General features: G+C 42.6%; 1 protein-coding gene and 1 non-coding gene across 2 annotated transcripts; both read left to right on the top strand.

The window, feature by feature from the left end:
* Window positions 1–38,581: 38,581 nt before the first annotated feature.
* On the top strand, window positions 38,582–43,412 carry LOC123395886. The gene is made up of 6 exons (XM_045090915.1): window positions 38,582–38,753; window positions 39,431–39,586; window positions 39,839–39,891; window positions 40,190–41,558; window positions 41,638–41,808; window positions 42,345–43,412. The coding sequence occupies exons 2-6, from the start codon at window positions 39,445–39,447 to the stop codon at window positions 43,202–43,204; spliced, it is 2,595 nt and encodes an 864-aa protein (XP_044946850.1). The 5' UTR covers window positions 38,582–38,753; window positions 39,431–39,444; the 3' UTR covers window positions 43,205–43,412.
* A 232-nt stretch (window positions 43,413–43,644) lies between these two features.
* On the top strand, window positions 43,645–43,717 carry TRNAK-CUU. Its single transcript has one exon. It is a non-coding gene; the product is annotated as a tRNA-Lys (tRNA).
* The last annotated feature ends 28,372 nt before the right edge of the window (window positions 43,718–72,089 follow it).

The raw sequence follows: 72,089 nt of genomic DNA on the forward strand, positions 1-72,089 counted from the left end.
AGATTCATATCTCGGTCTCATCGAGAATTCAAAAGCTGCAACATTTAGTGCAACTCGGTACCACCGAGATTCATTTCGGTGTCACCAAGTTGGGAAATAATGTTGTAACGGTTGGATTTTGGGGATGCCTATATATACACCTCCACCACCTCTCCTTCGCACAGGAAGCACTAAGAATACACACACACTTGTGAGATCCATTTTTTCTGAGAGAGCGCCGCCTACTCATGTGTTGAGATCAAGGTATTCCAATCCATTCATTTGAAACTTGATATCCAGCCTCCCCAAGTTTCTTTCCACAAAATTTCTCTCTCCAACCCATGCCAAATCTATGAGAGAGTGATTGAGTGTTGAGGAGACTATATTTTGAAGCACAAGAGCAAGGAGTTTATCATTCTACCACATATATTACCTTTTGGAGGGTGGTGTCTCCTAGATTGGATAGGTGTCACTTGGGAGCCTCCTACTTCATTTTGTGGAGTTGAACCAAGAAGTTTGTACGGGCAAGGAGATCGCCTACTTCGTGAAGATCTACCATGAGTGAGGCTAGTCCCATGTGGACGTAAGCCATGGTGGAATAGACAAGGCCACTTCTTCATGGACCCCTTGTGGGTGGAGCCCTCCATGGACTCTCGCAGCCGTTACCCTCTGTGGGTTGAGGTCTCCACTAACGTGGATGTACGATAGCACCACCTATCGGAACCACGCCAAAAATCGTCGTGTCAACCTTTGCGTTGATCTTCCTTCTCTACCCTCTCCATTACATTTTCATGTCTTTACTTTCTGCTGCTATACTCTTAGATGTGCATGTGTAGGGTGAACTTAACTAGTCATAATTGCTAGAACAGGCCCACAACTAAAATTGGGAAAAGGCTAAGTTTTTATTTGGTCAAGTAGTCTAATCACCCCCTCTCTAGACATACTTCGGATCCTACAGAAGTAGAATGCTTCGAAGTGACACCTAACCGATCTAGGAGGCACCACCCTCCAAAAGGTAATAAATGTGGTAGAACTATGAACTCCTTGCTCTTGTTCTTCAAAACATAGTCTCCTCAACACTCAATCACTCTCTCACGGATTTGGCATGGGTAGGAGAGATTGATTTTGTGGAAAGCCATTCGGGGAGGCTAGAGATCAATTTTCAAATGGATGGATTGGAATATCTTGATCTCAACACATTAGTAGGTAGCTCTCTCTCAGAAAAATGGATTTGACAAGTATGTGTGTGTTCTGAGTGCTTCCTCTATGAATGAGAGGTGGTGGAGGGGTATATATAGGCATCTCCCAAAATCCAACCGTTACAACATTATTTCCCAACTCGGTGACACCGAAATGAATCTCGGTGGTACGGACTTGCACTAAATGTGGCAACTTTTGAATTCTCGTGAGACCAATAAATGAATCTCGATTGTACCAATACGATGACCTTGAGCAGTTTCCAAATCTCGATGAGACGGATTGCAAAACTCGGAAATTCCGATTCTTGGAATTGAAACACCAGCAAGTTGGTCCCTGATGTCGGTGAGGCCTTGGAACTTGGTGGTACCGAGATATTAGGGTTTGGCAAAGGATCTGTGGAAAATTGGTAGGGCCGAATGGAAAAACTTGGTGGCACCGATTTTGCTGTTTTGGCTTGGGACAGAGAAGTTTTGTGGGAGAATGGCTGAGTATTTTTGGTGGCTATCTCCAAGCACTTGAGCAACCAATTCATCATAGTACCTCACCCCCTTTTAATAGTATTGGCTTTCCTATGGACTCAAAAGCAATTTGTCACAAATATAAAATGTAGAGTCCTCTTGCTTGAAGCTTGACCAATCCTATTCCTTTCCTTGCATCAAGGGGTTTCTCCTCACAATTCTTTAGCCAATGCATCTTTGAACTTTTCTGAAATACATTTGGATAAGATCATTAGTTCAATGATACATATGTTGTTATTAGTTACCAAAACAACCTTAGGGAGAAACTGTGCTTTCACTTGTTCATGGATCAAACTCTATTATAAATATGGATGGTGGGGTTGATGATAGTAAGTCAACTCACAAGAGGCCCGGTGTTATGGAGAATCTGTATTTAGACTCCTCCGAGAAGATAGGTATGAGGTAGTGAACCCAATTTGAGCATCGCTGCCGAAGGGCATCTCCAATAGCTCATATCATAAACTTGCCATAAAGTCATTTTACATGATGTGTGTATAATTTAGGGGAAGTTATATGATGACTACTTTTCTTAGTTCCCATAAAATTATTCCCCTAAAATCTAACCCCAGTATTTTCCATTGAACAAGCATACAAATAACAAATGCATATGTACAATATCATCATATTATATGAAATTTGAACAATGTTATATCAAACACCTATACTTGATAATGATCTCAAATCCACAATATATGAAATTTGGTTGGAAATTCAAAATAAAACATAATTAAGGTCCAAATCATTGTAAATAGAACATAATATGTAGTTTTTTGAGCATGGATCGTCCACAAGTGCTTAATTGGATCATCAAGGAGTTGTTCATGACTAGCGTTATTTTCAAGCCATTGATGCATTTCAAGAAATTTTTGTTGTCGATGTTCACCCCTCTGTGGCTGAACTAGTGGTATATAAACTTTCTTCCCCTCATTCTCATAGCAAGAGTTAGGTGATTTTTCCCTCTCCTCCTCTATGATCATATTATGCAATATCAGCACGTGGGCATGATGTGCCACAAGTCCTTTTGTTGCCAAAATCGTGCAGGACCATGAACAATGGCGAAGCTAGCTTGGAGAACCCCAAATGTCGGGTCAACATCCTTTCTACATGTTTCTTGGTTCCTAGAAAAGTGAATATTCTTGTTATCTTGACAATTAGATATTGTCTTCGCATGTTTCCCATGTAGGATATATGCCATCAACAAGATAGTAGGCCATGTTGTGTTGACGCCCATTGATTTCAAAATTCATTGGAGGTGCCTCTCCAAGAAAAAGCGTTGCAAACATACGAGATCTTTGAAACACATTTAGATCAACTTTACATCCTAACAATTCCAAATAGGAATTTCAAAACCATAGGTCATTTGATGACATAGCTTCTAGATTTATAGTTGCATCTACACCTTTTCCTTTAAATTGTCCATGCAATGTTGTAGGACAATTTTTCCACTTTTAATGCATGCATGCAATGCTTCCAAGCATACCAAAAAAGACTTACGGTGCACCCGTCTGAATAAATCTTGCAGTGTCCTCTTCATTTTGGAGCTCGAATATATTCTTCGCCAAATATCTCAATGACAGAGTTCACAAATTTTTTCTAACTCTTGTTGCAAGTACTCTCCGCCATTCCAATCGAATCATCAATAGAATCAAATGGACAACCATATGAAAGCATTCAGAAGATGGTGAAATATCAAACTACCATGTCCTTGTTAACCAGCTGCATTTCTTCTTTATATAAAGTACATTGAGTGATGTTCCACGACATGTGCAATGAAAAAGAACAACCACAGTGACATCCAGACTCTAACCAGAAATAGTCATTTATTAGCTTTCCATGAGCGGTTTGTGTGTTTTGAGAGAATTAAAGATGACCAGACATTGAACCTCCCCAAATCGACTTCTTTTTTGTCATCTTGTTTGCATACAAAGCAATCAACATTCCAAGTTCGTCGTCCTTGTTCGAACATGATTCCTCGAAAAAATATGGAACATGAGCGTTCATCTACGATGCATACGGTGAAAAATAATATGGGCATAAAATTGTGAACAAAATTTTGTTTGAAAATAAAAAAAATTGGGTCAAGAAAATTGTCGAATACCTTTGCGATGAAATTGTGCGGAAGCACATTCGAGAGGAGATGGCGGTTCGTGGGCAACTGGACGGTGCGAATGTTACTTGTAAATTGCGTTGGGGAGATGCAACACAATAGAGACACATATTTCCCTCAGTGAGAACCAAGTTTATTAGACCAATAGGAGTATTATGCAAACTCTCCTCGTCAGCACCTAAACACACAGAAGCAAACACTTGCACCCAACATGGGCAAGAGGGTTGTCAAGCCCCTTGACCTTGTTACTTGCAAGGATTAACTAATGATAGACAGATAATATAAATGTAAAAATAAATAACAGAAAATAATTGGCAGCAAAATATTTTGTGTAGTATTTATATTTAGGTTTTATTAGACCAAGGGGCCATAGTTTTTGCTAGAGGGTTCTCTCTTGAAAATAGTGTACATTGGTAGACGAATTACTGTTGGGCAACTAACAGAATAGTGCATAGTTATGACATCTTATTCAAGGCAATGATCATGTATATAGGTGTCACGTCCATAAATAACTAGATCGAATCATGCCTGCATCTAGTAGTATTACTCCACTCATCAATCACTATCCAACATGAACCTAAAGTATGTGAAATAGACTAATGCTTGGGGCAAGATAACTAAATGTAGACAAAGTAAACACTAGCAATATGAATAAACCCCATCGTTTTATCCTTAATGATAGCAATACAAATACGTGTCATGTCCCTTTGTGTCACTGGGATTGAGCACCGCAGGATTAAACCCATCACAATGCACCAGTCCCACTAAAGATAAATCAATTTAGTTGGCCAAACCAAATCGTTAGATCTGATAGAAATACGAAGCTATAATAATCATGCATAAAAGAATTCAGAGAAGACTCAATTAATATTCATGAATAATCTGACCATAAACCCACAATTCATCATATCTCAATAAACACATCGCAAAGAAATTACATCGAATAGATCACCGGAGGAATCGTAGTGAGCTTTGTATTGAAAATCAAAGAGAGAGAAGAAGACATCTAGGTACTAGCTATGGGCCCGTAGGTGTGTGGTAGACTACTCACACAACGTCATGGCGGCAGCAAGGTTGATGTAGAAGGCCTCCGTGATCGATTCCCTCTGTGATAGGGCACCGAAAAAGATCTCCAGATGGCCTCCCGTTGGAACACAGACTTGAGGCAAAGAAAAAAGTGTTTCGGGTGGCTCTCTCATGTTTTCCCAATATTTGAGAATTTATAGGGGTGGAATTACGTCAGACGGAGCCACGAGGGATAATAGGGCGCGCCTACCACCTAGACGCGCCATGTTGCCTTGTCGTCTCCTTGTGTGTCGTTTGGTCTCGCTCCAAAGCTTCTGAGTCTTATTTTGGTCAAGAAAAAATCATCAAAAAGTTTCGTAGTGTTTGGGCTCCATTTGGTACGGGTTTCCTGAAAAGCCAAAAACACACAAAAAACAACAACTCATACTTGGCACTGGGTTAATTGGTTAGTTCCCAAAAATGATATAAAACATTATATAAATGCATATAAAGCATCCAAGATTGATAGAGCAATCAAAAGTTATAGATAAGTTGGAGACGTATCAGCGACCGCGAGGGGGGGCGATGTGGCTGTGTCGGACGACCGAAAGACATGGTAACAACAACCGGTGCGATGATGTAGCGTGAAGCAAGAAAGTGTGGCCGAAGCACCACGGCATCGCGACCACAGCCCCACAAGGTGGTGACACGGGGGAGCGTTGGTTGCGTGAGTATATCCTCTTATGGAAGTTCACACATTTTCCAATATACCAAATTATACAAGAAGGGTCAACTTTCCATAAACATGAGGGAAATTTGGAGAAATATACATGATCCCACAAAAAACGGGTTTACATGACCTATTGGAGGGCTATTTTTTCGCTCAAGTCCCCTTCAACAATGGTTTTTTACATAGAAGGGTTATTGAAGATGCTCAAAGGGGTATATTTACCATACCAAGAATTAGGAATCCAACTGGAATACGGTGGAAATAAACCAAAGTAACATCAAATGAGTCAAGACTCCTGCCCTTGATGTCACAAGAAATATGTGTACGGTATTCTACCTAAGAGTTAGAATGTTAATCTAGGTACACGAAAAAAAGATAGACATGAATGAAAAGAAAAATCTACTTATATAGATGGGACAACTTTTCAGCAATGATGAAAACATTTTACATCCGTGGGAGGAGATCACGGCTAGGAGAGCTATTGGAGATGCTCTAAGAGCATCTCCAGCAGACCCTGCATTTTTGCGACCTACAAAAGCGGTTTACAGTTCGACGAAGTGGGGTTTTGCGGGGCGAAATATTGCGCTGCAGAACATACCCCGTATATAAAACTACGTAATTTGAAAAAGCATTCGTGGGCGAAATTGCAACCACATTGATGATGAGGTGATGTATATGCTTCTCCCCCTCGTTGGACCCCAAGTGGAAGGTAGAGATGTAGTCAACAGCAAATTTCCCTTACACGGAGACTGTAAGGTTTATCGAACCAAGAGGACTCCTAGGCTCAACAAGTAGGTGTCTTCCACCCTGGCGCTAGCAGAAGATGTGGACCTGCACACACAACAAATAACTTTTCTCCCAACAAGTACAGAGAGGTTTTCAATATCTCCGGCCTTGTAGTTTGAAAAGGATCAAAACACAAGCGGGAAGGTAATAGTGATTGCAACGAAAAAGTAAATAAAGCAGTAAATGGTGGAGGTGTAACCAATGATGGTGATATGGACCGGAGTCACATGATGTTCACTAGTGATGTCTCTCTCCCAAACGATGATAAACAACTATGCTAGTGTAAACAAATCATAGTTGGGCAATTGACAGGATTATGATCGCACCGCAATGCTAATTATGCTCCTTGATAGTTAGAGGTTCAATAGTAATGGGCAATACGCCAAGACAAGTAGACCGTTTATTCATCAACATCTACTTACTAATCATCCACCTTGAGATATCTATCCAGAACATCTCTCCGGTATTAATTTGCGAGCCCCACCCAAAGTGTAAACTCAAAGCAACGGACAATTGCATTAAGGAACTATGCGTAAGGTAAACAATACTTGCAACATTGGTCACCAACACCGTTTTTTTCTCTCTGGTGGCAACAAGCACATCCCCTAGTCTCATGCTTCTATCACTCAAGCTAGACATCAAGGGGCCCAAACCTACAATCATGCATAACACTCCCTCTTGGAGTTACGATCTACTACTTGGCCAAAGCAATAAAAAGCAACGGAGAAAATGCAAGAATCACTAAGGAACATAATATAAAAGGATAATCAAATATATAACTCATAAAAATCTAAACATAACCTCATAATCCATCTGATCCCAACAAACCGAGCATAGCAAAAGCAAGAGGATTACATAGATGCCTTGATCATGTAGGGCAACTCACAAGGACTAACCATTGAAGCAAAAGATTCGAGAGAAGACATCACATAACTACTCGTCATGGACTCATGGTCCAAGGGAGACTACTCACGGCACATCCAGGAGGCGTCCATGGCAGTGGAGAAGCTCTCGGAGGTCAATACTCCCTCCAGCAGGGTGCCGGGAAGAGGTCTCGTGACGCTCCTGATCTTGGAAGCACTGCGGCGGCGGAACGATGGAGAAATTCATGATTCTAGAAAGTCTATGAGGGTTTCCTCATGGAACACTAAATATAGGCCAAAGGAGGGCACCGGAGGAGGTGGGACCCACCCAGGCGACCTCCTGGTGTGGCATGGGCCCTGGCCGCGCCAACAGGCTGCCTGGGAGGCCCCTGCCCCCACTCTGGCCCTCCTTCGGTGATCCCAAAACTTCTGTTTCGCTGATTTTTTATATATATTTTTCTTGATTTTTTCGGGCTTCGGAAAATTGGGTAAAAGCCCCTGCAAAAAAGACATCAGCAGACAGAAACTGGCACTGGGTGCACTGAGTTAGTAGGTTAGTCCAAATATGTGTAAATTGCTATAGAAGTGTAGCAAAACATGTAATAATGTCACCCAAAAGATCATGGAACAAGCAGAAATTATAGATACGTTTGGGACGCATCACATACTCATTCAGAGTTCATTACTTAGCACAAGGTCATACATACTACATTCAGAGTTCATCACTTACTAGTGGGGGTAGAGGTAAGCTAACCTACTGGAGCTCAGGGGAGCTACTAATTATCCTACCGCATTACACAAAACTGAGCTCACCGGAGCTCGTGCGGTAGTAGATGTGGAAGCACTTAGTCATCATCCTCGTCGACGGAGAGCTCGACATAGATGCGCTCCTGTGCACTGGCTTCACGGCGCCACTCCTCCACCTTGTCAGAATTTTTTCATCAAGCAGACAAAATCTGTTTCTGGACAGCATGTCACAACTTTTGAACTTTCTTGCAATCGGAGGCTATAACTTGGCACAAAGCTTATAAATAAATATACAATGATGTTGCTACAGTAGTAACACACATCAAGACCACTAAAACAGAAAATAAAAACATATTGGGTTGCCTCCCAACAAGCGCTTTCTTTTATGCCTTTGAACTAGGCATAATGCATGAAGATCAAGTGTTATCAACTCCAAAAGAATAACTTGCCCGTGTAACAGACTCATATGGTAACTTAATCTTCTTTCTAGGGAAGTGTTCCATTCCCTTTTTAAGAGGAAATTGGAATTTAATAATTCCCTCTTTCATGTCAATGATAGCACCAAAGGTGCGGAGAAAAGGACGTCCCAAAATAATTGGACATGAAGGATCACATTCAATGTCCATAATAAGAAAATCAATGGGCACATAATTACCATTGACAATAGTAAGAACATCATCAATTCTCCCTAAAGGTTTCTTTATGGAAGAATCAACAAGACGAACACCAAAAGAACATGGATCATAAGGTTTCCAATCGAGCATATCATACATTCTTTTGGGCATAACGGACGCACTAGCTCCAACATCACACAAAGCAAACCAAGAGATATTATTCAATTTAAATTTGACCATAGGATCCCAATCATCTTCTATATTCCAAGGAATAGAAGTCTCTAGCTTGAGCTTATCCTCCCAAGCTTTAATAAGAGCATTGGTAATATGCTCGGTGAAGGCAATATTGGGTGTACTAGTGTGGGGGTCTTTAGCCATTCTTTGCAAAAAGGTGATCACTTCGGAGAGACTACAATTGTCAAAATCACGGTTACTACCATTAATTAAAGTGGTAGTAATATCATCTAAGCTCATTCTTTTGGTAGTCTGTAAGTTCATAGGACCTTCTTGTCCTATAGTTGAGGTATTAGCATCACCATTAATAGGTCCACTTGGACTAGGAGTGCGATGGGTGCTAAAAGTTTTGAGGTCCTCAGCAACTTGTATAGTAGCAACTGTAGTGTGTGTAGGAAGGCTCGTAATTCTTTCTTCCTCTACCTTTTCTCTAGCCCATCTCTCTTTAAGTTTGGCTAGCATTCTTATGTTCTCATTAATTTGGACTTGATAGCATTCATGGGTGTGGTGTTCCTTTCCTCAAGTGGGGAAGTTCTAATTTTAAGCATCTCTACATCATGAGCTATGTTCTCCACCTTCAAAGAGAGACTATCTAATTTCTCTAGTTTCTCTTATACACTCTTGTTGAAGGATTTTTGAGAAGTGATAAAATCTTTAAGCATGCTCTCTAATTCAGAACTGGATTTTTTGGTGCTAGGATAATTGTTGTTGTTCCCATAGTTGTTGGATGGGAACGGTCTAGGATTACTACCAAAATTACTCCTATAAGCATTGTTGTTAAAGTTGTTCCTAGAGATAAAATTAACATCCACTTGCTCTCTTTCTTGAGCAACCAAAGAATTTAAAGGAACATCATGACGATCAATAGGAGCTTGCTTAGAAAGTAGAGTCAAGATCATGTCAACCTTATCATTAAGGGAGGGAATCTCCTCAATAGAGTTTACCTTCCTACCTGTTGGAGCTCTCTCGGTGTGCCAATCAAAATAATTTGTCATCATCTCATCCAATAGATTTGTGGCAGCACCAAGTGTAGTTGACATAAAGGTTCCTCCCGCGGCCGAGTTTAACAGATTCCATGAGGTAAAGTTCAATCCTGCATAAAAAGTTTGGATAATCATCCAAGTAGTCAAACCATGAGTAGGGCAATTCTTAACAAGAGGTTTCATATGTTCCCAAGCTTGAGCAACATGTTCAGCCTAAAATTCATAATGTTACTCCTCAACTGGATAATCTTAGCAGGCATGTAATACTTCCTAATAAAAGCATATTTGCACTTATCCCAAGAATCTATGCTATTCCTAGGGAAAGATTGAAGCCACACTTTGGCTCCTCCTCTCAAGGAGAAAGGAGAAAGCTTAAGTTTAACAATATCACCATCTACTTCTTTATATTTTTGCATATCACAAAGCTCAAAAAAATTGTTCAAGTGCAAAGTAGCATCATCTCCAGCACCGGAGAATTGATCTTTCATAATCAGGTTCAGCAAAGCACGTTTAATCTCATAGGACGTGGCCTTAGTGGCAGGAGCAGCAATAGGAGTGCAGATAAAGTCATTGTTGTTGTGACTAGTGAAGTCACTTGGTGTTCTCAGTGGAACCCATAAGAGCAACAAGAAGCAAGAGCAAAGCAATTAATTTTTTTGTGGTTTTCGGTATAGGACTCTAAAGCAAAAACTAGAAACCAAACTAACAAGACTAAAAAGCAAAGGTAAAAGATAGCGTGCAACTCCCTATATTGAAGAGTGGAGTCCCCGGCAATGGCGCCAGAAATTTGCTTGATGACGAGGTGATATATGTGCTTCTCGCCCCTCGTTGGACCCCAAGTGGAAGGTAGAGATGTAGTCAACAGCAAATTTCCCTTACACGGAGACTGTAAGATTTATTGAACCAGGAGGACCCCTAGGCTCAACAAGTAGGTGTCTTCCACCCTGGCGCTAGAAGAAGACATGGACCTGCACACACAACAAATAACTTTGCTCCCAACGAGTACAGAGAGGTTGTCAATCTCTCCGGCCTTGTAGTTTGCAAAGGATCAAAACACAAGCGGGAAGGTAATAGTGATTGCAACGGAAAAGTAAATAAAGCAGTAAATGGTGGAGGTGTAAGCAATGATGGTGATATGGACCGGAGTCACATGATGTTCACTAGTGATGTCTCTCTCCCAAAAGACGATAAACAACTATGCTAGGGTAAACAAATCATAGTTGAGCAATTGACAGAATTATGATCACACTGCAATGCTAATTATGCTCCTTGATAGTTAGAGGTTCAATATTAATGGGAAATACGCCAAGACAAGTAGACCGTTTATTCATCAGCATCTACTTACTAATCATCCACCTTGAGATATATATCCAGAACATCTCTCTGGTATTAAGTTGCGAGCCCCACCCAAAGTGTAAACTCAAAGCAACGGACAACTGCATTAACGAACTATGCGTAAGGTAAACAATCCTTGCAACCTTGGTCACAAGCACCGTTGTTTTCTCCCTGGTGGAAACAAGCACATCCCCTAGTCTCATGTTTCTGTCACTCAAGCTATACATCGAGGGGCCCGAACCCACAATCATGCATAACGCTCCCTCTTGGAGTTACGATCTACTTCTTGGCCAAAGCAATAAAAAAGCAACGGAGAACACGCAAGAATCACTAAGGAACATAATATAAAAGGATAATCAAATATATAACTCATAACAATGTCAAGATAATCTCATAATCCTTCGGATCCCAACAAACCGAGCATAGCAAAAGCAAGAGGATAACATAGATGCCTTGATCATGTAGGGCAACTCACAAGGACTAACCATTGAAGCACAATATTGGAGAGAAGACATCACATAGCTACTGGTCATGGACTCATGGTCCAAGGGAAACGACTCACGACACAGCTGGGAGGCGTCCATGGCGGTGGAGAAGCTCCCGGAGGTCAATCCTCCCTCCGACAGGGTGCCGGGAAGAGGTCTCCTGACGCTCTTGATACGTCTCCAACATATCTATAATTTTTGATGGTTCCATGCTATTATCTTGTCAAACTTTGGATGTTTTGCATGCCTTTTATATATTTTTTGGGACTAACTTATTAACTCAGTGCCAAGTACCAGTTCCTGTTTTTCCATGTTTTTGACCCTTTTTCAAACGGAGTCCAAATGGAATGAAACTTTATGATGATTTTTTTTGGACCAAAAGAGACCCCCGCAGCTTTGGAAGAAGGCCAGAAGAGCCACGAGGGAGTCACAAGCCCATGGGGCGCGGCCTACCCCCCTGGTCGCACCATGCAGGCTTGTGACCCCCTCGTGGGCCCAACTGACGCAATTCCACCGCCATAAATTCTTACGGAAACCTCCAGAAAGAAACCTAGATCGGGAGTTCCACCTCCACAAGCCTATGTAGCCACCAATAAACAATCTGGAGCCCGTTCCGGCGCCCTGCCGGAGGGGGAATCCATCTCCGGTGGCCATCTTCATCATCCCGGCGGTCTCCATGATGAGGAGGGAGTAGTTCTCCCTCCGGGCTGAGGGTATGTACCAGTAGCTATGTGTTTGATCTCTCTCTCTCATGTTCTTGAGATGTCTTGATCTCGATGTACCATGGGCTTTGCTACTATAGTTGGATCTTATGATGTTCTTCCCCCTCTCCCTTCTTGTAATGAATTGAGTTTCCCCTTGGAAGTTATCTTTTCGGATTGAGTCTTTGAGAACACTTGATGTATGTCTTGCACGTGTCTATCTGTTGTGATCAACTTGCGGGTTTGTGACAATTGGGAACCTATGCATGTGGGTTGGCACACATGGATTCATGTGAGTACTAGATGTATGTTTTGGTGATCAACTTGCGGGTTCGTGACATTGGGAACCTATGCATAGGGTTTGGCACACGTTTTGACTCTCCGGTAGAAACTTTGGGGCACACGGCACGGCCACCCCCCTAGGCCGCGCCATGCAGGCTTGTGGGGCCCACGTGGCACCACCGCCCCCAATCTCAGTCATATATCTTCCGTTTCGACTGGAACAAAAATCAGAGAGAAGGTTTCATCGCCTTTTGCGATACGGAGGCGCCGCCGCATCCTGTTCTTCATCTGGAGGGCAGATCTGGAGTCTGTTTCGGGCTCCGGAGAGGGGAAATCGTCGCCATCGTCATCATCAACCTTTCTCCATCGACAATTCCATGATGCTCTTCATCGTTCGTGAGTAATCTCATCGTAGGCTTGCTGGACGGTGATGAGTTGGATGAGATCTATCATGTATTCGAGTTAGTTCTTGACGGGGATTGATCCCTAGTATCCACTATGTTCTAGATTGATGTTGCTACTACTTGGCTATGCTTAATGCTTGTCACTAGGGCCCGAGTGCCATGATTTCAGATTTGAACCTATTATGTTGTCGCTAATATATGTGTGTTTTAGATCCTATCTTGCAAGTTGTAGTCACCTACTATGTGTTATGACCCGGAAACCTCGGAGCGACAATAGCCGGAACCACTCCCGGAGATGACCATGGTATGAGGAGTTCATGTATTCACCTCGTGTTAATGCGTTGGTCCGGTTCTTTATTAAAAGGAGAACCTTAATATCCCGTAGTTTCCATTAGGACCCTCCTACCACGGGGGGGATGGACATTAGATGTCATGCAAGTTCTTTTCCCTAAGCACGTATGACTACATACGGAATACATGCCTACATTAGATTGATGAACGGGAGCTAGACACATATCTCTCCGTGTTATAGTTGTTACATGATGAATCACATCCGTCACACTCATCCATCACCGATCCACTGCCTACGAGTCTTTTACTACTGGTCCTCGCTATGTTACTTTTCCTAGGCTTGTCCCTTGCTACAAGAGGGATTGGGCCACTTTGCTACTCTGTTGTTACTTTTTGCAAGACTTTGTTGACGCTAACATCCTGTCAACAAGGCTTTTTCTGGCGCCGTTGCCGGGGATTGCCAAAGCTTTTTCTGGTGTCGTTGCTATCGTACTACCTTGCTACTGATACTTTGCTTGCAGACACTAATCTTTCAGGTGTGGTTGAATTGACAACTCAGCTGCTAATACTTGAGAATATCCTTTAGCTTCCCCTTGTGAGCAAATCAATAAATTTGGGTTGAATACTCTACCCTCAAAAACTGATGCGATCCCATACGCTTGTGGGACCTCAAGGCTTTTTCTGGCGCCGTTGTCGGGGAGGTTAGCGCTTTAAGGTATATCTTTGGATCTTTCAATCGAATCTTTTTGTTTCTTGTTCTTTCGCTAGAAAACTACAAAAAATGGAATTGAGGATGCTTGATATGCTCCATCTTTTCAATGTCTTTCGTGAGCATGATGGGAAGGAAAATTGTGCTCATGTGCTGAAAGAAGAATTACATAGAATGCTTGGCATAGAATATGTGAATGATGAGCATGATTTCAATGTTGTTAGCACAAATTCTTTGAATACCCATGATGTAATGATATGCAAAGCCACAAGCTTGGGGATGCTATATTTGATGAAGATGATCTTTTTAGTTCTTCCACTTTGAATGATCAAAATCATTTTGATGAAAGCATGCCCCCTATCTATGATGATTATTGTGAGGATACTTATGCTTTGAAGAAGAGGGATGATAAAACTTGTCATACTTTAGAAAACCCCTTTGCTAAACCTTGCTTTTTCACTGTGGACACAATTTGTAGTGATCAAGTCTTTTACGATACTCCCACTACTATTCTTGAGAATAGATTTCCTTATGTGGAGAGTAGTAAAATTCCTATGCTTGTAGATCATGAGAAGAAAGCCTTAGGTGCTGGTTATATTGTTGAATTCATTCATGATGCTACTGAAAATTACTATGAGAGAGGATCATATGCTTCTACTTATTGCAATAGTATCAAGCTTCCTCTCCATGTGTTGAAATTTTTGAAGCTATGCTTGTTTTGCCTTCCTATGCTAGTTGATTCTTGCTCCAATAAACTGTTTGATCACAAAATCCCTATGCATAGGAAGTGGGTTAGACTCAAATGTGCTAGCCATATGCTCCATGATACTCTCGTTGTGTTTCAATCCTTACCTTTTATGTGAGCATCATTAAAATCAATGCCTAGCTAAGGGCATTAAACGATAGCGCTTGTTGGGAGGCAACCCAATGAATTTATTTTTGCTTTTCTCTTTTTGTTTTGCTTTTTCGACACCATCATAATTCTGTTATGATTGTGTTTTTCGTGTTTTAATTAGCATTTGTGCCAAGTAAAGCCTTTATGATAGCTTGGGTGATAGTTGTTTGATCATGCTGGAAAAAGACAGAAACTTTCTACTCATGAGATAATTTTTCATTTTTATTTCGAACGAGCTTTTGAGTTGATTATTTTTTCTGCTGATTAATATGCTTTTTTCCCAGGCCGTCGTAATTGTTCAAATTTTTTGAGGTACCATAAGTATACGAAGTATACAGATTGCTACAGACTGGTCTGTTTTTGACAGATTCTGTTTTTGTTGAGTTGGTTGCTTGTTTTGATGAAACTATGGTTAGTATCAGGGAGTACTAGCCATGTAAAAGTGAGAATACAGTATCCCAACATCAATATAGGTAGAATTCAAGTTCGCTACAGTACCAAGAGAAGTGGTAGTTTGTTTTCTTGTGCTAATGTTATCACGAGTTTCTGTTTAAGTTTTGTGTTGTGAAGTTTTCAAGTTTTGGGTGATGTTCTCATGGACGATGGAATAAAGAGTGGCAAGAGCCTAAGCTTGGGTATGCCGAAGGCATCTCAATCCATATTCAAGGATGTCGAAAAAGCCTAAGCTTGGGGATGCCCCGGGAAGGCATCCCCTCTTTCGTCTTCAATCCATCGGTACCATTACTTTGAGCTATATTTGTATTCACCACATGATATGTGTTTTGCTTGGAGGGTCTTGTATCTTAGGAGTCTTTTCTTTTTTTTTGGTCACAATAATCCTTGTTGCACACCTTTTTGAGAGAGAGAGACATGCACTCATCGTGATTTTGCTAGAATGCTCATAGTGCTTCACTTATATGTTTTGAGCTAGATACTTTAGCTCTTGTGCTTCACTTATATCTTTAGAGCACGGCGGTACGTGATTTGGTAGTTGGCTTATGCTATGAAAGTAGTCCTAAATGTGATAGGTACCCAAAGAGGATACAAAAACCTCCATCTTCATGTGCATTGAGTAGAAAGAGAAGTCTTGATTCCTCTCAAATAGTTTTCAGACATGGATTTGGTAATATTAAAAGTCATGTTAGTAGGGTGTTCTGAATATAGAAATACTTGTGTTGAAGTTAGTGATTCCCGTAGCATGCACGTATGGTGAACCGCTATGTTAGGAAGTCGGAGCATAATTGATCTATTGATTTTCATCCTTTGTGTTGAGGTCGGGATCACGCGATGGTTTACACCTACCAACCCTTCCCCTAGGAGTATGCGTTTAGCACTTTGTTTCGATTACTAATAAAAACTTTCGCAATAAGTATGTGAGTTCTTCATGACTAATGTGAGTCCATGGTATAGATGCACTTTCACCTTCCACCATGGACTCACATTAGTCATGAAGAACTCATATACTTATTGCGAAATTTTTCTTAGTAATCGAAACAAAGTGCTAAACGCATACTCCTAGGGGAAGGGTTGGTAGGTGTTAACCATCGCGCGATCCCGACCGCCACACAAAGGATGACAATCAATAAATCGATTATGCTCCGACTTCCTAACATAGCGGTTCACCATACGTGCATGCTACGGGAATCACTAACTTCAACACGAGTATTTCTAGATTCACAACACCCTACTAACATAATTCTAATATTACCATATCCATATCTCGAAACTAATTATGAGGAATCAAACTTCTCTTACTAATCTATGCACTTGAATATGGAAGTTTTTATCATATCCTCTTTGGATGCCTATCATCCTTAGGAATACTTTCATAGCACACGCCAATTACCAAGTTACTTAGAGAGAGCACTCTCAAAAAGATATAAGTGAAGATCGAGAGTTTTTATTTCTTCAAAATATGACACCGCCGTGCTCTAAAAAGATTTAAGTGAAGCACTAGAGCAAAATTATCTAGCTTAAAAGATATAAGTGAAGCTCAATGAGTATTCTAGCAAATTCACGATGAGTGCATGTCCCTCTCAAAAAGGTGTGCAACAAGTATGATTGCGACAAAAAAAAGACTCCTATAATACACGACGCTCCAAGAAAAACACATATCATGTGGTGAATAAAAATATAGCTCCAAGTAACGTTACCGATGGATTGAAGACGAAAGAGGGGATGCCTCCCCTGGGCATCCCCAAGCTTAGGCTTTTCGATGTCCTTGAATTTGGCTTGGGATGCCTTGGGCATCCCCAAGCTTAAGCTCTTTCCACTCTTTGTTCCATTGTCCATGAGAACATCACCCAAAACTTGAAAACTTCATAACACAAAACTTAAATAGAAACTCGTGATATCATTAGCATAAGAAAACAAACCACCAACTCTTTAGGTACTGTAGCAAACTTGATTTCTATTTATATTGATGTTAGATTACTGTATTCTCACTTTTCCATGGCTAGTACCCCCCGATACTATCCATAGTTTCATCAAAATAAGAAATCAACACAACAACAACAGAATCTGTCAAAAACAGACCAGTCTGTAGCAATATGTATACTTCGTATACTTATGGTATCCAAAAATTATGAATAATTATGGAAGTTAGTTCAATATTCATATCAACCAGCATAAAATATAATCAACTCATAAGCTCTTTCTAGATAGGAATTAAAAATAATCTCGTGAGCACAAAGTTTCTGTCTTTTTCAGCATGATCAAACAACCAACACCAAAACTGATCATAAAGGTTCTACTTGGCACAAACACAAAAAACACAATCATAACAGAATTATGATGGTGTGGACACAACAAAATAGAAAACAAAAAGCAAAGATAAATTCATTGGGTTGCCTCCCAACAAGCGCTATTATTTAACGCCCTTAGCTAGGCATAAGGCGATAGAATGAAGTATCGTCGTCTTTGGTTCTCAAACCATAAGTAGCCCTCATCATGGATTCATAAGGCAATCTTATTTTCTTTCTAGGAAATTGTTACATGTCCTTCTTTAATGGAAATTGAAATCTAATATTCCCTTCCATCATATCCATGACAGCACCAATAGTCCTAAGGAAAGGTCTACCAAGAATGATGGGACATGTCGGATTGCAATAAATATCAAGCACAATGAAATCTATGGGTACATAGTTCCTATTTGCAATAATAAGTACATCATTGATCCTTCCCATAAGTTTCTTAACAGCAGAATCCGCAAGATGCAAATTAAGAGAACACTCATCAATCTCATTGAAGCCTAGAACATCACATAAAGACTTTGGAATAGCGGAAACACTAGCACCCAAATCACACAAAGCATTGCATTCATAGTTTTTAATTTTGATTTTGATAGTAGGTTCCCAGTCATCATGAAGTTTTCTAGGAATATATATCTCCAACTCAAATTTCTCTTCAAGAGATTTCATCATAGCATCAACGATATGATCGGTAAAAGCCTTATTTTGGCTATAAGCATGTGGAGAGTTTAGCATGGATTGCATCAAGGAAATACATTCAATCAAAGAGAAACAATCATAATTGAATTCCTTTAAATCCAAAGTAGTAGTTTCATTACTACTCAAAGTTTTGATATCCTCTACTCCACTTTTAGTGCTTTTAGCATCAAGATAAATAGACTCTGAATCATTGGGGCGTTTCTCAACCAAAGTGGATTCATATCCAACCCCATAATCATTAGGATTGACATTAGAAAACGAGGATCCAATAAGAGTCACACCAAACACTTTAAGATCTTCGTGATTCTCATCAGGGGGAGCTCCAGGGGGGCCACAAGCCTGGTAGCCGCGGACCCCCCTGGTCGCGGCTACAGGGCTTGTGGGCCCCCTGTGGGCCTCCTGCCTTGGCCCTCAAGTCCCCCAATCCTCTTCTGTTCTGGAAAAATTCATTTCGGGGATTTTATTCCGTTTGGACTCCGTTCCAAAATCAGATTTGAAAAGAGTCAAAAACACAGAAAAAACACGAACTGGCACTTGGCACTGAATTAATAAGTTAGTCCCAAAAAAGATATAAAAGGTATATAAAACATCCAAAGTTGACAAGATAACAGCATGAAACCATCAAAAATTATAGATACGTTTGAGACGTATCAAGCATCCCCAAGCTTAACTCCTGCTCGTCCTCGAGTAGGGAAGTGATAAAGAATGCATTTTTGATACTTTCATGCTACCTAGCATAGATGTCCTTTGTAATTCCTCTTATGTGGCATGAATGTTCAGATCCATTAGATTCAAAACAATAGTTTGCTATTGACGTGGAGACAATAATACTTCAAGCAAACTAACAATGTAATCATGAACTTTCAAAATAACAAGGCCAAAAGAAAGTTATCCCTACAAAATCATATAGTCTGGCTATGCTCTATCATCCTTGCACAACGAATTTAAATCATGCACAACCTCGGTATTGGCCAAGTAATTGTTTTCACACCTTTACTTTCTCAAACTTTTTCAACTCTCACGCAATACATGAGCGTGAGCCATGGTTTTAGCACTATAAGTGGAATGGAGTGTGGTGGAGGTTGCAAGGCAAACAAGGAGAAGATGGTCACATTGACTAGGCATATCAATGAACTATGGAGATGCTCATCAATAGATATCAATGTGAATGAGTAGGGATTGCCATACAAATGATGCACCAGAGCTAAGAGTAAGTGAAAGCTCTTTAAAGAAAACTAGTGGGTGTGCATCCAACGTGCTTGCTCACGAAGACCTAAGGCAATTTTGAGGAAGCCTATCATTGGAATATACAAGCCAAGTTATATAATGAAAATTTCCCACTAGCTATATGGTGGTGACAAAACGAGAGACTCTCAATCATGAAGATCATGGTGCTTAATAAGCACAAGTGTGGAAAGATAGTAGCACTGTCCCTTCTCTCTTTTTCTCTCATTTTTTTGGTGGGCTCTTTGGCCTCTTTTTATTATTTTTATATTTATATTTATATTTTATTTTTGTGGCCATCTTTGGCCTCTTTTATTTCCTCACATGGGACAATGCTCCATCAATGATGATCATCACACTTACAACTCAAAACTTAGAGCAATGATGACTCTATATGAAATGCCTTCGGTAGTGTACCGTGACAATGATCTAGCATGGCATAGACATCAATGGAAACATCATGCTAGCTATCTTATGATCATGCAATGGCAATGTAGAAGTGGTGGCACATGTCATGGTGGTAGTTGCATGGCAATATATCTCGGAATGGCTTTGAAAAAGCCATAGTAGGTAGGTATGGTGGTTGTTTTGAGGGAGGCTAATGGTGGGTTTTGTGCACCGGTGAAAGTTGCACGGCACTAAAGAAGATAGTGATGGTGGAAGGTGAAAGTGCATCTAAACCATGGACTCAACATTACTCACAAAGAACTCATATACTTGTTGCAAAAGTTTTAGTAGTAATCGAAACAAAGCATTCAACGCATACTCCTAGGGGAAGGGTTGGTAGGTATAAACCATCGCGCGATCCCGACCGCCACACAAAGGATGACAATCAATGAACTAATCATGCTCAGACTTCATCACATAGCGGTTCACCATACGTGCATGCTACGGGAATCACTAACTTCAACACAAGTATTTCTAGATCCACAACACCTTACTAGTATAACTTCAATATTACCACAACCACAACTCAAAACTAATTGAGATGAATCAAACTTCTCTAACTACTCAATGCACATGAAGGTGGAAGTTTTCATATCCCTTTGGATAACTACCCCTTTTGAGACTATTTCCATAGCATAGATCAACTACCACGCCATGCGCTTCCGTGCTCTAAAAGATAGAAGTGAAACACACAGAGCAAAATCAACTAGCTCAAAAGATATAAGTGAAACACATGTGAGTTGAATTGTCTAACCAAAGGATATAAGTGAAGCTCGACAAAATCATGGTGAGTGCATGTCTCTCTCTCTAGGTGTGCAGCAAGGAAGATTGTGACACACTAAAAATAAAAGACTCCTACGATACAAGACGCTCCAAGCAAAACACATAACATGTGGTGAATTAAAATATAGCCCCAAGTAACGTTACCGATGGATTGAAGACGAAAGAGGGGATGCCTTCCCGGGGCATCCCCAAGCTTAGGCTTTTTCGACATCCTTGAATCAACTTGGGGTGCCTTGGGCATCCCCAAGCTTGAGCTCTTGCCACTCTTTATCTCTTTGTCCATAAGAACTTCACCCAAAACTTGAAAACTTCACAACACGAAACTTAAACAGAAACTCGTGATATCATTAGTATAAGGAAGCAAATCACCACTTCCTTAGGTACTGTAGCAAGCTTAAATTCTACTTTTGTTGATATTGGGTTACTGTATTTTCAATCTTCCATGGCTAATACCCCCCGATATTATACATAGTTTCATCAAAATAAGCAACCAACTCAACAAAAACAGAATCTGTTAACAGCACACCAGTCTGTAGCAATCTGTATACTTCGTATACTTCTGGTACTTCACAAATTCTGAAAAATTACGACAGTCTGAGGAATTTGCGTAGCAATTAGCAGCAAAAAAAATCAACTCAAAATCTCTTACAGAAAAAAAAGAAAATTCTTTTCGTGAGCAGAAAGTTTTTGTCTTTTCCAGCACGATCAAACGATCATCCCCAAGACTAATCATAACGGTTTCACTTGGCACAAACGCAAAAGAAACACAAAAAAACACAATCATAACAGAATTATGAAAGTGTGGAAAACACAAAACATAAAGAAAAAGGATAGCTTCGTTGGGTTGCCTCCCAACAAGCGCTAATGTTTAACGCCCTTAGCCAGACATAAGGTGGTGGAATCACGTATAGTCATGTTTGGTGCTCAAACCATAAGTAGTGTGATCATTTATCATCTTAAGATCTTCATCTTTATTGGATTACTCAGCACTAGCTTTAGGAACAAAAACGGACTTGACGGTCTTTTTGAGAGTGAGATTTGGAGTATTGTGCACAACGGCGTCAAGCCTTTGCATCACGTGTTCCAAGGTCAAGGTAGTTCCATTAACCATGAGCGGGGGTGAGCCTACCAAATTCATGATAGCTCCATAGGAGTCAATAGTATGGCTCCCCAAAAAGTTCCCGCCTACGATGGTATCAAGAATATACCTATTCCAAGGAGAGATTCCGACATAAAAACTGTGAAGAAGAACGGTAGTGGATTGCTTACGAGTAGATCTACTTTGAGCATTCCAAATCCTGTACCAAGTGTCCTTTAAATTTTCTTCCTCATTCTGCTTGAAATTGAGAACTTCGTTCTCAGGGGTATCGTTTGGAGTGGTGAGTCTAGCCATTGATGGACTATCCCACACACAAACGAGCAGGAAGTAAGCCAGTGAAATGGGCAAAAGAGATCGGCAAAAAGGCAAATGAAAACGGCAAAGGAGAAAGGCAAATGAAAACAGCAAATGTGAAGTGGGGGAGAGGAAAACGAGAGGCAACTGGCAAAAAAGGTAAATGCAAGAGATGAGTTTGTGACACTTACTTGGATAGATCTTGACTTGATCTCTCCCCAGCAACGGCGCCAGAAATCGGCGTGTTGACGGGAGATTATTCTTGTCTTGATACTCCCCGGCAAGCGATCCTCCCCGGCAACGGCGCCATAAATACTTCTGCTACGGCAACAAAAGACCTTCCCTGGCAACGGCGCCAGGAATCCTTCAGCTACGGGCTATGCCTATAGGGATTTCCTTGGCAAATATGCAAAGGATTCCCCCGCGGCCTTGGAGCCTTGCGTTGGTGTTACCTTGAAGAGGAAAGGGTGATGTAGAACAGCGGCGGTAAGTATTTCCCTCAGTTTGAGAACCAAGGTATCAATCCAGTAGGAGGATCGCGTCAAGTCACAAGTACCTGCACAAACACAAAGAGCTTGCACCCAACGCTATGAAGGGGTTGTCAATCCCTTATAGATTGTTTGCAAAGTGAGAACTGAAAGCAAAAGGTAAACAAAGCAAAGTAAAAGTGAAAGCTGAGATGATAGTTGTGAGTAGACCCAGGGGCCGTGGTGTTCACTAGTGGCTTCTCTCATGAAAGCAACTAGACGGAGGGTGAACGAATTATTGTCGAGCAATTTATAGCACCGCGCAAAGTCATGACATTATCTATGTCAATGATCATACATATAGGCATCAAGTCCAAAACAAGTAGACCGATACTTTCTGCATCTACTACTATTACTCCGCACGTCAACCGCTATCCAGCATGCATCTAGTGTATTGAGTTAATAAGAACAGAGTAATGCCTTAAGCAAGATGACATGATGTATATGAACAATCTCAAATCTATGATGAAATCCCATCTTGTTACCCTTGATGGCAACAACACGATGCGTGCCTTGCTTCCCCTTGTGTCACTGGGAAAGGTCACCGCACGGTATGAATCCAAAACCAAGCACTTCTCCCATTGCAAGAATCATAGATCTAGTTGGCCAAACAAAACCCAAGACTCGGAGAGACTTACAAGGATATCAAATCATGCATATAAGAAATCAGCAAAGACTCAAATATAATTCATAGATAATCTGATCACAAATCCACAATTCATCGGATCTCGACAAACACACCGCCAAAGAGGATTACATCAGATAGATCTCCATGAAGATCATGGAGAATTTTGTATTGAAGATCCAAGAGAGAGAAGAAGCCATCTAGCTACTAACTACAGACCCGTAGGTCTGAAGTAGACTACTCACGAGTCATTGGAGAGGCAATGATGTTGATGTGGAAGCCCTCCAGCTCCAAAGTCCCCTCCGGCAGGGCACCAGGAAGGGTCTCCAGATGAGATCTCGCAGAAACGGAAGCTTGCGGCGGCGGAAAAGTGGTTTCGTGGACGCCCTGATTTTTTCTGGGACTTTAGGGAATATATAGGCCAAAGAGCTAGGGCAGGGGAGCTCCAGGGAGGCCACAAGCCTGGTGGCCGCGGGCCCCCCTGGCCGCGGCAACAGGGCTTGTGGGCTCCCTGTGGGCCCCCTGCCTTGGCCCTCAAGTCCCCCGATCTTCTTATGTTCTGGAAAAATTCATTTCGGGGATTTTATTCCGTTTGGACTCTGTTCCAAAATCAGATCTGAAAAGAGTCAAAAACACTGAAAAAACAGGAACTGGCACTTCACACTGAATTAATAAGTTAGTCCCAAAAAAGATATAAAAGGTATATAAAACATCCAAAGTTGACAAGATAACAGCATGAAACCATCAAAAATTATAGATACGTTTGAGACGTATCAGAGGCGCCCCGCGCGGTTCCCGACTCCGTGTGGGGAAAGTGTCCCCCAGTAGGGTGTCTTCGACGTGGCCCTCCTGTGCGCCAGGCCGAGCCTTTGGGCGGCCCAGCTCCTCCCCAGCGCCAGTGGGCGCAGGATGCCCCTGTGATAACCCATTTTTTTCCCAATTTTGTTATCACCTGAAACTTCAAAAATCCATTCGCAATTCATTTGAGCCCCAAATTTGATGATTCAAATTTCTACAGGTTCCTAACATGAAGACATATCCATATATGTGCATTGCACATTTTTTCAAAAGACTTTTCTGTGGGGTTAATATTCAAATGCTCATTTGAATATTTGAAACACCACCTTTCAAAAATCCTAGAGGATTCAAATCAACTCCAAATGGAGTGATTCCAATTTCTAGAGTCTTATAATATCATGCACTCTTTTTTCAACCTTAGTCAACATTTCCCTTTGTCATGATTCTGTTGCATCAAATAAATAGCTCATTTTTTCTATTTATCCAATGTTAGAAAATCCCTAGAATATTCATACCAACTCCAAATCGAGTGAAACAACTTCCTAAATGTTTCTAAAATCATTCTATGTTAAATGAGTGCCTACACTCATTTTTACCAGAATGTTTTTTGTAGGCTTCTTAAAGGATCACATATTCCTCCTTTCGTCCATTCAAAAACCCCTCATGGTCCAAATCTCCTAGAGAAAGCTTCGGGTATTTTTCTTATGACCAGAGAGGTCCAAGAAAAATTAAACTCCTATTTATACAACACCTTTGTTTCTACTTGCTGTGTGGCTTACTGTGATTGTTTCCGACAATAGTTGACGGAGTACTCGGAGTTGGACCGGAAGACCTCGAAGACCCCGAGGACTTATGCGAGCAAAGGCAAGGAGCCCTTTGACCATGTATGAGAAAATGTTTTAAGCATGGCATATTGATTACTTTATTCCGATGCATATAGTTAAGATTAATTGGTACACCCCGACATGGTGTTTCTGATGGCTCCTCCAGAGCACTTGCATTGAGCATGACCCTACCATCAATGAGGGACACGCTGATAAAAAGTTGACAAGTAATAGTAGTGCTACGCATAGGATGAGCATATGGATTGTGATGGTAACACAAAGATGAAAACAAAGGTTTTACGAAAACTCCGTCGGGTGCCACTAATGCCCGAGGGTGATGGTGTTGAGCTGGATGACCACTTGAGAAAGAAGTGGTGTACTGGAAAGGTTTTGTGTGAGTGGTTTCGGAAATGGGATTAGATTTATGATGTGTCGACCGTCCCAACCTTACATGTGCGACCACGATACCCCTTTATGTGACGGGGCTTTGTTGATTACTTTGGTCGATGCTAGTAAAGAGTGTGCATTACTAGTGGCGGGAGTGATATGTGGTCACTCTCGTGACGGGGTCGTACCAGGTAGGTTGACTATGTCGGTTTTTACGTGTTTCGGGCACACCGCTGGTCCCGCGTGGATGATACGATCTAGAGTCAATGCTCGTAAGACGTACATTATTTGGGTTGGGTACCAATCGGGTGGACTCTTTGTCTAGTGTCGTTAGGGGAAAGGCATTCATCGGGTACTTACCTAGGGTATGATATATACCGTGAGTCGTGGATGACACGGAAGTTTCCCGGATCTCGTGGGTACAGCGTACAACCTCTGCAGTGTGTCAAACTATTCGAATAGCCATGTCCATGGTCAAGGACAATTGAGTGGTGGTGCTTAAACTACGGTCAATCGTTACCGCATATACCAAGTGTGTGTATGTGTGGTTGAGAAAGATGATATGTCAAGTTCGGTGACTTGGCATATAGGGTAAACCAGAGGTGTTCAACCCTCAGCAGATATGTTGATGTCTGCAACCTGTTCTTATGATTACCATCTAGCTTATGATGCATATCCATACAAGTAATTGACGATGCTTATTCTTAAGTAAAACTTGCTTTCCGCAAAGGTTGCATATTACTTTATTATTGTACCAACTGCATTATCCACATCATGGGCTGCGTGCGAGTATGTTCAGAGTACTTATTGGCTTGCCACTGGTTATTTCATTGACCAGGTATGAGAGGACAGGAAATGGTGAAGAGTAACTTGGTGACATTCCTGCGGTCTAGGACGCTTCCAAGTGAGAATGTGTGTAGGTTAAGGCTGATGGCATGGGTTCACGCTTTTGACCAATATCTCCGCTATTGGTCAAGTTTGGTGTGCTGGCCTTCAAGGCCCTATATATGTAAGACTTGATCGCAATGGTCATTTACTGTATCAGACGATATGTATGGATGTAAGACTCTTTTTATTCAGTTTTTGTGTGTTTGGTGAACATTGTTCTCTCGGATCACTTAGCACGTTCATTCGGCGATCTCGACTCGTAAGTCGGGGTGCCCACAACCACTCAGGTTTCAGACCTACTTCAGCCTCTCTGCCGACAACCTAGCTCACAATATGATCAAGGAGCAGGTGATGCTTCACCAAGAAGTCCATCATGTCCAAGAGCTACTCCGCCAAGAAAATATGAAGACGAGCAGGATCAAGAAAGAAGGAGCACTCGGAGGACAGCCCGCTGTTGCATACAGAGGAGGAATACCACCACATAAGGTCACCCCTATTCAGAGTCGCCGCATGACCGCCGAGGATTATACATAACTCCTCACCTCTTCTCCGACGAAGCGCCGTCGTGGTGGACCTCTTCCTTCCCCCACACCCTTGACGGGAGATGATGCCCGCACAGATAATGATGAGGAGGAAGACCCCGAGGAGCGTGAGTATGAGATCGAGCAATCTGCCACTTAGGATGGACGTCTTAGGGCAAGCTAGGAGTTCCCATGCGATGTCGAGTCTGTGTAATGGTTCATATGAAACAATGTATGCTTTGTTGTGTGTGCTTTCTGTTTGTGTCTTGATGCTAGCCGTGCTTTTTCCCTAGGCAACATGTAAGTGGCTACATCGCTTATCTTAATTAAATGTATTTGCATAGGGTTCTTCGACCCTTCTTGTTTGATACACTTGCACCATACCAAAACCCCCTTATGTAGGCACGTTTCTCCCTTATGCTTTCCTCTCGACCATTTTGGGATATTGACCTGACTGCTCCAAACAGGATGGTGATTGCTACTCACACCAGTACCTTCGCCCACCCCAGCACTGGCAGATCCAGCTAGCAGCCAGGAGCCGGGGGGTCTGCACAAGCTGGAGTTCACCAGGAGTAGCCGCAAGGCGATATTCCCCCGCCACCGCCTCCTCCGAAGAACCTGACTCTGGCTCGGTTCCTTGAGGCTCTCCGAGAGGAACGCCAAGCCAACAACTCCACTATCCAGCAGATAACTCGGGCTTAGTGAACAACTCGTCGCAGAGTGAAAATGGCAATGGTCGCTCCACTCTATCGGAGTTCATGAGGACTACGCCTCCAATATTCACTGAGACAACTGAGCCCCTGAATGTCGATGACTGGATCCGCACCATTGAAGACCTCCTCGTGCTGGTTAAGTGCACCGACGATCGTGAAAAGGTTCTCTATGCCTCTCACTATCTCGGATGCACTGCCAGGGCTTGGTGGGACGTGTTCCAAATCATGCAAGGCACGCGTGTTATCACTTGGGTTGTCTTCCATGACGGGTTGCATGCTTCTCACATTCCTCCGGGAGTAATGAATATCAAGAAGCGGGAGTTCCGTGTACTAAAGCAAGGGAGCGGCACAATCAAGGAGTACCTGCAAAAGTTTAACCTCTTGTAGAGGTATGCACCTGAGATGTCAGCACTGAAGCCACCAAGGTGGAACGCTTCATGGAAGGGCTTCAGCAGTCGCTGCAATGTCAACTTGTTGTCTATGACTCTCGGACCTTCTGTGATCTGGTGAATAAGGCTCTCATGCTTGAAGACAAGCGTCGTGCTATGGACGATACTCGCAAGCGCAAGTTGATGGGAAATGGTAGTTCCAGCAACCAGAAGGCTTGTCTGTGGCAGACAGCCCCGACAAGGCCTAACTATGAGCAACAGCAGTACAAGACTCCTGCACCTCGCCCAAGCTTTCAGCCTCAGCAGTATGCCAACCCCAAGCCGGCGTACAACCTGCCCAACAACACTGGGGGAAAGCCCAACAACTCGGGGCAGATCACTTGCTTTGGGTGTGGACACCCTGGGCACTACTCCAGGCAATGCCCCAACAAGAAGCCCGATGCACCGCGCCCCAATGCGCCGAATCAAGGATAGGTTCATGGAGCACCAAACAAGAATCAGGCTTCCCTCAACCAGCAATACCATAGCAGGGGACGCGTGAACCACATCTCCGCAGAGGAATCCCAAGAAGACCTGGACTGCATACTGGGTACGTTTCTCGTCAACTCCACGCCAACAACAGTATTGTTTGATTGTGGCGCTTCACATTCTTTTTTCACCCAAAAGTTTGCTATAAAGAGTGGCTGGAAACCTACATTCCTAAATGGTCAAATGGTGGTACAAACAGCAGGTGCAGTATTAAGGACCAACATAGGATGTAGGGGAGTTGGGATCACCATTAACGGAGTAGACTTCATAGCAGAGCTCATCGTTCTTAAGTCACAAGGCTTGGACGTGATCCTTGGTATGGACTGGTTGGCCAAGCACGAGAGCATACTAGACTGCACCAATAGGGCTATTACCATGACCAGTGACCAAGGAATCAAAGTCAAATATGTTCCTGAGCCTACCTCCGCTCAAGTCCCTCGGGTTAACTGTCTTTCAGGAAATGAGTTTGATCAAGTGCCAGTGGTATGTGAATATCCGGACGTCTTTCTCGATGAACTGCCTCGGATGCCCCCTGATCGAGACATCGAGTTCATCATTGAACTCTGATACGTCCATTTTGCATCATGCTTTCATGTTGATATTTATTGCTTTATGGGCTGTTTTATTACTTTATGGTACCATATTTATGCCTTTTCTCTCTTATTTTGCAAGGTTTATTTGAAGAGGGAGAATTCAGGCAGCGGGAATTCTGGACTGGAAAAGGAGCAAATCTTAGTCCACTATTCTGCACATCTCCAAATGCCCTGAAAAGTTACGTGGATTTTTTTGGGATTATATAAAAAATATTGGGCGAAAGAAGTACCAGAGGGGGGCTGCCAGGGCGCCACAAGCCCTGCCACCGCCACCCCCCTGGTGGTGGAGGGCAAGCTTGTGGGCTCCCTGACGGCCCACTAGCCCCCCTCTTTTGCTATATGAAGGGTTTTGGTCCAGAAAAAATCATTCGGGAGCTTTTTCGTAGTTTCTCCGCCGCCACGAGGCGAAACTTTAGCAGATCCAATCTAGAGCTCCGACAGGACGATCCTGCCGGGGAAACCTCCCTCCCGGAGGGGGGAAATCGTCGCCATCGTCATCACCAACACTCCTCTCATTGGAGGGGAGGCATTTTCATCAACATCTTCATCAGCACCATCTCCTCTCCAATCCCTAGTTCATCCCTTGTAATCAATCTCCGTCTCACGACTCCGATTGGTACTTGTATGGTTGCTAGTAGTGTTGATTACTCTTTGTAGTTGATGCTAGTTGGATTACTTGGTGGAAGAGTTTATGTTCAGATCCTTGATGCTATTCATTACACCTCTCATCATGATTATGATTATGCTTTGTGAGTAGTTACTTTTGTTCCTGAGGACATGGGATAAGTCATGCTGATAATAGTCATGTGAATTTGATATTCGTTTGGTATTTTGATATGGTGTATGTTGTCTTTTCCTCTAGTGGTGTTATGTGAATGTCGACTACATAACACTTCACCATATTCAGGCCTAGAGGAAGGCATTGGGGAGTAGTAAGTAGATGATGGGTTGCTGGAGTGACAGAAGCTTAAACCCCAGTCTATGCGTTGCTTTGTAAGGGGCTGATTTGGATCCACTAGTTTAATGCTATGGTTAGACATTGTCTTAATTCTTCTTTTGTAGTTGTGGATGCTTGCGAGAGAGGTTAATCATAGGTGGGATGCTTGTCCAAGTAAGGGCAGTACCCAAGCGCCGGTCCACCCACATATCAAACTATCAAAGTAACAAACGTGAATCATATGAACATGATGAAACTAGCATGACAGAAATTCCCGTGTGTCCTCGGGAGCGTTTTTCCTCCTATAAGACTTTGTTCAGGCTTGTCCCTTGCTACAAAAGGGATTGGTCCACTTGCTGCACCGTTGCTACTACTTGTTACTTGTTACTTTTCGCTTGCTACGTTTCACCTCGCTACACAATCACTTGTTACCGCTACTTTCAGTGCTTGCAGTTATTAACTTGCTGAAAACCGTTTATCAGAGCCTTCTGCTCCTCGTTGGGTTCGACACTCTTACTTATCGAAAGGACTACGATTGATCCCCTATACTTGTGGGTCATCAAACTCATGCCCGGATCAAGGCCTATCTATAAGAAGCCCTATAGGATGGGATCCAAGGAATTGGCAGAGTTGAAGAAGAAGCTAGCCGAGCAGCTCAAGAAGGGATTCTTTCGTCCTAGTGCCTCTCCTTGGGGATCACCTGTTCTATTTGTGTCCAAGAAGGATGGGACTATAAGGCTCTACGTTGATTACCGCTCCCTCAATGAAGTCACGATAAATAACAAGTATCCACTCCCCAAGATTGAAGACCTATTCGATCAGTTGAATGGTGCCAAGGTATTCTCCAGGATCGATCTCAGTTCTGGGTACTACCAACTAAAGATTCGGCCCGAAGACATACCAAAGACAGAATTTGTGACCAGGTATGGCCTGTACGAGTGCACGGTCATGTCATTTGGGTTGACCAATGCCCGAGCCTACTTCATGTACCTCATGAACTAAGTCTTCATGGAATACCTGGACAAGTTTGTCGTCGTCTTCATCGATGACATACTCATCTTCTCCAAATCTGAAGAAGAGTATGAGCAACACTTGAGGATGGTGTTGGAAAAAACTTTGATAGCATCAACTTTATGCTCAATTTAGCAAGTGCGAATTTTGGCTACGTGAAGTTGGATTCTTGGGTCATACCATGACGACAGATGGATTGCAGTCGATCCCGCCAAGATTACTACGGTAACAAACTCGGAGTCGCCAATCGATGTGAAGGAAGTCAGAAGCTTCCTCGGACTTGCGAGATATTACCACAAGTTCGTGGAAGGATTCTCTTGCATCGCCCGACCAATGACTGAGCTCTTGAAGAAGGGGCAAAAGTTCAAATGGACGCTGGAGTGAGAAGAAAGCTTCCAAGAACTAAAGAAGAGGTTAACCACCGCCCAAGTACTGGCCGCTCTAGATATCAACAAAGAGTTTGTGATATACTGTGATGCATCAAGGATCGGGCTCGGTGGCATTCTGATGCAAGACGGCAGGGTCGTGGCTTATTTGTCACGACAACTGCGCCCTCATGAAGAGAACTACGCCACTCATGACCTCGAGTTGGCGGCCGTAGTTCATGCCTTGAATACATGGCGGAATTACCTTTTAGGTAAGCGATGCGAAATATACACCGACAACAAGAGTCTGAAGTATATTTTTACTCAGAAGGAATTGAATATGAGGCAGCAAAGATGGTTGGAGTTGATTAAAGACTACGGCCTTAGCATTCAATACCATCCTGGTAAGGCCAACGTGGTAGCAGACGCCTTGAGCCGAAAGGCTTGCACCTTGAATGTTATGATCAAGGAAAGGCTACCCACCCTATATGAGGAGTTGGAAAGCTTTGGGTTGGAGCTAGTCGAACAAGGATTCCTGGGAAACCTCGAAGCCAAACCCACGCTGATGGATGCCATTAAAAAGGCCCCAAAGGGACACGAGAGCATCGAAGGCATTAAGAGGAAGATCAAGGAAAGCAAAGCGCCATGATTCTCACTGGATGAACATGTAGTTTTGTGGTTTGGGAATCGCATAGGCGTACCCAACAAGGCTGAACTCAAGAACATAATCTTGCAAGAAGCCCACGACACTCCATACTCAATTCGCCCCGGTGGGACCAAGATGTATCAAGACCTTAGAGAAAGATTCTGGTGGCATGGCATGAAGAGGGAAATAGCTTCATATATCGCCAAATGCGATGTATGCCAACGAGTCAAAGTTGAGCACCAGTGACCTGCTGGGCTACTACAACCTCTCCACGTGCCTGAATGGAAGTGGGATAAAGTCGGTATGGACTTCATCACCGGTCTGCCTAAGTCAGGCAAGGGACATGACTCCATATGGGTCATTGTTGACCATATGGGTCAACACCATGTATGATGGTAGCCAGCCGACCACTATCCATCCATCATATCGTGAGTCTTCATGGGGTTCCCAAAGAGATTGTGTCCGACTGGGCACGCAATTCACCTCAAGGTTCTCAAAGAAGTTCCAAGAAGCTCTGGGAACCAAACTCTCCTTCAACACCGCCTTCCACTTGTATACCAGTGGGAAGACAGAACGAGTAAATCAGATACTTGAGGATATGCTCCGCGCTTGTGTCTTGGCACACGGTACCAAATGGGAAGAATGTGTGCCTTTTGCTGAGTTCTCTTATAACAACATCTATCAGTCCAGTCTCCAGATGGCCCCATTTGAGGTGTTGTACGGATGTAAGTGTCGTACTCCCCTTAACTGGTCCGAGACTGGTGAAAGATTGATTTTCGGGCCACACATCCTCCGCGAAGCCAAGGAGAAGGTGCAACTCGTCAGGGAGCACCTAAAGGTTGCCAAGTCGTGACAAAAGAGCTACGCGGATTCACACCACCGAGAAGTGGAGCTCAACCCTGGAGATCACGTGTACCTCTGTGTCACGCCTCTCAAGGGAACAAAGCATTTCCACGTCAAGGGAAAGCTTGCTCCAAGGTACATTGGACCTTTTAAGATCACTCCAAGGCATGGAGAACTTGCTTACCAGTTGGAGCTACATCCAGAACTTTCGGGTGTGCACAACGTATTCCTCGTGTCACAACTCCGGAAGTGCCTTCACGCGCCAAGCCGTCCAGATCTTCATAAGAACATCTGCCATAAAGCTATTGACCTTCAACCAGACCTCACTTATCACGAGAGACCGATCTGCATTCTGGACGAAGCCGAGCGTTGTACCCGAAACCGAACCATCAAGTACTTCAAGGTCCAGTGGAGAAACCACACCGAGGCAGAGGCAACATTGGAACGCGAAGACTACCTTAGATCTGAGTCTCCGTACCTTTTTAGCACCTAGCTTAGGAATCTCGGGGGCGAGATTCTTGTAAGGGGGGTAGGTCTGTCACACCTTGTTTTCACATCACTTTGTCTCTGTTGTCTTCCTTTCAAAATTTGGTATAAATTATTTTTTTAAGTAAATGTTATGAGTGCCTTGATTGCCATTGTGTGTATGTGTGCTTGTGAATAGATCTCTAAGAACAAATTTTTATAAAATATTATTTCCATGAAAATCCTTTTTAATTATTTTGGTAAACCAAAAACCTTGCTTTGGGGTTTGCACTACAAGTCCCTCATTTAAGGAAGTGCCTTCACCCAAAGATTGTATTCTGATTCTAATATTAATATAAATCTTAAAAACCATAAAATAATTATTTTTAAAGTCATTTTCCTATTTTATTTATATATCCTTTTCTAAGGCCAGAAATGATATTTTTGGGTGAAAAATTATTTTTCTACCTTCGAAAAATTTGAGAAAATTTAGGAAAACTCATAGGACATATATTTTCATACATAAGAGTTCAACCCATAGTCCTGTTCAAAATATTAGAGCAAACCTTTGAAAATCAATTTTGTCTGTGTTGACCTTTTGGAATATTTCCAAAGAAAATATTCTCAATAAATTTCCAGAAAATTCTAGAATGTCCCACATGCTATATTTGGTGATCATGTCAAGTTTAACCTCTATATAAGGTGATTTGATTCACCAAATAATTGAGAAACCCTTTCTGTCCAGAATCAAATTGGAGCAACTCTACATTGCCAACTTTGTCCATTTGGTCTCAAACTTTCCAGGAGTGCTCAATACCCCGAATAAGGAGATCATGCAAAGATTTGGATTTGTGGGAATTGATTTTCTCACATCTTCTCACAAGATGGCAAATCTGCCCATTTGTGGGTATTTTCAAGTTTACATTGTCAAACTTGTCCAATGAAGCTCAAATTTGATAGATCCTCCTAATTATATCCAAAACCAAATCCTGTTAACTCTCAGTGCATTTGGAGGAGGTTAACTTCCCCAAACATGCATCAAAAACCTTCTGCCGGATTTGAAAATTAGCATCTAGCACCCTCCACACTTACTCCCTTCGCTCCAAACTCATGTCACAGACTGCCTGTGCCTCCCCACAACTGCAGACGAGAGGCCCGACACTGGTTAAATGAGAGGGAGCCAAAACATCCATTTTAGCTCCTCAATCAAGACTGACAGCATCACTTTACCTCTCTCCCCTTGGCCAGCTTGATTCCTCTCGGTCCCTAGCATACAAGGAGCATCTAAACCCTCTCCCAGACACCCCAGCATGGCTAAGACGCGCCAGAGCATGCCAGCATGCCATGGCATGCCAAAGCTGCGCTCTGGACGTGCAACAGGGCGCACCCGAGCCCAAGGGGGCCAACGCCGGCAAGTTCTTGCCTCCTCCCGTTGCCCCTCTTTGACCACATCGACGATCGAGTCCAGGGCATCGTCGGGTCCCTCTTCTTTCCCTCTCCTCTGCCCCTGGCGACGTGTGCCCATGCGCGGCCGAAGCGGCCAGAAGAACCTCGCCATCTCGATGCGCCCAGAGACTGTCCCCGCTCCTCCTGAAGATGCCGCGCGGTCTAAAACCGTGTTCGCAATACCACATGTTCGCTCCTAAGCCCTCTCTCCCTCTCGGGTCACAGCAGCAAAACAGTTGGCGCACCACCGTTCAGTAACTCATTGCTCGCCTATTTAAAGGCTCCCCCGCTCTCCCTCGCACCACCAGAGCATCCCTCTCCTCCCCAATCGACCACCCCGAGCACCCACTTGAGCTAAAAGAGCCATGGTACTCAAGATCGACCGAGGTGCCGCCGTGTCGGGGCTCCGTTGATCTTGGGCTACAAACACACTCCAGAGCTCCTTTCACTCCCCATGTGACCGCAAAGACCTCCCGAACCTTCTCTACCACTCCCCCGTCCTTCTCCCCGCTCGAAGCACCGTTTCCAGCACCTTTCCGAAAGGTCTCCGCCGCGGCTTCATCGTTGCCGGCGACACATGCCACCTTCGTCATCCCCTCGACCCCCATATGGTAGGCGGAAGTGCCACGAGTCCATTCTCGTGCTCGCTTGGCCTCGAGAACCCCGGAGTTGCCGCCGGTGAGCCGCCCCTCCTCTTTGTCCAGAGGTAGGAGACGACCCCGACAGCAGGGCCCCCACCTGTCGACGGCCTCTCTCCCCCCCTCTCTTCTCTCTGTCGCTGGCCACATGGGCCCATGCGCCAGGTTTGAACCTGACGGCGCACGCACCTGGGCTGGCTGGCTGGCTGGCCGGTTGGCCAGCTGGGCAGGCCCAACTGCTGGCCGAGCGAGGCCAGTGAGCTGGTTCCTTTTTGTTTATTTTTATTTCTGGTTTAAAAAAATAAATCCACAAGATTAATTCCTTATCCAATCTTAAATATTTTTCCATCATAATTCTTGTAAAATTATGTAGTATTTAACAGTACTGCTTGTGGAATTTTTATGAAAACTTTTATGCACAGGTTTATTTTAAAACCTAGTTTAAGTATTTTTAACTTCTGTTAAAAAAACTTTTAAAAACTTTTTCATTCCAAAACTAGAAAGGAATATTTTGATGAATAATAATAGGATTTTACAGAATAGGATAACATTTTTAATGTGAGTTTGTACTCTGTTTTTGGTTGTGGTCCTTATTATTGTTATTGCTATTACGACGATAGATCACGCGTTTGACGAAGGACTTGGACCCAAAGACCTCGAAGACCCCGGATATCTAGCTGATCAAGGCAAGCAGCCCTTTGACCATGTCTAAGAAAATATTTTTATGCATGCCACGTTGATTATTTTATCCCGATGCATATGATCATGATTAAACGGTAAACCCTCGGTATGGAGTTATCGATGGCTCCTCGGAGCACTTGCATTTGAGCATGACCTTACCATCTATGAGGGTCACGCTGATAAGAATTTGACAAGTAGATAGTAGTGCTATGCATGTGATGACCATATGCATGGTGATGGTAACACAAAGGTGATATAAAAGGTTTTCGAAAACCCCGTCGGGTGCCACAAATGCTCGAGGGTGTTCGTGTTGAGCTGGATGACCACTTTGAGAAATAAGTGGTGTACCGGAAAGGTTTTGTGTGAGTGATTTCGGAAATGGGATTAGATTTAAGATTTGTCGATCGTCCCAACCTTACATGTGAGACCACGATACCCATTTATGGGCCGGGGCTTTGTTGACTACTCTGGTTGTGCTAGCAAAGAGCTCACATTACTAGTGGCGGGAGTGATATGGTCACTATCGTGTCGGGGTCTTGCCAGGTAGGACGACTATGTTGTTTTTACATGTGTCGGGCACACCGTTGGTCCCCGCATGAATGATATGATCTAGAGTTGGTGCTCGTAATACGTACATCATGTGGGTTGCGTATCAATTGAGTGGACTCTTTGTCTAGTATCGCCAGGGAAAGGCAATGATCGGGTACTTACCTCGGGTATGTTATACCGCGAGTCGTGGATGACGCGGAAGTTTGCCGGATCTCGTGGATACAATGCGCAACCTCTGCAGAGTGTAAAACTATTCGAATAGCCGTGTCCACGGTCAAGGACAGTTGGGTGGTGTTGCTTAAACTACGTCAGTGTTTTCCGCATAAACCAAGTGTGCGTGTGTATAAATGTGTTACATGAGAAAGTGATTACTTGGGTCAAGTCTGGTGACTTGACATGGAGGGTGAACATTAGGTGTTCGGCCATCGTAATATTTATGTTGATACATGTAACATGTTCTTATGGTTACTATTTACGTAGTAGTGATGCATGACCATCTAAATACTTAACCATGTTTATGCATAAATAAAACCCGCTTTCCGCTAAGGCTGCATTATACTTCATATTGCACTCAATTACATAATCCGCATCATAGGCTGTTTGCGAGTACATTCAAAGTACTCATTGGCTTGACACTAGTTATTTTATTGGCCAGACATAGAGGAACCAGAATATGAAGAAGAATTCGTCGTCGGAGACGGACATGCGAACTAGGACGCTTCCGAGTTAGTTAGCCTGTTCGTTAAGGCTAATGACACGGGTTCACATTTACTAAGATTTCCGCTAGTGGTTGAGTTGGTGTGATTGGCCTTCATGGCCCTATCTATGACTTGACCATAATGGTCATTATTTGTATCAGACGTTATTTATGGATGTAAGACTCTTGTTATTCAGTAGCTGTGTGTTCAGTGACCATTGATCTCTGGGATCACTGTACACGTTCATTCGGTGGTCTTGACTCGTAAGTCGGGGTCCCCACACACAGGTACGGGAGGAGGCGTCAGAACTGGGCGGCGGCGAAGACGGGGCTGGGGCAAGGTGAGGCTAGCTGTCGGCGCTGTCGGTAAGGGTGGAGAATGACCAATGTGCCACCGACTGGCGGCTAGGGATGGAATACGACTGCGTCGTCCGCGTCCGTTTTGTGTCCGCGTCGGCCCAAATCAGGCTCAAAATTGGATCGGCAGGCGGACAAAAAGCGAACGCGCGTCTTCTCTGTTCGCGCAAACTCAAACAGACAACGACGGACGAAATGGATAGTTCTGTTGGAGTTGCTCTTATCTCTTCTTTGATAGAAAGTTGTCTTTTCTTCATATCCATATGGATTAAAAAAAAAAGATTACAAGAAATTTGTGTACCGCGGTTAGAATGTTAGACTATAGGTACACGAAAAAGAGGTAGTACACGCCAAGAAAAGAAAATTCTACATATATAGACGGGACAGCTTTTCAAAAATGATGCCACCAGTGTACGTCAGAGGGAGGAGCCGACGGCGCAGCACGGCACCGCCGCGTTCCGGCCGCTTTCTCTTCCTCCTGCGCGGTCCCTTCGTCTGCAGCCGTGGCGCCCCGGGGCACACGTCGGGCGCCCGCAGCCGGTGGCTCGGCGACGTCGGCGTCAAGTAACCCATCTCCTCGTAACCATTAGCGTCGCCGTTGTCCTCCACATGTGAGGCTTCCATGTGAGCCAGGACGGACACTTCCTCCGTCGCCGGCACGCCGCCGTCCGAGGTCATGCCCTGCGCTTCGCGGGCGGCGTAGCTGTTCCGCCGATCCATGAACATGCGTACGCGCGAGAGACCGACCGCCTCGTGAGAGTATGAAGCAACCGGGCGCGGGGGGTCGACCTTTATACAGGACACGTCGTGATCCGGTTTGAGACGGTTACGGGAAGGAAGCAACGAAGCCCAGTCGGATTCGACGGGGAGCCGGCCCTTGAAGTCTCGTGGGCCTCTGCATTGCTGGGCCTGTATAACTCCAAGCCCGGCAGAAGAGAGGGAAAGAAAGGTGAGGAGGAGCGCGTTCCTCTCCGTCCGGCTCTCTCGCCTCTCTTGCGCTCACGCTCACTTTAGTTTCTTCAGCCGCTAGGGAAAGGGGGGGAAGGGAAACAAGGGAGAGCGGGAATAGCCATTAGTCCGTCAATGGAGGGCAGGAGCAGCAGCTCCATTTCCCTTCTCCCGCCGCACATCCCGACGAACGAGCGTTTTTTCTCCACCCTGGTATGATGATCTCCCGCTGTTCCGCCCTTTTCCATATTAGGATGATTTTTTTTTCTTGCCATGTGATGTGATGCATTTCATCTTCAAAGTGTCCGCTGATCCTGGAAAATCTTGCAATTTGATGGATTAGGGGGGCTTCGATTAATCCTGCCTAAAGAGTCCGCATCGCGTTTCTTTTATTTGGTCGCAGATTTTCGCCATCCCCCAGAATGAACTGTTTGATATTTAGGATAAGCCCCAACAAGGTCACAGCTGTTAGTAGTATTCGAAACGAAACGTAGTAGCTAGATACGTCTGTTTGACCGACAAGTAATATGGATCGATGGGAGTACTTTTTTCTTCAAGAAACTCGAGAGTCGAGACGGACTATGCTATTTGATTTAACTTGGAATACATGATTTTCTAAGGAACTTGGAACACGTCATGATGTGTTCAATATACGAGTATGTTGTAGTGTTTTCTGTCTAGTTCAGAAAGAAATACATATGATGACACGTATATATAATACTAATATATTTATTTGTATGCGAGTCTCAGAAAGAAATACATATGATGGCACGTATATATAATACTAATATATTTATTTGTATGCGATGGAAAGTGAAATATGGGATATCTCACCGTTTTGGATTAGCTGCAGATATTCAGGATCTAACTTCCTTCTGCATTGATTTCAGCTTTCGCCGGAACAATGGCGGAGGGCAGGCGGTTGGATAGGCGGAGCCCAGGCTGCCTCGAGGGCTTGTTCAATTTGCTTGCCCTCAACCAAAAATTGCAAACGCCAAAACTGATTACCTATCAAAAGCATGGAGAAGGAAATGACAACACACTCAGTAAGGTTCTACATGCTTCCAGCAGCAATTTTGCAGTTTTCCGAAGCCTTAGTGTGTTTACATGATTGTGTCTGTTACTAGTCAAGTTATTCACTTGTTTTTCCTTATCTTGGATAGGATCTTTGCTATACATTATGCATTGCTGCTCATTTTCCAAAGTTGGTCGCACAAAGGCTTGACTCCGATAACCACATCTTTCTTTGCTATATAAAGTTGTAATATGTTTGCTATTTCTTTTTATATATGATGCAGGAGTAAAAATTCCGAAACCCATAAACGGCATAGAAAAAGAAGAGACTGTTCAGGTATGTGCTTAAATTCAATGTTGCATTTGCTTTAATGGTAATGGCAGGATTCAATCTCATAGGTATCTACTGATCATTGGTATATTAGCATTAGAGAAAGCCAGAAGTTCAAATGGTCATGTTCTGAGTCCGGAGAAAACTTTGGTCAACTTTGGTCAACCTGTCAATTTTCAACTCATGTTCTGATATTTATCTTAAGTTCCATGTTCTGATATTTATCTTAAGTTCCCAAGTGCAGTCTGTGGCTAAAATGACTCTACACCATGTATTATTCGCTAACTGCTTTTCTAATACTCAGAAGGAGACTAACAGCGTTTCTCCAACGGCAAAGGCCAACATGTTTACATGGAAGACACTCATGTTCAGGAAGAAAACACACAAGAAAGATCAAAAGAAGATTGAATCACATTCCAATCCGCGTGTCAGCTCCCCATCGTCATCACGTTTGATGCGCTCCAGCTCGATCCATCATTCAAAATGCTTTGAATATGTGGTTCCTGATGAGTTGGCTTTGGAGTATCAGCGAATGAATGAATCGAGCTCCAATGAGACAGGCTCTAGTGACGGTGCAGCGCAGTCATCACATCAGAGCCCTAGAGGTCCCATTTTACAGGAGTCGCGCAAGGCTTCCGGTAGCATTAGCGGCAAACATAGCTCGATTGAAGAAGCACCCTGTGAGACTATACCTGAGAACCTTACTAGTGAGAATGAGGTCTCTAGGCAGAAAAGCCGTGATGATTCAACACATCACTCGAAGGAGTTCTTGGATTTCCTTGAATTGTTCAATGCACACAGGGAACTGTTTCTCAAGATTCTTCATGATCCTTCCTTGTTAGTACCACCTGAACAGCAAGAGCAAGAAGCTTCCTCTAGCGGTGCAGTACCGCTGAGCAAATTAGAATCGTTCCCAAGACCAGGAGGATCATCAGGGAAGCGTAACCCTATATTTGATCGGAGCGACAGTGAGAAAAGCAGAAGGGCAGAAATCCAAAGGTCACCGTCAAGGCCTAAATCTGACCTTGAAGGCGCAAAAGTCATCAGCACAAGAATGCCTTCTGGTGTCGAGGCATCAACAGTTTCTCTTGCAGAATCAAGAAGCCTAAAGAAAGCTGGAACCACTTCAAATCGGTTTAAAGCTATAAGTAAGAAGATCAAACATGTCGTAAAGGAGAACCGGAAAGAGCTTGCTAGAATTACGAAGGACGGAGTTTTTCATAAAATGCCTTATGGCCAAAAAATGGCTGAGTTAACCAAGAGCTCCTCCACGAAGAAATTTACCCAGGAGGAGAAACAAATACGAAGATCATATTCCATTGCAGAATCAGTAGACAAGTACTCGACTCTCTATGATTCAATATCAAGGGAGTCAAGGATTTCCTTCGAAAGACCAAGTACAGCAATGGAAGACGATGCAGGCTTAAGAGACAAGTCGATGATGCCCATCAAAAGAATAACTTCTCTTCCAGAAATGCAATTATATGCTCCTCAAAAAGATGCTCTAACTGAATTTCCTGGTTCTCAGATTGTTCCCAAGACGTATGATGTGGAATCTGATCGGTTTTCTTCACGTCAAAATGATTCCTTCAGTATTGTCACAGAAGGGAACTTGTACCCTGATTATATCACAGAAAGAACAGCAGATATGTACAGTGAACAAAATGACGAAGGTATGAAAGGACAGGAAGATTATCATAAGGTGAACTTTACATAAAAGATATTTATTGTTGTTTCTGGTGATTTCTGCAGAAGGTGCTTTCCTTGGTTCCCTGGAAGAAGATTTACGTAGCATTCTCCGAACTCCCAGTTCGTCTTCTTTTGGCCAGTCTTTCTCCCATCGACGCATCAATAGTTTACCTTCTTTTGACCGGACATTTTTTCAAGATCACAACCGCAGTTTTACGGAGCATTCTGTAGCAGGTGAAGTATAGTGAAACTTGAACCTCTGTAGACATCGGAACAAACAAGTACTAGCAAAAGTTAATTGGTATATTTCCCCATTTACGCGGAGAGTAGCTAACTTCTATCGGAACAGACATGACAATATGAAGCAGTAACTCTTCCTAATTTTCCTTGCCATGCTAACTCTTTTCATAAATAATAACCCAAATACTTTCATTATATCACCTTTTGTATGGAAGTAGTAACTCTTCCTAATTTTCCTTGCCATGCTAAACTAACACTCCCTCTGATCTATAATAAGTGTCGCAGTTTTGAATTAAGGTTGAACTATCCTCAGTTCAAAACTGTGACACTTATTTTGGATCGGAGGGAGTAGCTTGCACTTTCATGCACTTTACCATGATTATATCTATACAAAAGTGAGGCATTATTCTACTTTTTAAGTTAGATTGGGGCAATTATGCTATTGAAATGGCTGTGTGCATCGCTTGATGCAAAGGCCAAGGGTAATCCTCCTTTTCGAAAAAAAAATCTTATGTTCTTCACACATTCAGATTCTGAACCGACATTTGAAGATATGCAACTCGAGGATGATGAGTGGTTGGTCAAGCCATCACAGGCTTCTGGGGAATCTGCTGCCAATTTCAAGAACGAGCAGTGGCTAATTAGACCACTGCAACCCTCAGGCATCGATGCTACTGATCATGAGGATGAAGAGTGGGTTGTCGAGACACCACGGCTGCTAGGTGCCAATGCTGCCGAGGATGAAGAGTGGCTGGTGAAGCCGGCACAGCCCTTGGGTGCCGATGATTCGAATTCAGAGTTCCAGTTTATACATGAATTCACCGAACAAAATGATGCAGGTTCCTTGCACATTTATGTCAATGACAAGAATGAGGCCGATTTCCAGTATGTGAAGGATATACTCAAGAAATCCGGGTTCAGCTGTGGCGAGGCCGATTGGTATGCATCCAACCAGCCAGTCAGTCCTGTGATCTTCGAGGAGGCAGAATGCTCTTGTCAGGATCTTGAGATGACGAGCGACGAGCCCCACAGCATCGTCAGGCGCATGCTCCTGTTTGATATCATCAACGAGGTCCTGATGCACATCTACGACTCCTCCCTCGTCAATGGTCCGTGGCATTCGCGCTTCGACCCATGGACCAGGCCGATACCCATGGGGTCCCACGTCCTTGAGGAGGTGTGGGCAAACGTTAGCTGCTACCTGAGCCTTCAGTGGAAACCCAACAAGACGGTGGACGACATTGTGGCGTATGATGTTATGAGGAAGGACAGCTGGATGAACCTGTTGTACGACGCGGAGTGTGTCGCGCTGGACCTGGAGGATCTTATGGTGGAGGACCTTCTGGATGATGTTGTTCTTCAGATAGTATTAATATCTATCGACGAATGACTTCTAAAAGCTAATTGTCCCTGAACACTTAGCAATGCATAGATGTTTCTAGATACAGAAATCAGAATAGATAGATAGCAGATGCCTGAATAGGATATTTGAAACACAGGTCTTAATTAGTATGTGCTTGGTCTATACTTGTACTGTATGCATTTTAATTGTAATCAAACTACCAGGGAGCTCGTTGTAGTTCATATTGGTTGGTATACGGCACAGTGTCTTGAGCTGACTGTCCTAACTGATATCATGCCGGAGTTTATCCTACAGTCTGAACATGTGAAATGCTCGTTTTCCGAGAGAGGGAAAGCCTTCTTCCGTGGACGAATAGGAATTTTGGCGATAATTTCTGATGATCACTGTGGTCTCGAACCGTTGCGTTGGTCCTATAAATTACTTACACTATGTCAATATAAAAGCATGCTGTTGTTAAGAGAACAGCAGCCCGTCTAGCTCAGTTGGTAGAGCGCAAGGCTCTTAACCTTGTGGTCGTGGGTTCGAGCCCCACGGTGGGCGATTTTGTTTTAGTCCCCCTCTCTCTCTATGCATGCATGGGATGAAATCAACAAAGATTTTCATTAATGTTTGAAATTCAAAAAGTTTTATCTACAAAACCGTTAATTCAATCGATGATCCGCTTTCATCATTGACTTTCTCGCGATGAGTTCTTCGAAACTAGATCCCATGTTGATAGTCCCCCTCTCTCTCTATGCATGCATGGGATGAAATCAACAAAGATTTTCATTAATGTTTGAAATTCAAAAAGTTTTATCTACAAAACCGTTAATTCAATCGATGATCCGCTTTCATCATTGACTTTCTCGCGATGAGTTCTTCGAAACTAGATCCCATGTTGACATGTTTCGTCAACTTTTTTTTTATTCGTACTTGCCATATTTTTTGACTCACTTGCCATATTATTAACCACCTACCTGTGTGAGAAAAATAACTTGATTGACACTTTTTAATATTGTTTCGTACAAAGCCTTGTAGCAGTTTTCATTATACATGATGTAAAAAAATGTTATGGGTTGTGTTTGCCAATTTAAATATGTCAACTTGTCATATTTACATACAACTTTGCCAGAAAACTATTTTGTATGCTCGTTAGTTTAACTATGCCGAGTTGTCATATTTAGAAACGATGATCAAAAAAGATTTCTTTTGATCACCGGTTCTAAATATGTTGAGTTGTCATATTTTTGCCCGTAATCGCTTAAAAAAAGTTGTTTGTGCTTGTCATTTTGATTACGTCGAGATGTAATATTTATACGTAATTTTACAAAAATTGGCGATTAAGTTATTTTTATCACACAAGTAAGTACTTACTAATATGATAAGTAAGTGTAACAAATGTGGTAAGTACGAGAAAAAAAAAGTTGTCAAAACATGTCAAGATGAGATCTAGTTTTGAAGATTTCGTCAAAACAAAGTCAACAGCGAAAACGGATCATTGATCGAATTACCGGTTTAAGAGATAAAAGTTTTTGAATTCCGATCATTTAGAATAAACGTGATGACATCATGTATGGATGACCCGCCGCACGGGATGTTGAGAATGCGGCCCTTCTGGATAGATTTTTCCAATTTTGTTTGAGGGAATTAATCTTGATTATTAATACGGTGAGGGACACAACACGGGATTACTTTCGAATATTGAAACACATGTTCTTCATCATAACATTAGTCTATGTTTGATTTAGATAGAGATGGAACTGAGGTTCTTTATCACAAGAGTTCAAGTTCTAGCTCCTGTTTTCCTTGCTTCTCTGTGTGTTCTCTCGAAAGATACACCATAGGTTTGGATAAAACATGTCAACACTTTAATCATGATTAATTTTGTTTGAGGGAATTAATCTTGATTATTAATACGGTGAGGGACACAACACGAGAGAATTAATTTTGTTTGAGGGAATTAATACCATGAGCAGTCACCATTAGATAGATAATATGCCATTGGCAACCCCATGGCATCCAAGACTCACATGAGGGGGGAGGAGGGGGGTCATTTCCCAAGGCGACGAGACGATAAGGACTCCATTCAAAAGCATGCACAAAGAGGGTACAAAAAATCTCCATCGAGAGGGTGGTCATTTCCCATGGGATTAGGGAGAAGGTGTATTGCCCTTTGAGATCAGGTTTCCGTAGGAGAAGTTTTCTTTTCGAGAATCGATAGCAGAAGTTCCCATGCCTTTTACCAATGAGTGAACATGAGTTATTGAACCCAAAAGGATGTGCACTAAGACATAGACTCTAACAAACTATTGTTATGGAGTTTAATTCCAATTTATCAATGGGGCCTTTAATAACCTTTAGGGTGTAAACACTATTATTAAAAACAAGCACGGGTATGAGTTATTACTCTCACAACTTTATATTTGTGTTTAGATTCTTAATGATATTAAATTGTGTTATGGAAAACAACCGTTATGGTGTGCTTGCAACGTAAAGATGTGTGTGGGAGGAAGGGGGGGTCCAAAGTTTGGCGGAGGTGTCGTCCGTTTGGCGCCAGATCGTGATTGGATCGCGGGACGACTTGTGATGACCCACAAGTGTAGGGGATCTATCGTAGTCCTTTCGATAAGTAAGAGTGTCAAACCCAACGAGGAGCAGAAGGAACTGACAAGTGGTTTCCAGCAAGGTATTCTCTGCAGGCACTGAAATTATCGGTAACAGATAGTTGTGTGATAAGATGGTTCGTAGCAAGTAGCAAGTAACAATAGTAACTAAGGTGCGGCAAGATGTCCCAATCCCTTTTGTAGCAAGGGACAAGCTTGGACAAACTCTTATAGGAGGTGAAGCGCTCCCGAGGACTCATGGGAATTTCTGTCAAGCTAGTTTTCATCATGTTCATATGATTCGCGTTCGCTACTTTAATAGTTTGATATGTGGGTGGACCGGTGCTTGGGTGCTGCCCTTAATTGGAAAAACATCCCACTTATGATTAACCCCTCTCGCAAGCATCCGCAACTACGAAAGAAGAATTAAGAGAAAGTCTAACCATAACATTAAACTAGTGGATCCAAATCAGCCCCTTACGAAGCAACACATAAACTAGGGTTTAAGCTTCTGTCACTCTAGCAACCCATCATCTACTTATTACTTCCCAATGCCTTCCTCTAGGCCCAAACAATGGTGAAGTGTTACGTAGTCGACGTTCACATAGCACCACTAGAGGAAAGACAACATACATCGCATCAAAATATCGAACGAATACCAAATTCACATGACTACTTATAGCAAGATTTATCCCATGTCCTCAGGAACAAAAGTAACTACTCACAAAGCATAATTATGTTCATGACCAGAGAGGTATCGAATAACATTAAGGATCTGAATATACAATCTTCCACCGAGTAATCCAACTAGCATCAACTACAAAGAGTAATTAACACTACTAGCAACCTTACAAGTACCAATCGGAGTCGCGAGACGGAGATTTGTTACAAGAGATGAACTAGGGTTTGGAGATGAGATGGTGCTCATGACTATGTTGATGGTGATGAGTCCCCTCCGATGAGAGGAGTGTTGGTGATGACGATGGCGACGAATTCCCCCTCTGGGAGGGAAGTTTCCCCGGCAGGACGACCCTACTAGAGCTCTAGATTGGTTCTGCTCAAGTTCCGCCTCGTGGCGGCGGCGATTCCTCCCGAAAGCCTCCTCCTGATTTTTTCTGGGACGAAACCCTCCTTATAGCAAAAGATGGGAGCCAGAGGGGCGACAGGGGGCCCACAAGCCACCTAGGCGCGGCCAGGGGGGTAGGCCGCGCCTGGCAGGCTTGTGGCCTCCTGGTGGCTCCCCTCTGGTACTTCTTCCGCCCAATATTTTTTATAAAATCTAAAATAATTCCTCGTTGATTTTCACGGCTTTTGGAGTTGCGCAGAATAGGTATCTCAAACTTGCTCATTTTTCAGACCAGAATTCGAGCTGCCGGCATTCTCCCTCTTCATGTAAACCTTATAAAATAAGAGAGAAAAGGCATAAGTATTGTACCGTGAAGTGTAATAACATCCCATAAAAGCGATAAATATTAACATAAATGGACGTATCAACTCCCCCAAGCTTAGACCTCGCTTGTCCTCAAGCGGAAGCCGAGATCAATAAATATGCCCACATGTTTAGAGATAGAGGTGTCGAAAGAACAAAATACGGACATGCATGCATCATGATCATAATTGGAACAACAATATCGTCATATAATCTCTTATGCTAAAGTGATAATTCCATCACAAAGTAAAGTATGGATCAAGAACCTTATTGAGAATTAACAACCAATAGCCTTAGTCATTGAAGCAATTGCAATTTATCATAACATCGGAAAGAGTCAACCAAGAGCTTGTAAAGAAAATCCACATACTCAATCATCCTTTCGTCTTCTACAATTGCTACAACTCACGTGGTACTCATGAGATCAAAGTTTCAGTCGGACACAGAGAAAGATAGGGGCTCATAGTTTCGCCTCCCAACTATTTACCTCAAGGGTAAAGGCAACAATAATAATTCATGAATACTTACTTCCAAGTTGACATATGAATATAGATCTTTCCCTAGCACATGATGTTAGCCAAGATAATGGCGAAATAAGGAATTGGTGTCGATCACCATGACTCTTTTAAGGACAAAAAGTAAAGGTACAAGATAGGCCCTTCGCAGAGGGAAGCAGAGGTCATCATGCTCTTTTGAGGTTTGGATGTGTGACCTCTTAGTGTGAAGGAACGTCACTTTATATTGCCTCATGTGATAAAGAACTTTATTATGCAGTCTGTCGCTTTTATGTCTTCCTCATCACAGGTTCGTACAAAGCTTATTTTCCACACACTAATAGATCATACATATTTAGGGAGCAATTTTTATTGCTTGCACCGATGTCAACTTACTTGAAGGATCTTCTTCAATCCATGGGTAGGTATGGTGGACTCTCATGGCAAAACTGGGTTGAAGGTTTATGGATGCACAAGTAGTATCTCTACTTAGTGCGGAAGTTTTGTCTGAGATGAGGTGGAAGCAAGCGTCACATACTAAGGGATCTCTAGTCATATAACATTGTTCGAAACCAAGCAAACATAATTCATTATGTTGTCTTCCTTGTCCAACATCTACTTCTAAGCATGTAATAGTTTAATGAGTGTTCACAATCATAGATGGTGTCCAAGATGATATATTTATCTGTGAACCTCTCCTTCTTTATTACTTCCTATTAATTGCAACAATGACCAAGGTCTACGTTTGTCCACCCACAACAAGTTTCAATCAACATTCTTTTTATATGTGAAGCCATCACTTCCCATAAGATCATTACATGATCTTTCATGCTTTTGTTCTTTTATTATTTTTTTCTTTAGATCATGGCATGAGGCAAGGCCCTTAACTAAAACACTCTTTATTATATGACTCACGAGCTCGAATACATTGGGGGTGACACAAAGCAAAACTCAAGCCTAGATCACTAAGAACTTTATTCTACTAGAGAAAGATAAAACCAAAAAGGATCGAACTACGAAAAAGGTAAAGGCAAAAGATGTGATGGTGATACGATACCGGGGCAACTCCCCCAAGCTTGGCACAAGCCAAGAGGAGTGCCCATACCCGTGCTTAATTGTCTTCCTTCGAAGGTGATGGTGGTGGAGCTGTTGCAGAGTTCTTGAACTTGTTTAATTCCCTCTTGAGCACAAAATTCTGCTCCTTCAGATCCTTAATTTCCTCTTCAAGCCTCAACACCCTTTGGCATAATTCTTGCTTACTCTCCTGCAAAAGACGAGAAGGGGTAAACAAAATCTTAGGCTTCTTCCTTGAGTTAGGGAGGTTCGACTTCTTGAACTCCACACGTGTGTTTCCAGATTGGGGTAGAGGAGCTTCCTCTTCATCGGAACTTGCTCCTTCCTTCCCCTTGGGATCATAATATTCTTCCTCATGAGTGGTCCAACCATAATGATACAAGTCCCCATAGACCTTGGTGTTAGCAAGGTAATCGGCCACATAACTTTCCCCCTCCGAATCTTGAGAAGACATCCTTGCCCTAAATCTGCAGCAGAAAGAGGCTCGAAACGAAAACAGAGGATAATTGCGTGTTACGAGGGTCAGACCTTTCGGGAGAATATATAATGAATTTTTCCCGACCAAAAGGAGTACTACGCAAGAAAACGGAGTCCAAGAGGCACACGAGGTGCTCACAAGCCCCCCAGGCACGGCCAGGGGGTAGGCCGCGCCTGGCAGGCTTGTCGCCTCCTCGTGCGCTTTCCAGACTACTTTAAATTTTTCTATTTTTCTAAAAATTCTAAAACGGAGAAAAGTTACTACTGGAAAAGTTTTGGAGTCGGTTTACATACCGAATCACATACCTCTTCGTTTTTGGAGTCTGAAACAGGCTGATAAATATCCCTTATGTACTCCTCCGGAGTTATGGTATTAATTATATTGCTTTCAACATTTATGGAAGTACCTGAGATATAATGCTTGATTCTTTGCCCATTTACCACTCGGAAAATTACCTTCCGTGTTGTTGATCTTGATGGCACCGGAACGATATACTTCCTCAACAATGTAAGGACCTTCCCATTTAGAGAGAAGCTTGCCTGCAAAAAATCTTAAACGAGAATTGTATAGCAAGACATCATCACCTACATTGAACTCGTGTTTTTGTATCCTTTTATCATGCCACCTCTTAACTTTTTTTTAAACAACTTGGCATTTTCATATGCCTGAGTTCTCCATTCATCAAGTGAGATAATATCAAATAACCTCTCCTCACCAGCAAGTTTGAAATCAAAGTTGAGATCTTTGATTGCCCAATAAGCCTTATGCTCTAGCTCAAGAGGTAAATGACATGCTTTATCGTAAACCATTTTGTATGGATACATGCCCATGGGATTCTTATAAGCAGTTCTATAAGCCCACAATGCATCATCAAGCTTCTTAGACCAATTCTTTCTAGACCTATTAACAGTCTTTTGCAGAATTAGTTTAATCTCTCTATTACTTAGCTCTACTTGACCACTGGACTGAGGATGATAGGGAGATGCAATTCTATGGTTGACATCATACTTAGCAAGCGTTTTACGAAAAGCAACATGAATAAAATGTGAACCACCATCAGTCATTAAATATCTAGGGACTCCAAATCTAGGGAAAATAACTTCTTTGAGCATCCTAATAGAGGTGTTATGATCAACACTACTAGTTGGGATAGCGTCTACCCACTTAGTAATGTAATCAACAACAACTAGAATATGACTATACCCGTTGGACTTTGGAAAAGACCCCATATAATCAAAACCCCAAACATCAAATGGTTCAATGACAAGTGAATAATTCATAGGCATCTCCTGACGTTTACTGATATTACCTAGTCTTTGACATTCATCACAAGACAAGACAAACTTACGGGCATCCTTGAAGAGGGTAGGCCAATAGAAACCGGATTGCAATACCTTGTGTGCAGTTCTATCTTCCGCATGGTGTCCTCCGTAAGCCTCGGAGTGACACTTCTGTAGGATCTGTCCCTGTTCATGCTCAGGTACACAACGTCTAATAACACCATCTACTCCTTGTTTATAAAGGTGAGGATAATCCCAAAAGTAATGTCTCAAATCAAAGAAGAATTTCTTCTTTTGCTGATATGTCAAACTAGGTGGTATATATTTGGCAACAATATAATTCGCATAATCAGCATACCACGGTGTACTACGTGAAGCATTGATGACATTCAATTGCTCATCAGGAAAGCTATCATCAATAGGTTGTGGGTCATCAAGAACATTCTCCAACCTAGACAAGTTATCTGCTACGGGGTTCTCAGCACCCTTCCTATCAACAACATGCAAATCAAATTCTTGTAGCAAGAGAACCCATCTGATAAGTCTAGGTTTAGCATCTTTCTTTTCCATGAGATACTTAATAGCAGCATGATCAGTGTCAATAGTAACTTTGGAATCAACAATATAGGGTCTGAACTTTTCACATGCAAACACGACTGCTAAATATTCCTTTTCAGTAGTAGCATAGTTTCTTTGGGCACTGTCTAGATTTTTACTAGCATAATGAATAACATTCAACTTCTTATCAACTCTTTGTCCTAGAACAGCACCAACAACATAATCACTAGCATCACACATAATTTCAAAAGGTAAGTTCCAATCAGGTGGTTGAACAATAGGTGCAGTTATCAAGGCCTTCTTAAGTATTTCAAAGGCTTCCTCGCAATCATCATCAAAAACAAAAGGAATATCCTTTTGCAAGAGATTGGTAAGAGGCCTAGAAATCTTAGAAAAGTCCTTAATGAACCTTCTATAGAAACCAACATGACCAAGGAAACTTCTTATACCTTTGATATCTGTGGGGCATGGCATTTTCTTGATCGCATCAACCTTAGCCTTATAGACTTCAATACCTCTTTCAAAAAATTTATGTCCTAAGACGATGCCTTCACTAACCATAAAGTGGCACTTCTCCCAATTCCAGACAAGGTTGGTATCTTTACATCTCTGCAAAACTCGATCAAGGTTACTGAGGCAATCATCAAAAGAAGACCCGTAAATGGAGAAGTCATCCATGAAAACCTCAACAATCTTTTCACAAAAGTCGGAGAATATAGCCATCGTACATCTTTGAAAGGTAGCAGGTGCATTACATAAGCCAAAAGGCATACGTCTGTAAGCAAAGGTACTGAAAGGGCAGGTAAAAGTGGTTTTCTCCTGATCAGATTGTGCAATAGGTATTTGGGAGAAACCAGAATAACCATCTAGAAAGCAGAAGTGTGTGTGTTTAGACAATCTTTCCAGCATTTGGTCGATAAAAGGCAAAGGGTAATGATCTTTCCTAGTGGCTTTATTAAATTTCCTAAAATCAATCACCATCCTATAGCCAGCAATAATCCTCTATGGGATGAATTCATCTTTATCATTAGGGACAACGGCAATACATCCCTTCTTAGGGACGCAATGCACCAGACTTACCCAATCACTATGAGCAGCATGATAGATAATACCTGCTTCCAGGAGCTTTAGTATTTCTTTTCTTATTACCTCTTTCATCTTAGGATTTAATCTCCGTTGATGATCGACAACTGGTTTGGAATCAGGATCGGTTTTAATCTTGTGCTGGCATAGAGTGGGACTAATGCCCTTAGGATCATCAAGAGTATATCCAATAGCAGCACGGTGCTTCCTCAGAGTTTTCAATAATTTCTTTTCTTCATACTCTGAAAGGCTAGCACTAATAATAACATGATATATCTCTTTTTCATCAAGATAAGCATACTTAAGAGTATCAGGTAACTGTTTAAGCTCGAACACGGGATCACCCTTTGGTGGGGGTGGATCTCCAAGTAGCTAAATAGGCAAATTATTCTTAAGGATAGGATGTTGTTCAAAGATAACTCTATCTATCTCATTCCTTTCATCCATATGCATATTATTTTCATGCTCAAGCAAGTATTGCTCTAAAGGATCAGTAGGAGGCACAACAATAGAAGCTAGAGCAATAATTTCATCCTTACTAGACAACTCCTTTTCATGAGGTTGTCTACCAAACTTGGAGAAATTGAACTCATGTGACACACCTTCAAAGACAACAGTGAGAGTTTGCTTCTCACAGTCAATATGAGCATTGACAGTATTGAGGAAAGGTCTGCCAAATATGATGGGACAAAAGCTATCTTGTGTGGTACCAAGAACGAGAAAATCAGCAGGATACTTAGTTTTTCCACACAAGACTTCAACATCTCTAACAATTCCCAAAGGGCAGATAGTATCTCTATTGGCAAGCTGAATAGTGCAATCTCGTCTTTATTTTCATCATATAAATATTGAGGTATTGCACTAACACTAGCACCCACGTCATATAAACCATGATAACAATGATCTCCTATCTTATCAGAAACAGCAGGCGTGCCAACAACATGCCTATGTTTGTCTCTAGCATGAGGTTTAGTAATTCTAGCAGCATCTTCATAGAAGTGAATATCATGGCCATCAACATTGTCGGATAGGATATCTTTGATAATAGCAATGCTTGGTTCAACTCTAATTTGCTCAAGGGGTGTATGTGTTCTAATATATCCCCTACTTATCATAGTTGAAGCTTTAGAATGATCCTTTATTCTAACAGGGAAAGGTGGTTTCTCAATGTAAGCACTAGGAACAATAGGATCATTATAAGCAATGACTTTCTCCTCAACTGGATTGGGTTTAACTACATTGACTTCTATGGGAGGATGATATTTAAACCACTTCTCTTTAGGGAGATTAACATGAGCAGCAAATGATTCACATATTGAAGCTACTATCTCAGAGTCAAGTCCATGTTTAGTGCTAAAATCACAAAAAGTATTTGTTTCAACGAAGGATTTAACGCAATCGAACTTGAGATTCATACCTGACTCCTTAACTTCATCAAACTCCTAGCCTTCAGAGTTGCGTTTAATTCTTTCCAATAAATTCCATTTGAAGTCAATATCTCTCTTCATAAAAGAACCGGTACAAGAAGTGTCAAGCATGGTGCGATTATCATGAGAAAGCCGATCATAGAAGTTATGAATACTAATTTCTCTCGGGAGCTCATGGTTGGAGCATGAGTATAACATTGACTTAAACCTCCCCCAAGCTTGAGCGATGCTTTCTCTATCACGAGGCCAAAAATTATAAATATAATTCCGATCACGATGTACCAAATGCATAGGATAAAACTTTTGATGAAATTCCAATTTCAATCGGTTGTAGTTCCATGATCCAGTACATCACATAGCCTATACCATGTCAATGCTTTATCCCTCAAAGATAAGGGAAAGACCTTCTTCTTGACCTCATCCTTGGGCAAACCTGCAACCTTAAATAAACCACAAACTTCATCTACATAGATTAGATGCAAGTCGGGATGTGATGTTCCATCTCCTGTAAAAGGATTAACCAACAGTTTCTCTAGCATACCTGAAGGAATTTCATAACAAATATTTTCAGTAGGTGCAGCAGGTTGAGGAGCAACTCCTTGTGCTTCCGTTCAAGGTGAAGATACCCCGAACAAGCTCCTCAAAGTATTAGTTTCCATAGTGGCAAGTGACAATAAATTTTAGCACACTATATAAATGTTTCCTTACCAAATTCCACTTACCAAAGGCGCTTCACTCCCCGAAAACGGCGCCAGAAAAGAGTCTTGATGACCCACAAGTGTAGGAGATCTATCATAGTCCTTTCGATAAGTAAGAGTGTCGAACCCAACGAGGAGCAGAAGGAACTGACAAGTGGTTTCCAGCAAGGTATTCTGTGCAGGCACTGAAAATATCGGTAACATATAGTTGTGTGATAAGATGATTCGTAGCAAGTAGCAAGTAACAGTAGTAACTAAGGTGCGGCAAGATGTCCCAATCCCTTTTGTAGCAAGGGACAAGCTTGGACAAACTCTTATAGGAGGTGAAGCGCTCCCGAGGACACATGGGAATTTCTGTCAAGCTAGTTTTCATCATGTTCATATGATTCGCGTTCGCTACTTTGATAGTTTGATATGTGGGTGGACCGGTGCTTGGGTGCTGCACTTACTTGTACAAACATCCCACTTATGATTAAACCCTCTCGCAAGCATCCGCAACTACGAAAGAAGAATTAAGAGAAAGTCTAACCATAACATTAAACTAGTGGATCCAAATCAGCCCCTTACGAAGCAACACATAAACTAGGGTTTAAGCTTCTGTCACTCTAGCAACCCATCATCTACTTATTACTTCCCAATTCCTTCCTCTAGGCCCAAACAATGGTGAAGTGTTATGTAGTAGACGTTCACATAGCACCACTATAGGAAAGACAACATACATCACATCATATATCGAACGAATACCAAATTCACATGACTACTTATAGCAAGACTTATCCCATGTCCTCAGGAACAAAAGTAACTACTCACAAAGCATAATTATGTTCATGACCAGAGAGGTATTGAATAACATCAAGGATCTGAACATATAATCTTCCACCGAGTAATCCAACTAGCATCAACTACAAAGAGTAATTAACACTACTAGGAACCTTACAAGTACCAATCGGGGTCACGAGACAGAGATTGGTTACAAGAGATGAACTAGGGTTTGGAGATGAGATGGTGCTGATGAAGATGTTGATGGTGATGAGTCCCCTCTGATGAGAGGAATGTTGGTGATGACGATGGCGACGATTTCCCCCTCCGGGAGGGAAGTTTCCCCGGCAGGACGGCCCTGCCGGAGCTCTAGATTGGTTCTGCTCAAGTTCCGCCTCGTGGAGGCGGCGATTCCTCTCGAAATCCTCCTCCTGATTTTTTCTGGGACGAAACCCTCCTTATAGCAAAAGATTGGAGCCAGGGGGGCAACAGGGGGCCCACAAGCCACCTAGGCGCGGCCAGGGGTGTAGGCCGCGCCTGGCAGGCTTGTGGCCTCCTCGTGGCTCCCCTATGGTACTTCTTCCGTCTAGTATTTTTTATAAAATCCAAAATAATTCCTCGTTGATTTTCACGACTTTTGGAGTTGCGCAGAATAGGTATCTCAAACCTGCTCCTTTTTCAGACCAGAATTCCAGCTACCGGCATTCTCCCTCTTCATGTAAACCTTATAAAATAAGAGAGAAAAGGCATAAGTATTGTACCATGAAGTGTAAAAACAGCCCATAAAGCGATAAATATCAACATAAAAGCATGATGCAAAATGGACGTATCAACTTGCGATGTAGATCGCAAAGACGTTTGACTACATCAACCGTGTTTCTTAACGCTTCCCGCTTAGTGATCTACAAGGGTATGTGGATCCGATCTCTCCTCTCGTAGATGGTCATCACCATCGATAGATCTTATGTGTCCATAGGAATTTTTTTGTTTCCCATGCAATGTTCCCAACAGTTGCATCTTGAGCTAGGTCTATGCATAGATGACATCTCGATTAGAACGCAAAGGAGTTTGTGGACGTTGATATTTAGATTGATGCCCTCCTTAGTCTTTTCTTGATTTCGCAGTATTGTTGGATGAAGCGGCCCGAACCAACATTACTCGTACGCTTACGAGAGAGCGGTTCCATTGACTAACATGCAACTTGTTGCATAAAGATGGCTAGCGGGTGTCTGTTTGTCCTACTTTAGTTGAATCGGATTTGGCTGAGGCAGTCCTTGGAGAAGGTTAAATAGCAACTTGTGTATCACCGTTTTGGTTTTGCGATCATGTTAGATACCCATAGTAACCACGTAAGACATGCAACAACAAATTAGAGGACGTCTAACTTGTTTTTGCAGGATATGATGTCGTATGATATGGCCAAGGACAGGATGTGGGGACCCCGACTTACGAGTCGAGATCGCCGAATGGACGTGCTCAGTGATCCCAGAGATCAATGTTCACCGAACACACAGAAACTGAATAACAAGAGTTTTACATCCATTCATACCGTTTGATACAATAAATGACCTTTGCAGTCTAGTCTTACATATATTGGGCCCTGAAGGTCAACACAGCAAACTGGACCAATAGCGGAAATATTGGTCGAAAGCGTGAACCCATGCCATCAGCCTTAACCTATAGGCATTCTGACTGGGAAGCGTCCTAGCTCGCAGGAACGTCACCAAGTTACCCTTCACCATATCATGTGCTCTCATACCTGGTCAATGAAATAACTAGTGGCAAGCCAATGAGTACTTTGAATGTACTCGCAAATAGCCCATGATATGGATAATGCAATTAGTATGGTAACAAGTAATATGCAGTATTGGTGGATAACAACTTAACTATAAATAAACATGCTCATAGATAGATGTGCAACATAACCTAGATAGTATTTAGAAGAATAAGTTACATATATCAACATATCTGTTATGGGTTGAACACCGGGTTCACCCGATATGCCAAGTCACCAAGCTTGATCATATCAACTCTTTCTCAGATAACACCATGAAACACACACACACACACACACACTTACACTTGGTTTATGCGGAAACAACTGGACGTAGTTTAAGCAGTACCACCCAACTGTCCTTGACCATGGACACGGCTATTCGAATAGTTTTACACTCTACACAGGTTGTACGCTGTACCCACTAGATCCGGGAAACTTCTGTGTCATCCACTACTCGCGGTATATAACATACCCGAGGTAAGTACCTGATCAATGCCTTTCCCCTAACGATACTAGACAAAGAGATCCACTCGATTGGTACCCATCCCACATGACGTACGTCTTACGAGCACCGACTCTAGACAGTATCATCCATGCGGGGACCAACGGTGTGCCCGGAACACGTAAAAACGGCATAGTCGTCCTACCTGGCACGACCCCCTCACGAGAGTAACCACACATCACTCCCGCCACTAGTAATGTGGCTCTTTGCTAGCACCGGCCAGAGTAATCAACAAAGCCCCATCCCATAAAGGAGTAACGTGGTCGCACATGTAAGGTTGGGACGGTCGACACATCATAAATCTATTCCCATTTCCGAAACCATTCACACCAAAATACACCCGGTGCACCACTTATCCAAAAGTGGTCACCCAACTCATCATCACCCTCGGGCATTAGTGGCACCCGACGGGGTTTTCATGAACCTTTGATTTTTACCATCATCATGCTCATGCTTCTACTATGCTTAGCTCTACTTGTCAACATGATATTAGCGTGACCCTCATAGGTGGTAGGATCATGCTCAAAATGCAAGTGCTCCGGAGGAGCCATCGGAAACATCATATCGATGATTTACCGTTTATTCATGATCACATGCAACGGGAATATTTGCTGTACTAGCATGCAATATAGTAATAGCTCAGACATGGTCAAAGGGCGGCTTGTCTTTGCTCACATAACTTCTCGGGGTCTTCGAGGTCTTCCGGTCCAACTCCGAGTACTGCGTCCACTCCACCAACTGAAGCTTGCTATAAGAGGTTTGGACCATCAGGGATTTTTGAATGGATGAAATAAGGAATAGGTGGTCCTTGAAGAAGCCTACAGAAAATGTTTTGCTAAAAATGAGTGGAGGCACTCATTTGACAGATCATGAATTTAGAAATATTTAGGAAGTTGTTTCACTGGATTTGGAGTTGATATGAATATACTAGGGATTTTTTTAATACTGGATAAATAGAAAAAGGGGAGCTATTTATTTATTGCAACAGAAATATGCCATACAAAAATGTTGGCTATGGCTCCCAAAATAGGGCATGATATTAGAAGGCTTTGGAATTTGGAATCACTCCATGTGGAGTTGATTTGGATGTTATAGGAATTTTGAAAGGGGAGGCTAGGAGTATTTGAATCTGTTTTTGAATAATAACATAATAGAGAAGTTGCTTGAAAAAATGTGCAAAGCACATATTTGGATAGATCTTGATTTTAGGGACATGTAGAAATTTGAATCAACATTTTTGGAGTTAGAATGATTTAACTATGGATTTATGAATTTCTGCCAAAAAGGAAATTGAGTAAAAGGAGCTCAGCCACAAGGGCTATCTTGCGCCGAGGGCGCTGGAGAGGGAGGTGGGCCGGCCTGATACGTCCCAAATGTATCTATAATTTCTTCTTGTTCCATGATCTTTTGGGTGACATTGTTATATGTTTTACTACACTTTTATATCTTTTTACACATATTTGGACTAACCTACTAACTCAATGCACCCAGTGCCAATTTTTGTCTCCTGATGTCTTTTTTGCAGGGGCTTTTACCCAAATTTCCACAACCCCAAAAATCTTGAGAAAAATATATAAAAATTAGGATGATGGAAGTTTTCGGAGCACCAAAGGTGGGCCAGAGGGGAGCCAGGGGCTGCCGAGGCGGCCTCCCTGCGCGGCCTGGCCCCTGGCCGCGCCCACAGGCCGCCTGGGTGGGCCGCATGCCCTCTGACGCCCTCCTTTGGCCTATATTTACCCCTCTGATCGGAAACCCTTCCATCATATCCAGAATCGCGAATTTCTCCATCGTTCTGCTGCCGCAACGCTTCTGAGATCGGGAGCGTCACGAGACCTCTTCCCGACACCCTCGCGGAGGGAGGTTTGACCTCCGGGAGCTTCTCCACCGCCATGGACGTTTCCCGGACGTGTCGTGAGTAGTCCTCCTTGGACCATGAGTCCATGACCAGTAGCTATGTGATGTCTTCTCTCCAATCTTGTGCTTCATTGATTAGCCCTTGTGAGCTGCCCTACATGATCAAGGCACCTATGTAATTTTCCTGCTACTGTTATGCTTGATTTGTTGGGATCCGATGGATTATGAGATTATGTTCAGATTGTGATGAGTTATATATTTAATTATGCTTTTATATTATGTTATTTAGTGATTCATGCATGTTCTCCGTTGCTCTTTATTGATTTGGCCGAGTAGTAGATTGTAACTCCAAGAGGGAGCGTTATGCATGATTGTGGGTTCATGCCCCCTAATATCTAGCTTGAGTGACAAAAACATGAGACTAGGGGGTGTGCTGTTTCCACCAGGGAGAAAACAACGGTCCTTGTATCTTTAGTGGTCTTGATGCTTGTTACTACTGTAGCAACATCATTGTATCTTTATTTTCAAGCTTTGTGGCAAGTTTTAGCCTCCGATTGCAAGAAAGTTCAAAAGTTGTGACATGCTGTCGAGAAACAGATTTTGTCTGCTTGACGGAAAAAATCGCAAAAAATCACCAGATCATCTTTTGGAAGTATGATCTATATAATTTTCCTTCTAGCATATGTTCTGAGTTTTTTGATTTGAGTTACAGAAGTGCCCCAAAAAAATTATTTACTACCTGCTGTTCTGTTTTTCACAAATTCTGCCATGTTTTGCGTTTTCATCATTTTGCAAATCTTAAGCAAGGTTTTCCTTAGCAAAAACCTTTTGGCAATCATGAGAAACATTAGATTTTCATGAAAATCCTTATTTCTAGTAGGTAATGAATTATTTTATCATGGGTACTAACCTCTGTAATCAGCTTATGATGAGGTTCGTATGAAGGGAGTTTTCAAGTATGCGATGGAAGATGATGAAAGAAGATCCAGGAGTGTCAAGCGTTTAAGCTTGGGGATTCCCCCATGCACCCCCAAGAAATATTCAAGGAGAGTCAAGCATCTAAGCTTGGGGACGCCCCCGTGCATCCCCTTCTCCATCAACAACCATCAGTTCGTCCTTCTCCATGCTATATTTCTATCACTTCATATGTTATGTGCTATGCTTGGAGTGTCCCGCTCTTTACTTTTTAGTTTGTTTTAGGTTTTCTTGCTGTTCATAACAAGTCAAAATCTATCCTTCTTTGTTTGGGAGAGAAACACACTCCACTCCACCCTAGAACACAACATAGGTTTTCATGCTTATCTTTTTGCGGGTTCTCTATCTTTTCATAGCTGTTGTCATGCTGCTCTTAGTTTTCATGCTTTATCTTTTAAGAGCTTTTATTTAGGTTTATTTAGGAAATATCTTGAGTTATCATGCTTATCTTGTTTAGAGAGTTGGCTTATTGCACTGAGTTGTGTGTCTTGCATGAGTAGGTAACTCAGGTTGCTATTTAAGTATAGTAGTAACTTGCAATAGTTTTAAGGTATTGATTTGAGTAATGTTTGGACTATTGGCGCCAAGAGCTTGAGCCTATTAGTGATAGGTGTCATATTTTGGGAAATTCGTGTGTTCTTCAAAAACTAAAAATTAGTTGAGAACTCTAGCTACTAGATTGATCGCTAACCTGTGGAGGGGTTGGAATATATAGAGTACCCTCACGTTACCATGGGTCGAGGATGCACAAGGATAAGCAAACCCCCAAACACTCCTCCTCGGGGTACTTGTCTCTTTGTGAATTTCCTGACTAGATAGAGAGTTACCGATAATAAGTGTATTAGTTCTTCGGACTAATGCGAGTATTCGATTGTTGGCACTTCCACCATCCATATTTTTCTAGCCTCTTCGGTACCGTGCATTGCCCTTTCTCATCTTGAGAGTTGGTGCAAACTTCGCCGGTGCATCCAAACCCTTGGCATGATACGCTCTGTCATCATAAGCCACGTTATATCTTTCCTCAAAATATCCGCCATACCTACCTATTAAGGCATTTCCATAGCCTTTTCGAGATACATTGCCATGCAACATCCACCATCTCATGACTTTATCTTCATGTCATACATGCTTTTGCTTGATCGAGGAGCCGCATGCTAGTTGGGCCTTGCCCTTATTATTGCTACATGACGCGCTAGGTTCATTGCATATCCTACTACACTGGCAAAGGCATACAATTGCATACATCACGATAGTTTTCATTTGTCTTTATGTTGAGTACTTCTTATAAAGTGTGATGATCTTCTTTTTATTCTTGTAAAAATAGAGTGTTGCCCTTAAGTGAGGAAAAGATCCCAAAGAGGACAAATTAAAAGATCCCAAAGAGGACAAATAAGAGATAAATAGAAAGAGACAAAGAGGCCACAAAAAATAAAAAAGAGAAAAATAAAAAGAAATAAAAAGAGAGAAGGGGGCAACACTACTATTCCTTTTGAAAGATCCACACTCGTACTCCATTGTTATATTTGTACTACATAGAGATTATCATTCATGCATAACTATGTGGGGACTCTTACACTATAGAACTTGGCTTGTACATTCCAATGATGAACCTCGTCAAATGTGCTCTAGGTCTTCATAGCAAGCAAGTTGGATGCACCCCCGCTAGTTCCATTGGAGAGCTTACCTTAGCTCATATGTGCATCTGTTGCATGGCAATCCCTACTCCTCACATCATATCTATCATTTGGCTTTCTCTCGCCTATGGTTGTCCTCATTGATGTGATCCTTTCACACCTTTTTGTCTTCCTTCCCCATCATTATTCTGTTTGCCATCCTAAGTGCCAACATATCTTGCTTGCGCTCATTCATTTCATGAGTGCTCAAAGTCGAATGGGAGAGGATCATTTTGACTTGTGCCTTACTAGTGGTCTCGGGATGAGTCAAAATAAGATTCTAAAGGAGACCAAGTGTGAAGTTTAGTAGATTGAGTTCTCAATTAAAAATATATTTTATACTCTCAACCCATCTCCCATTTCTTGCATGCAAACACCATTTTGAGACATTCGAGTCACGGATAGCGAGAGCTCTTGCACCTTTATGTTCTTACTTTGCTAATTTCAATACTAGATATAAACTCTTGCTTGTTATTGTCTTGACTTAAATTTCATATCTTACTTGCTTTACCTTGAAGTTCTTATATGTGTGTTAGCATGTCACCACAGAAATTATTTGTGTTATCATTTACCTACTCGAGGACCAACAAGAATTAAGCTTGGGGATGTTTATACGTCCCAAACGTATCTATAATTTCTGCTTGTTCCATGATCTTTTGGGTGACATTGTTATATGTTTTGCTACACTTTTATATCATTTTACACATATTTGGACAAACCTACTAATTCAATGCACCCAGTGCCAGTTTCTGTTTGCTGATGTCTTTTTTGCAGGGGCTTTTACCCAAATTTCCAGAGCCCCAAAAATCCCGAGAAAAATATATAAAAAACAGCGTGACGGAAGCTTTCGGAGCACCAAAGGTGGGCCAGAGAGGAGCCAGGGGCTGCCCACGCGGCCTCCCTGCACGGCCTGGCCCCTGGCCGCACCCACAGACCGCCTGGGTGGGCCCCACGCCCTCTGACGCCCTCCTTTGTCCTATATTTACCCCTCCGATCGGAAACCCTTCCATTATATCCAGAATCGCGAATTTCTCCATCGTTTCACCGCTGCAGCGCTTCTGAGATCGGTAGCGTCAGGAGACCTCTTCCTGGCACCCTGCCGGAGGGAGGATTGACCTCTGGGAGCTTGTCCACTGCCATGGACGCTTCCCGGACGTGCCGTGAGTAGTCCTCCTTGGACCATGAGTCCATGACCAGTAGCTATGTGATGTCTTCTCTCCAATCTTGTGCTTCAATGATTAGCCCTTGTGAGCCGCCTTACATGATCAAGGCACCTATGTAATTTTCCTGTTATTGCTATGCTTGGTTTGTTGGGATCCGATGGATTATGAGATTATGTTCAGATTGTGATGAGTTATATATTTGATTATCCTTTTATATTATGTTCTTTAGTGATTCATGCATGTTCTCCATTGCTCTTTATTGCTTTGGCCGAGTAGTAGATTGTAACTCCAAGAGGGAGTGTTATGCATGATTGTGGGTTCATGCCTCCTATGCCTAGCTTGAGTGACGGTACACATGAGACTAGGGGATTGTTGTTGCCACCACAAAGAAAACAACGGTGCTTGTGACTCGAGGAGGCCATATGGAGAGGCAAGAAGAGAAAGATCTCGGATGCTCCCTGGTGCTCTATGGGCACGGTAGCCACACGTGCCTTAGCCACCTTGGTTGCATCCTGGCATCAGGAATGGATTGGACTGGTCAAGGGGAGTGCCCTGGCGCGCTGGGACACGTGACCATCGATGGACCCGAGTTGCAGCAATATCTCAAGGTGTAGAGCACCGTTTCTGCATGCCACAGAGGTGGTCACCGCGGCCACCTATGTCTACAGGGCCTTCACGACCAGTCAAACATGTCTCATGCGTAAAGCACACATGCATAAAGGAGATGGGGAGTTTGGAATCATGTGGGCTGGTTGGGTGGGGTTTTGACTAAGGTTAAGATTCCAGCAGGAAACTTGGGACAAGAAAAGGTGGTTTTCAGAGGGGGAAACTTGGGGTGAAACCGTATCTAGCAACATCTGGTAGGGAAGGACTACACCACTGCAAAGTTTCAGCTCAAGCAAAGGAGGGTAGCTAGTACTTGCTGTACAAAGCTACATTTCAGCCACAATTCAACTTGTAGATGTGCTTCTCATTTTCCCTACATGAGCATGCCATCTCTTGGTTTGAAATGATGCCTTGGCATATTAGAGATGCCCTGAAAGAAAGTGGGGGCTTTGGCTTAAGCAGAAGTGGGGCAAGAGGGGTAAAAGTGGTGATGTCATGGTGAAAATGAAGGGTAGCTACAAGGAGTCTCCCTCCAATAATTGACCGGTGGCCATGACAAAGCTACTGGAGTAAAAAGGTAACTAGGGAAGACTATGGTAAAAGTTTAAGCTCAAGGGTAAATGTGGAAGGGGTCAAAGGAGCCAATTTGGTGAGTGCACACAAGGTGTTTGATGAGTGTCAGGGCAACCAGATGGACTTCAATTGATATGAAACTTAACAGGATAAAATAATAGATGAAAATAAGCTTGGACACCAAATTTGCGATTTGGTGGACAAGGTTTCCAATGTAGACTTGGAAAACCCATGAAATGGGAAGAAATGGCTTTCTTCTCGCAAAACTATTCAAATCAATTCCCACAGATCCAATATTTGGTGTGGGGCATTATTTGAGCATTAGAGCATGCCCAAAAAGTTTGGGGTCAATTGGAGAAACTTTATAATGTAAAGTTTCCCAAAGTCAGAAATCAACAGAGAGGGTTTTGAGGGGCTTGGGACAATTTCTTCTATTATCCTTGATGCACCACTTGGTGTGGATGCATTATTGGAGTATCAGAAGATGTCCACCAAATTTGAGCACAATTGGAGATACTTGACAATGTAGAGTTGCTCAAATCTGGATCTGGACAGATAGGGTTTTAAAATAATTAGGGGAATCAAATCAACTTGGATGGAGATGAAACTTGGCAATATCATCACATATATCATATGTGATATGCTAGAATTTTACACGATTTAATGGATAATATTTCTTATAGAAATATTCCAAAAGATTGAAATAGGAAGGAAGGGTTTTGCCCAATATTTTGAACATGACCATGTGTTGAAATTCATATATATGGAATATATATGTCCACTGATTTTCCCTAAATTTTCTCAAGTATTTTGGAAGTAATAAAAATAGCTTTCCTTCATAAGAGACCATTTCTGGCCTCACAGGAAGGCATTTAAATAAAATAGTAAAATAACTTTTAAAATAGTAATATTGTGGTTTTGGGAAGTAATTTTGATAATAGGTTTTAAATAAAATAATTTGTGCAAAATAAATTCCCTAATTTGAGGACTTGTAGTACAAATCCCATCTCAGGGGTTTTGAAAGCTTAATTCAAAGAAATGCTTTTTGGTGAAAATAATATTTGGTAAAAATAGTTTCTGGTCCTAAACACATGGCATGATCATTAGGCAGGAGTTTTGGGCTAAGGAGGTGGGTCTGGAGAGTAACGGGAATTATTGAGAATCAAACACACACATACAAGCAAGCAAGCAAGCAATAGTCACTTCAAGCATCACACGCATTCACAAAAAAAATTAATTGGTCCTAATTTTTGAGAAAAGTCAATTCAGTGAGGAGAGTTTAAAACAGGGTGTTACACAGGATATGACATATTTGATGTATGAGATTATCATGTTGTAATAGTTAAATATCGACTTGCATGTCGATGCTACGATAACCGGCAGGAGCCATAGGGTTGTCCTTAATTATTTTTTGCTTGGTGATGCTTTGCTTTATCGCTAGTTCAGTAGCTTTAGTAGCAATAGCATAGTTAGCGCGACAATCTCAATGGAGACACAATGATGGAGATCATGGTGTGGCGCCGATGACGATGGAGATCATGCCGATGCTTTCAAGATGGAGATCAAAAGCACAAGTTCATGGCCATATCATGTCACTTACGATTTGCATGTGATGTTAATCCTTTTTATGCACCTTATTTTTCTTAGGACGACGGTAGCATTATAAGGTGATCCCTCACTAAAATTTCAAGATAAAATTGTGTTCTACCCGAGTGTGCACCATTGCGACAGTTCGTCGTTTCGAGACACCACATGATGACCGGGTGTTACAGATTCTACGTTCACATACAACGGGTGCAAAACAGTTGCACACGTGGAACACTCGGGTTAAACTTGACGAGCCTAGCATGTACAGACATGGCCTCGGAACACAAGAGACCGAAATGTCGAACATGAGTCATATAGTAGATATGATCAACATAGAGATGTTCTCCATTGAAGCTAACTCAACTCACGTGATGATCGGACTTGAGTTAGTGAATTTGGGTCATGTGTCACTCGAATGACCAGAGGGATGTCAATTTGAGTGGGAGTTTATTAGTAATATGATTAACTAAACTCAATTATCTATTTATCTTGAACATAGTCCAAGTAATCTTTGCAAATTTATGTTGTAGATCAATGGCTCGCCCAGTAGTACCCCTGAATTTTAATGTGCTCCTAGAGAAAGCTATTCCGAAAGATGATGGAAGAAACTTTGTTGACTGGGCCCGTAATCTGAGGCTTATCCTCGCGGTTTCCCAACAGCAATATGTCCTTGATGTGCCGCTAGGTGAAGCACCACCCCAACTGGTGACTCTGGACATTATGAACACCCGACAATCGCGTTAGGATGACTACTCATTAGTTCAATGTGCAGTTTTGTATGGCTTAGAACTGAGACTTCTAAGACGTTTTGAACGTCATGGAGCATATGAGATGTTCTAGGAGTTGAAGTTTATCTTTGAGAAGAATGCCTGGATCGAGAGGTATGAAACCTCTGATAAGTTCTATGCTTGCAAAATGGAGGAGAATGGGTTTGTCAGTGAACATGTGCTCAGAATGTCTGGGTACTCTAACCGTCTGGCTGAGCTGGGAATTGCTCTCCCGCTAGTGGCAATCACTGTCAGAGTTATTCAATCACTGCCACCTAGTTATAAAAGCTTTGTGTTGAACTACGACATGCAAGGGATGAATAAACCACTCGCCGAGCTATTTGCGATGCTAAAAGTCGCTGAGTCCGAACTCCAAAAAGAACATCAAGTGTTGATGGTCAATAAGACCACCAGTTTCAAGAAAAATGGCAAGGGTAAGAAGGGTAACTCCAACAAGAGTGGCAAAGCAGTTGCCCCTCCGACAAAGAAACCCAAGGCTGGACCCAAGAGGGGAACCGAGTGTTATTATTGCAAGGGGACTGTTCACTGGAAGCGGAATTGCCCCAAGTATATGTCCGATAAGAAGGCGGCCAACGCCAAACAAGGTATATTGATATACATGTTATTGATGTGTACCTCACCAACTCTTGTTGTAGTGCTTGGCTATTTGATACCTGTTCGGTTGCTCACATTTGCAACTCAAAGCAGGAACTACGGAATTGACGAAGGTAGGTGAAGGACGAAGTGACGATGCACATGGGAAATCGTTCCAAAGTTGATGCGATCACCGTCGGCACACTCACACTTCAATTACCGTCGAGATAAGTGATGAACCTAAATAATTGTTATTTAGTGTCTGCGTTAAGCATGAATATTATATCTGGATCTTGTTTATTGCGAGACGGTTACTCATTTAAGTCAAAGAATAATGGTTGTTCTATTTATATGAGTAACATCTTTTATAGTCATGCACCCAATGTGAGGGGTTTGTTCATGTTGAATCTCAATAGTGATGACACACATATCCATAACATCTACACCTAATAATAAAGCGGCTATTGCTTCCGTCCCAAAACCCACCGCGGTATTTTTATAAAAAACCTGTAATTTTTGTTATTTAACCCGCGCTTCATCATTTATCTCCAACGCAAAAGGAAAAAACGATTCGCTGCAAAAATTATACTCGTACGCATCGCCTCCTCCCGTCGACCCTGGGCCACCCTGGCATGTGCCCAGGCCGCCGCCACACCACTCGCCGCCGCGGCCGACCTCAACCGCCACCACTGCCGATCTCAACCCACCCGCCTCCGCGGTCGTACCTCTCCCCGCTCACTGCCCCCGTTGCGGCGCTCGAGCGCATCGCGCGACCCTGGTCCACCCTAGCCTGTGCCCAGGCTGCTGCCACACCACTCGCCGCCGCGGCCGACCTCAACCAGCACTGTTGTCGATCTCAACCCACCCGCCTCCACGGACATACCTCTGCCCGCTTGCTGCCCTCGTTTCGACGCTCGAGCATAGCTTCTGGATCAAATCAACACGACAGCTACAATGACTGGGGATGATGCGTCTGCTCGATGCAGAACGGCGGCGGCGCGGCGGAGCGAAGTACTTGCAGGTGGAGGCAGGCCTCCATGGCTCACACGGGGAACTCCGAGGTTATGGCGCGGCAACGGCGACTCCTTATGGCCAGATAGAGGCACCTAACCCTTGCTCCCCTCATCGTATCCCCTCCTCCGGCAGGAACTCATCATCTGGTGAGATCCTCTCCCCATGCCTCCAACTGTGTGCCAAGCACCGGCAAGAAGTTTTGTTTTGTGGGGATTTGTTTGCTGATGAATGAATGTATTGAATGTAAGATTGTATTGTTGTAGAGACAGAGAATGGAACACCACCTTCAGTTTGTCATCCGATCCCACATTCTCTACCCCATGAGTGAAATAAGATAACAGTCCATTGATCAATTCACGTAGCCTCTTTGTTTTGCTTTGCTTGTCCCGCTCAATTTCTCATCATAGTGGAATTAACAATGGACGGGTTGATTTCTCAACAAAATAGGATAGGACTAACTACATTAGTTAGTTAGCTTATTATTTTAATAAATCAAAATGATTATAAAAAGATTAAAAGCGTGTGGTATTTTTTTCTCCCGTTGCAACGCACAGGCCCTTTTGCTAGTTGAGGCTAAAAGATGTAGAGTTGATAATGATAGCGCCACTTTCTTGTGGCTGTGTCGCATAGGTCATTTTGGTATAAAACTCATGAAGAAACTCCATGCTGATGGACTTTTGGAGTCACTTGATTTTGAATCACTTGATACATGTGAACCATTCCTCATGGGCAAGATGACTAAGACTCCGTTCTCCGGAACAATGGAGTGTGCAAGTGACTTGTTGGAGATCATACATACTGATGTGTGTGGACCGATGAGCATAGAGGCGCGTGGTGGTTATCGTTATTTTCTCACCTTCATAGATGATTTGAGTAGATATGGTTATATTTACTTAATGAAGCACAAGTCTGAAACGTTTGAAAAGTTCAAGCAATTTCAGAGTGAAGTTGGAAATCATCGTAACAAGAAGATCAAATTCCTACAATCTGATCCAGGAGGAGAGTATCTGAGTTATGAGTTTGGTACTCACTTAAAACAATGTGGAATTGTTTCACAGCTGACACCGCCTAGGACACCACAACGTAATGGTGTGTCTGAATGTCATAATCGTACTTTATTAGATATGGTGTGTTCTATGATGTCTCTTACCAATTTGTCGTTATTGTTTTGGGGCTATGGATTGGAGACAACTGCATTCACTTTGAATAGGGCACCATCAAAATCTATTGAGACAACACCATATGAACTGTGGTATGGCAAGAAGTCAAAATTGTCGTTTCTTAAAGTTTGGGGATGTGATGCTTATGTCAAAAAGCTTCAGCCTGAAAAGTTGGAACCCAAAGCGGAAAAGTGTGTCTTCATAGGATACCCAAAATAGACAGTTGGGTACACCTTCTATCTCAGATCCGAAGGCAAAGTGTTTATCGCTAAAAACGGAGCATTTCTTGAGAAAGAGTTTCTCTCGAAAGAATTGAGTGGGAGGAAGATAGAACTTGATGAGGTTATAGAACCTCTACTTCAACCAGAGAGTAGCGCTGCATGGAAAGATGTTTTTCTGGAACCTACGACAGTTGAAGAGGAGGCTAATGATGATGGTCATGAAATTTCGGATCAAGTTGCTATTGCACCTTGTAGGTCAACAAGGGCACGTACTGCTCCTGAATTGTAACGCCCAAGATGTGGTCCTATCCTTATTTTGGCGTGAGGGCCTCGACAGGGATAGAAACGCATCTCGTCATTTTGCAAGAATGGATATTGTTACAAGTACATGTACTAAAAAGTTGAGTATAAGGAGTTGGCTTACACTCGCCACAAGCAACAAAAGAGTCACCACAGTACAATACATCCAATCATCATGAAGAAGAGCAGGGTCCGTCTACGGACGAAAACAAACGATAAAAGAACGAAGTCCATCCTTGCTATCCCAGGCTGTCGGCCTGGAATCCATCCTAGATCGATGATGAAGAAGAAGAAACTCCAAATGAACAATCAATGCGCTCAAGTAAAGTAATCCTTTACCTGTACCTGCAACTGGTGTTGTAGTAATCTGTGAGCCACAAGGACTCGCAATCTCATTTCCAAAGGTATCAAGACTAGCAAAGCTTATTTGATGAGGTATGGTTAAGTGGTGAGGCTGCAGCAAGCGACTAAGCATTTATTTGAGGTGGCTAACTTACGAGTACAAGAATAAGAGGGGAAGATCTACGCATAGCGGACGTGAACTACTGATGATCAAATAAATGATCCTGAAATCCTACTTACGTAAAACATAACCCCACCGCGTCCTCGATCGAAGAAGGAGCTCACAAGGGAGACAATCACGGTTACACACTCAGTTGGCAAGGTTTTAATTAAGTTTACTTCAAGTTCTCTAGAACCGGATGTTAAACAAAGTTTCCAAGTTTGCCACGTAACCGCGGGCACGGCTTTCCGAAAGATTTAACCCTGCAGGGGTGCTCCAACTAGTCCATCACAAATTACCACAAGCCGCATAGAAAACCTCGATCACGAAACTCGTGATCTCCTCTGATTCCTTAATGGAAAACCTCAACTCTGAGAAATCCCAAAGCATCACCGGAATCCCGATGCACAAGATATTTCGTCGAAGGTAAAACTAATCCAGCAAGGCCGCACGACGTGTCGACGATCCCGATAGGAGCCGCGTATCTCGTTCTCAGGACACGACGGATAAGCTACGCATAGGGTGGCCTGATAGAAATCACCCAAGTTGACCTGGGTTGGCCCGCATAGTGCTCTGGATTGGACCAACACTCATGAGGAGCACTGGCACGGGGGTTGATTAATTACTCTGCTGGTGTCGGCGGGTCCCTATGCATTTTCATTAGTTATTAGGCAAATGTAGTACCAAATTTGGGCCTTGCCAGACCAGTTTTAATCTAAGACTAATTATCAAGGGGGTCCCCATAACAACCCCGATTGTGTTAGGAGCGCTCAATTATGGAATATAACACCGGTAGCCGAAACTAAGGCGGCAAAGGTGGAACAAAACACCAGGCTAGAAAGGCCGAGCCTTCCACCTTTTCCAAGTATATAGGTGCATTAAATTAAATAGCATTTAATAGGGTGAGATGACAAGGAACCTATGTTATCACATGGAAGCAACTGCACCTGCAACTAGCAAAGCTAACAGATGGTTAAGCAAGCGGTAACATAGTCAATCAGTGGTTTGCTAGGTTGTAGAAGGTTGAAGGTTTCATGGCAATGTTGAGAGGCTGATATTTAACACGTGGTAGGCAATGAGACATAACGATAGAAACGATACAACTAGCATGAGAATGATAGTAATGGTATCTAGGGAAATAATCATCTTGCCTCAGATCCTGCTTGAAAGAAGAATGACTCCGTGAAGCACACGAACCAACATAGTCAAACGGGTCCTCACATTCCGACACGCTTGAGGAACTCTATCGAGACGAAGCAAACAGGAAACAAGAATCAACACAAGTTATTCACCATGGCACATGCACGATATGATGCACAACCAAATATGATGCTTGTCCATTCCAATTATGCAAGGCATGACATGGCAATCCACACAATCAAACACTACACATTAAGTGAAGTTCAATATGCAACGAGTTGCATATTGACGAAACTCCACATTAAAATATTTAGTTCACTCCCGTTTATTATCACGAAAATATTAAAATGTTGGTAAACATGGCAAGAGGTGAAGAATAATTAAACTACCTATCTACGCATTTTAAATGAGGTCGGAAACGACTTATAGCATCTCCGAAACGACCCCACACGTTAAATTAGAATTCTGTCCAGATCTGAACTAACATGTTTTAATATTTGTTAATTAGCAAAATAAAGTGGTTCACGTGATTCTACGCATCGTTCCAATCAAATTACACATAGAGATCGTTGCAAACGGAGCTACGGTTCAAAAGATATGATCACCACAAGATATGATGCCATGAATGCAATATGTATGCAA

Source organism: Hordeum vulgare, chromosome 5H (assembly GCF_904849725.1).
Source record: "Hordeum vulgare subsp. vulgare chromosome 5H, MorexV3_pseudomolecules_assembly, whole genome shotgun sequence".
Classification (NCBI taxonomy): Eukaryota; Viridiplantae; Streptophyta; class Magnoliopsida; order Poales; family Poaceae; genus Hordeum; species Hordeum vulgare.

Excerpts from the sequence above, each read along its gene's own strand:
- LOC123395886 (XM_045090915.1), top strand. The coding sequence starts at position 39,445 with ATGGCGGAGGGCAGGCGGTTGGATAGGCGGAGCCCAGGCTGCCTCGAG. Across the intron at positions 41,559-41,637 it reads CAGTGAACAAAATGACGAAG|AAGGTGCTTTCCTTGGTTCC; the intron begins GTATGAAAGGAC and ends TGATTTCTGCAG. Across the intron at positions 41,809-42,344 it reads TACGGAGCATTCTGTAGCAG|ATTCTGAACCGACATTTGAA; the intron begins GTGAAGTATAGT and ends TCACACATTCAG.